This window comes from Pezoporus flaviventris, unplaced genomic scaffold, assembly GCF_033815535.1.
Source record: "Pezoporus flaviventris isolate CSIRO_AGI_PZ_B2104156 unplaced genomic scaffold, CSIRO_AGI_Pfla_v1 ptg000015l, whole genome shotgun sequence".
Lineage (NCBI taxonomy): Eukaryota > Metazoa > Chordata > Aves > Psittaciformes > Psittacidae > Pezoporus > Pezoporus flaviventris.
In genome coordinates, this window is record NW_026892563.1 from 580,303 (window position 1) to 652,391 (window position 72,089).

The 72,089-nt window shown below is 41.4% G+C and overlaps 1 long non-coding RNA gene across 1 annotated transcript; it reads right to left on the minus strand.

Annotated features, from left to right (window-relative positions):
• Positions 1 to 18,054: 18,054 nt before the first annotated feature.
• Positions 18,055 to 43,655, minus strand: LOC133269206 (uncharacterized). The gene is made up of 3 exons (XR_009743370.1): positions 43,445 to 43,655; positions 23,835 to 23,957; positions 18,055 to 19,728 (listed from the first exon to the last, which is right to left on the minus strand). It is a non-coding gene; the product is annotated as an uncharacterized LOC133269206 (long non-coding RNA).
• Between the last annotated feature and the right edge of the window lie 28,434 nt (positions 43,656 to 72,089).

The window sequence follows — 72,089 nt, forward strand, 5'->3', positions numbered from 1 at the left end:
AAAAGAATACAAAAAAAAAAGTGCTATTAAAAGTGCAGGGAATCTTTGCCTTTTTGCCTCTTATCCTGATAGCCTCTGTCTGATAAATGTCCCACAAGCTATAAGATCACTAATCTATGTATAACTACATGTGCCGCACAGATCAAGTGGAATCACTCTACCTCTTACTCCTTCAGGAGCAGGTAGCCCTGACAGAGGCAGCCCTTTTGCTCATCTGTCTTCTTGTGTTAGGACTAAGACAAGTTAGCAAGAAAGCTACATATTCCACTCTGTCCCAGACTCTCTCACATGCCTTAACTGAGAGAAAAATCATATAAAATGAGTCTGTAGAAGCTAAATTGCTACCTGTTTTGAGGCTGATTATATGGGACACTTAAGGGAGGTGCATGCCTTGCACAAGTGTGGCCAAGAGATTTTGACACATAGTGGAAGGCCAGTGTTCCCAGCCATGTCCCTGCCTGTGCCTGGGGCAAGCACAGGCCTGCAGCCCTGCAACTCCTCAGCATGGAACACAGGCAGCCCACATGCATGCATATTTCTCTAACCCATTACTAAGCACCTGCAGGATGAATAGGGATTTAGTCTTTCCTTCTGAATTGGCTGGAGTTCATAGGGTATGTGTAGCATTTTTTCAAAGCTCCAAATTGAGTGTCTTGGGCTTTCTCACTTCTCTTTACGCTTGCAGGTACATCAACCCCTTCGCACACTACTGAGTTTAGGAGTTGCTACTATTTTTACCCAACAATCACATTAATAAACACATTTGGTCTCTGCAGAAAGGAAGTGTGACCAGAACTGTCAGGTCATAGGAAGCAAAGTAAAAAAGTCTAGTGGGCACAGCTTTAGGAAATCTCTTCTGTGCAGTCTGATTAAACAGAGAGTCAAGCAAGATCTACCCAGAACTGGGAGAACCAGCAAAATGTGTGCCTTGCTCTTTTTTCTCATGTGTTGATGTTCTCCCACCACTGTGCTCTTTTTTCAGTTGCTGAGCACGGGTTGATCAGAGGCAAGGGCAGCCTGGTCTGGAGCTGCCTGCAGCCCAAGCGAAACACCCCTGCTATTGCGTTCCCATGCACAGATCATTCCCCAGCCAAGGCAGGTCAGTACTGAGGCAGGGCAAGGTACAGAGCAGAACTGGACTACTGGGGCTCCATAAATATATGGTTCAACTAGGATTTTCCTTGGGCAAGCCCATCATAAAGAGGTCTCTGGTAAAAGAATCCCACTGCTGAATCCTTTCATGTGGCATGGGTAGTCATGGTGGGCTCTTGCAGGTGCAGTTGGGGTGCCATGTGCAGGAAAAGCTACTCAGTGAAGCTACCCATTCAGGGCCCAAAGTCTACACCTTGAACCCTTGAGCTTGAGGGTGTCCATTAATGGTGGAGGAGATGCTGTCAGTTCTGCTGCTGGTGACAGTTGCTGTTACCATCAGGTAACGCTGTTTCCTCTTTAATATATTGCAATACAAGATTGTTCTGATTTTGAGGAGAGACTGGCACTGAGACTTTTACAAGGGCATGTAGTGACAGGACGAGAGGAATGGCTTTAATCTGGAAGAGGGTAGATTTAGATTAGATACTAGGAAGTCCTTCACTGTAAGGCTGGTGAGGCACTGGCACAGATTGCCCAGAGAAGCTGTGGCTGCCCCATCCCTGTCAGTGTTCAAGGCCAGGCTTGACAGGGCTTTGAGCAACCTGGTCTAGTGGAAAGTATCCCTGACCATGGCAGGGGGTTTGAACTGGATGATCTTTAAGGCTCCTCCCAGCTCAAACCATTCTGTGTTTCTATGCGGAGATCTCCCTCCATCCAAGAGGACTGAGTGAAATCTCATAAGGAGGGAGCGATACTTTGAAGAATTGCCTTCTTCTCCCACAGGAAAAAAGTTCTACTTGATGCTTCCTTCTCAAGATGATGAACTCTGCATTTAGGTTATGAGTCAGATGCAAACAATACTTCCTTCTAATATTTTTTCCCTGTATTTGCTCTATCATCTTCTTCAAGGTTCTCATAAATTAATCTTGTTGTTTAGTGAAGTTTCTAATTTATGACATTTGTAGCTTGTATGAGATTTGCTTCTTTAAACAGTCAAAAAAAATCTGGAATAACCATCTTAACTGCTAAAATCCAAAATAGCTTTACCAAAACAGAGAAGCTTCTACATACTTATTGTGGTAGAAGCAAGATAGATGGTAGCCATGATGACATCATCTTGAGGACTTGTTCCAGAAAGTGATTCTTTGACATATTCTTTATCCTCAGCTTGCCTAATTTACTTGTTTATTAATTAGCTAGAGGTGATATATATCACCTGGCAATAAAATTAGAGTCCCATGTTGTTCTGGTTTAATTTAATTTGCATTTACTTTGTGATAGCGTATCTTACACATATATCACATATTTTCAAATGAAAACAACTTGTCTCATTAAATGTCTTACCCATTGTAAGAATTAAAGCAACTTCTCTTTCCACTTAGCCAAAACACGTGCCAGCTCTAACAAAGCTGACTGCCCTATCCCCTAATTAGAAAACTTCCAAACACTGTCCACATCAAGTAAATCTCTCTTTCCACTGTGTACCCCACAAGGCTTTAATTCATTAGGACTTTCAATACCAAAATTCCTTTCACACTAATAAGATGTTATATAGCAAGATTACTACACACACGGGCAAAAACTTCAACCATAGCTGACTCTTGCACAGTAATGGAGAATGCATCAGTTTACCTTCTTGGTCCGCTATTACTACGTTATTATTGGGCTCAGTTTTTTTCATCCATGTTCTCAGTCATTTAAAAATCTTAGTTCCAGTTTCCAAGACTATTGGTCACTGCCTGGGTACAGTTATGTTACTGGTCCCATTATCACTCATGAGTCGTTCATGACTTTACCAGGGCAGTTCCTGGAGCCCAGCACAAGGAGTCTGAATTACAGACACAGTTCTCGAGCTGCAAACTAAACTGTGAAAGAATATTACCAGGGTCTGGCTTATCCTTCTTTTTAGATCATCTTGCAGAACCATTCTCTTTACTAAGATGTGTGTATTGCCATAGGTTAAGACAGCAGAAGGGAAAAGAGAACAACGATCTTGCCAAGTAATGCCTGCTTCTTCATCAAAGTATCAAACGATCCTCATGTTCTCCAGGAAATGCTATAGACCTAATTTACCCTAATTTACCATTCTGAAAAGTGCTATAAAAGCATATAGACACAATCTACCACACTGTAGTTAGACTGGAACGGTGGTCAAAGGTGGGCTGCATCAGCTGTCTCCAACAAGAGCCCAGGCAGTTCACAAAAGACAAGGAAGATGTTAAAATGCTCCGTTCCCTTCCCGGCAAAGCCTTCTCCGTCTTCATATCCTCAGCTAAGAGCCAGGAATTTGCAGGTACCTTGTCATTTGGATACTGTTAAGAATTTCCAAAAAGGAGCTAAGAAGTCTCAAAAATTACCTCTTTTGTCTATATCAAAAGAGACTAAGGATCTAAAGGTGCTGTGTAACTTTGAAATTATGTATCATACTTCTGAACATCCAATAAACACCAACTGCAGTCAGAAAAAACACTGGAATGAGAATGGCATAACTGAAACAAACAAACAAACAAAACAACAGTGGAGGTATTTTCAGAGCTCTTCAATTTTTTTCTTTCATGTATTGAGAAACAAAGTTTCCTGAGATTAAGGAAAATACACAGGCAAATGATTATATACATATACAGCCAATATGATTTTAGGAGATTGTAATATAGCAACAGTGAATCAGAAAGTTATTATTGTGAGTACAAAGAAGTGGAAATGGGAAATGTGAAGGGAAGATGCTCAGGAATTACGTGCATTGCCACAAATATATGCCACTTGGTAACACCAAGTTGAATACAGTGCAAGGCACACTGATGCTGGTATCCCTCTGTCCTACTAGTTCAGCAACAGGACTTTTCTAATTTTCAATAAGGGGAGAGAGAAAGAAACGTACCTCTTTCTAGTCACAATCAGCTATGCGTTGATGTCAGATTTTGTCCTCAGTGCCACAAAGGCTGCAGTTGTCATTTAAATTAATCACTGCTACTATATTAGCTCATCCCTGCATGGAGAAGTGCCCAGACTCACATAGCTCCTGAATACTTGGCCCATGTCTTGAGCTTTAAGACTACGAATGTAGTGAGCATTTGCTGAGTCCTACTGTAGTTATTTTAAGATTCAGCTAATGCTTTCATATGTTTTGATTCCTTTTTGGTTTAAATCTATCCAGGAAAAGATATCCTGCCACAGAGATGGAGCATGCTGCCTCCATAGGTGTTGGGTCACTTGTGGCACACATCAAAATATTTTTGTTGCTCTCAGACCATGCTGCCAAAAATGACAGATTAAAGATTCCCCTTATGCAGTCAACACATAAAATGGAGGGTAAATATATACTTCCTATAGGTTTTGTGAAATAATTATGTGTAATACAGAAACACCTGAATTCCCATACAAAGACTGGATTTGGCTGCATTTATTAGCACATATAAGCACCCATATCCTCTGAAGTGACAGCAGGGAAAAGCAAAGGAAGAAGGGTTGTTGAAGCTTTCTTACCTTTCAGTGAGTGGGTAGGCAGAGGGAAGCCTGGGATGCCTTTACAGAAGCTATTTTGAGATTATCACAGTAACATCCTGAGATCTTGGGACAAAGCCTTGGATTGAATTCGGGTTCCTCAAGACACAGTCAATCACTTTCATTCAAAAGAATTTCTTTCCGTCTTGCTGATAGGCAAATTGGAAATGTGACAGATGACAGACAAGCTGGCAGGGTGACAGGAGATCACCCCAGGATCTAGTCTGCAAACAGGACAAGAGCATCTATTTTACTCCCACACAAAATACGCCTACCTTTCCCTCTGCTGCTGTTTATATCCTGCTTTGCCAGAAAAGGCAGTTTCATTTGTTTCATGGAAGTCCTTTCAGAGCCAGTCATCTAGGACAGCTGAGCATAGTCATTAAGATAATTAGAGTGAAAAGTTATTATAATCTGGACAAGTCTTGTGCTCGTTTTTTCTGAATACAAATTTCTTGCAAAATTCATCTCCAGACCACACTGTAAGTATTCACCTGCAGTGAGGCTTCCCAGAGCTTTGGTATGGAGCTGAGTGAATCTTTTCCCTAAAATAGAAATTCCAGGGGAAAAAATAGTCAAGTGTGAAAGCTAGATTTATGAAAACAAAGCCCTTAAATGAACAAAAATGTGTAACTCAGAAAAACAGGAATTAAAAGGGCTTGTAAACAAATCTTTGCCTTCATATTTCATTCTTGAAGAGAGGGACCAATCTCACATTCTTGTCGTTAGTTCTTTCTTTCAATAATAAAAGTCACACAGTCCCATCTGGGTACTTAGGAAGAGTCTTTCTTATTGTTCCATCCCACACCTACTGTCTGCTTTCTGCTCTTCTCAGCAATCAGTCTCTGCTCTTGTCTGACTTATGTTAGATGTAACATAAGTCAAGTATGGACCGGAGGTGAAAACTGGGCATGGGCCCAAACAAAACCACACATGGGAACAGCATGCCGTAGGAAATGGTGTCACAGGGTAAAGTGTCTGGTTATAGCCTGGCATACCGATAAGGAGGGGGAAAAGAGGAACATCAGAAAAGTGGGGAAAGTCGTCAAGAAACACTGGGCCCACTGTGAAACAGTGTGGGCAGCACTGTACGGAACAAGTGCACCAAGAGTCTTTTGTACTCAGCCTTGGCTGAAAGCAGTTTGTAGCTGTAAGCAAAGAAGCAGCCACCTTCTGTTGGATTGCCCTTGCGTTCAAGAAAGCTGTACACACACTGGCACTTTACTCTGCCATCCTTGTCTTTTCCCAAGAGGAATAACCTGGAAGACCCCATAGTTTTCTTAACCAACTTGGGGCCAAAGGGGGTAATAATATGCATAATGTAACAATTAGGTTTGGGAAGTATTTAATGTATTCACACCAGGAAAGGCTTGGATAATACTTCTGATTAATACAAATGAATCAAATTTTAAGAAGGTTGTCAGCTGTCCTCCCCCTGAGAAGCAGAATGATTAATGGTAGCAAAATTATAGCAAGAGGTAATAATAGCTTGCACTTAGCTTTTTAAACTCTAAGAAACTTTACAAACATTTGCTAATTGATTTTAGGCCTCTATTTATCCTGTGCTGTGAACATTGGAAGTGTAAGACAAATATATTAACCAGAGAGATAGTGAAGCTCATCATGCTTCTCAGTGTCCGCTTCTGTGTTAGAAAGGACAAGTAATAGAATTTTAAACAGTTGGTATTGGAGAGCATATCTTCTAGATGTCATGGACCCGGAGGAAAGCGTAGTTTCTAACAAAGCTCCTAGTGATGTTCTCTACTGTTTGTAACAAAGATGACTTTCATTGACTTGTGTATTTTTAAAGCATACTCAGGAGTGGAGATACTGAACTCACATCAACTACAATAACAATATCGAAACTGATGGCTACCGCACTTCTATTGCCCTCACGCAGTTGTGAGCCTACCTCTGAAGTGAAATATTAGTCCCTGTGTGCAGGGATGTGAGATTTAAACTCAGCCTTCACTTGTTAAAAGCACTCATTTTCTGAAAGACAAACCTAGCTGTCCTCAACAAAGCTTCCTCACAGCAAGGGAAAGGAGGCTGCGGCTTGGCTTGAGGGAAAGCTCCATTTTAAAATCTGAAAGTGATTACTACACTTGAATAGTCTAAGTGTGCAGATACATCTTTTTTTGATCTTCAACTCCAGAAATTAACATTACGGTTTGCTTTCCATAGAGAGTTATTAACACTGTTGAACTGCTTGGTGGTTCTTGCTCCACATGTGTTTATCTTTTGTAAAGGTTATGCTGCTGCTTGCAGTAGAATTGGCAACAGAGGTTGTTAGCAAAAAAGGCTGGTTTTGTACAGAAGTGTGAAGGACTTTAGGAAGCAATATAATCCTAAAATAACCACTGCAGATGTTTCATAGGGATTATATGCTTAAAATTGTTCTTGGCCAAAAAGCAATGATTTTTGATTCTCTTTTGACTTTTTTTTTTTTTTACACCACACTTAACATCACAGTAACAGAAGACAAAGTAACTGCAAATACGACTTCAAATACCACATGAGGTAACCTGAAAAGCAGAGCAGTAGCAAACAGTGCAGGGGCACTTGAACTTTTGAGCTGGCAGGTATCAGAAGCAGTACAGCTGCGTTGCACTGCAGAGTTGAGCTAGGGGAACCTGCAGAGCACTTTCCGGGTGGGTTGCTTCAATGTCCAAGCTGATACACCTGCACAGAGCAATGCAACACCATGGGAGCTGCCTGGCTGTGGTAAAGCTGGAGGTCTCTGCACAGCACTTATGTGGTGTGAGCATTAGGTGGGATGAGCTTTTGTGGAACATAAGGCCAATGTAGATAGAAAAACTACACATTGTATTTCTGCACCCACCTTCAAAAACACGTTGCTGCATGGGGTACTAGTTGGCATTAAACTAGGCAAGCTTCATGACCAGATGACTGCAAGCCCTTGAGTGAGTAGCATCACTTTAGTTTTGCCCATTTGTGTAATTCAGCTGATGATCTGTGAATTAAATCCCTCCAGAGACAGGGGCAATGCTGCTGCAGGGAAAGAAAAAGGAGAAGCTGTGTGTTGTTTGTATAACAGTGGTGATATAAAATCTGTACTGCACTCTTACACTGATACTTGAGTCAATGTCTTCTGACCATTTCAACTTACAGTTCAGGTATAGAAAGCTGATATGTCCATATGGTGTTAGAAGAGAGCAAGCAGACCAGGGGTGATAGTGTATTTTTTTGATACTTTGGGAAAAACAGAGTAGTGAATACCTTGGTGTGAAGTGTTGTCTGCTGCAAGAATATCCATGAAAGCACAAATAGATAGATGACAGCTTTCTGAAAGACATGTTTAACTGTCTGGACACAGGTTTGCACCAGTGCAGGTATACTTATTCTGGGACCCCAGTTTAGTGACCTTCAGCCCCAGGTGGGATAAGCTTAGAGACCATCATTGTTAGATCTGCCCTGGGATCACACACACTTCCAGGTGGTGTAAACTTGCCATTACTTGCTTTTAGATGGGCATTGCCTACAACAGAAATGAATGTAAGCTGCAAATGGAAGACATTCTTTGGGGCACACAGGAGATTTTTTTCAGCATCACAGAACTTGTAAACTGCCTGGGCTCTGAGGAATCTGAATCCACTTCTCATGTGGGAGGGTGAATGAAGTATCCTGTTGGAGTGAGTCCAGAGGAGGTCACAAAGATAATCCAAAGGCTGGAGCACCTTTCCAATGGAGACAATCTGAGAGAGTTGGGTTTTTCAGCCTTAAGAAGAGAAGGCTCTGGGGACCTTAGAGCACCCTCCCAGTACCTAAAGGAGCTACAAGAAAGCTGGAGAGGTAAGAGCATGTAGTGACAAGACAGGGGGAAAGGCTTTAAACTGAAAGAGGGTAAATTCAGATTAGATGTTAGCAAAATATCTAATATCTAGGTGGTGAGACCCTGGCACAGGTTGCCCAGAGAAGATGGGCAACCCTGGTAGTGTTCAAGGCCAGGTTATATGGGGCTTTGATCAACCTGATCTAGTGGAAGGCATCCATATCTGTGGCAGGGGGGTTGAAATTGAATGATCTTTAAGGTCTGTTTCAATCAAAACTGTTCTGTGACTTGATGATCTTCCTTCCCCAGCACCATGGTGTTGTCACAGGTAAATTCCTGCCTCTCAGGAATGCCTTGAAGCCAATTTGTGAAGTAGTAAGTCATTCCCCAATTGGGTGATCCTTCACTGTTACTAGCACCCTGCCTTTTCCACCCCCAATACTAGCAACTTTCCTCAGCAGTCCGAAGCAGTTTCTGTTGCTGCAGAAAATGCTGTTCCTCTTCTGTTACTTGACTATCTTCAGCCTACTGTCAAAATCTGCTACTTCTGAACCTGAGTAAATCCAGTGAGGTTTTTTTTTTTCAAGTGTTTTGTCCCCTGGGCTTGTGCAATACATGCAGAGCGTGACACTTAAACCTTAATCTCGTGTTTACTTTAATTTAATTCCTTTAATAACAAAATTTAGGAGCCTGATTAACAAAAGAAGTAGGAATTATCTAGGAAAGCTGTGGAGCTAGGGATAGCTGAACAGGAAAACCAGTTTTCAGCAGCTGAGATTCTGCAGCGTTTTTCAGAAGAGAAGGTCTTTATCAGCCTCTAATTCATACTTCTGCTTTAGAAACACCCAGTCCAAATAGGCAAAACCAAGGTTTGACTCTCTCTACCTCATAGAAGAGAAAAATGAGGAAAAAGCCAATTAGTGGGGCAGTAGGATGCAAAATTTGGACTTGATGATCTTGAAGGTCTTTTCCGATCTAGCTGATTCTATGATTCTAAGAAAAAGGAAGAGGACTCAAATTTAAATGCAAATCAAATGTCTCAACCAAAAGGCCGTCCTTTCTTTTTATATGAGGACTTATCTACCTAAACACTTTCTTCAAAAAACAAGCTAAGTGTAGAGGAAATGTATGTCAGATTACGTGGGGCTGTCATCACTTGCCTTTTGCTTACTAACCATTTTGGATAACATTGTTCTTTCAGATGTCACAGGTATGTCACTAGCATATAGCATTGAGACACATACACCCACTAAATCTGCCACTGGCTCATAAGGTACTTAATGTGGGGTTTTTAGCAGAAGAAATTTTAATCATCCTAATCTCAGGAAAATAGTACTGCAGGAAGAAAAAATTCATTTATCTAAATATTGATTTTGACCGATGAGGGTCAGAGGACCATAAAATGAAACTTTTAGCCCTGAGTAAACTGAATTTTAAATCCAGGTTTAAAAAAAAAAAAGTTTTGAAGAAATGCTCATCATTCAGAGGAAACAAGAAGACACGTGTGGTATTTTCTGCAAAAGCAAATCTTATCCCAGTTTTCAGTCAGTTCTACCAACCAGTCTTCCCTTTCAGAAGGCTTTCAGGCCAAGATGCCTGAGGCACTGCACTGGATACACAGAGTTTTTGCACATGGTTAAAGGTCAAACACAACACAGAGAGCTTGACAGAAGTGGTCTGTACAAAAAACACATTACTAAAAAGTAACCTTGAAGAAGTGCTGCTGATATGTCAGGGAGCTTATGTACAAAGTACTCAGATGAAATACACTTATAAAAATGTGTAGATATCTTATGTCTCCTTAGTCAAGGCTCTCTGAAGGTGTTTTGGACACTCAGTCAGCAAGCATTTGTTTTTCTCCTTAAAATGCCTGGCTTCTGTCTTCCAGCCATCCTCCTTCATGCCCCTGTATAGGTATTTTTCTAAATGACCTCCACTCTAAGTCTCTCTGCATTTTAATTACTCTAAGATGGAGTCCTGAATGTTAATGATACTTCAATATATTACATTTGTGAATAATTAAGTGGGGGGTTTTGCCTCGTGCCTTCTCACAGTGAGAAAGATTTGTATTCAGTGCACTAAGTTTTAAAGCTTGACAGCTGAAGCTTCATACTTTTTCATAGTTTCAGAGCCTGAAAGCTTCTATTAATTTAGACTGTCATTAAGAAAAAAAATCTCAAAATGGTAATACAAAGAAGTGAAGATCATATTCATTAAATAAATCCACAAAGGAAAATAATGTTCTTCAGTGTATTTATGCATAAATTCACCATTAAATTTATTTTAAATTCTCTAATGTTTTTCTATGGTTCTCATAAAATTTGTGCCTCAGCACTTCCTTAGTGAGTATCTTTGAAACCATAGGTACCTTTCTGCTGGTTTAGGGAATTTAAGATAAAGATGCTTCACTAGCACCCTGGTAGCAGTGCTAGACATGCATTTCCTTTGCAATCACTCTACCCAGCTTTATTCAAAGTGAAAGGAAGTTTTGCACCTATTACAAGTAGAATTGACTGGAAATTGTTTCTTGAATTTTATCCACTGAGAATATCCAATTCTTTCTTGACTAACTAGAAACCCATGCTAAAACTCAGTATCCAATGTATTTTCTCTTGAATTTGAGTACTATTTCCATGAATGAGTTTACTGACCCTTAGTATTACAACATTTTGATTCTGTCGTCTTATACCCGATGCCTTTAAAAACATATCTGCCTTTATGTTATGTCATTTACTAGCAGTGATTGCAAGCACGATGTTTTGGAGAAGAAAATTCAAAGTATCTCAAAAAACTAAACACCAGAAAGTTTTGACCCCATCTCATACACGATGCTTTCTTGCTTTTCTGTGTGTACCGTTCGTTATTGATGAATAAAAGCACTGCAATTTTGAAAAGACTTTTGAAGCAAGTCTCTAAAATACAAATCTAGAAAAATGAAGATGTAGTATCTCAGAGGTACTAATTACGAAGACTAAGAGACAGTGTAGTAGGCGCAGGCAGTATGGCTCAGAATTGTTTGTACTTTTCCATGGTGTAAGTCAAGGAAAATTTTACCAACTGGAAGCACTGAAACAAGACTCCTTTCAAACAGATTGTTTTATTTGAGTATGAGGATGCCCCGAGAAAATGAATTGCATACACCAGAACCCCTTGGGTACCTTGGTTACATCAAAACAATTGTGTAAACTTTTCATAAAATGTCTTTTAGAAGATATGTATGTAATTAAAGCCTAATAGGATGTTTGTTTGGTGGGACCACCACTACCCAGCACTGCCCTCAGATTTGGGTGTAATCCGTTTTTGCCTGTCATACCTTGTATTGACTGTAAGCTGGTTTAAGACAGGCTTTTATTTTTGTGCTTAAACTTATGTTGAGAAAATATGAGACTGACACCTCATTAGGTTTCAACATATATAGATCTTGACATTGCTTTCGAAAATAGGGGTTATCAGAGAAACCACAGATGTGTTATAAGTATTTCTGCTTATACACTCAAGCAAAGAACAGGGTTTGAAAGGTGGGTTATGCAGCAGCACGTGGGAAAGGGTAAGTTAAGACAGCAAAGTGGTGCTATCCAGTGCAGTGCAGCACTTACCTAGAACTATTTGAATACACAGAAATCAAGGGGGAATCTACTTTTACTGAGCCCTGTTCATTTGCATGGAGGTTTTGGCATGACCTAGGCAAGAACTGCCTCTTGGGAGGTGTACTCAGCAAGATGTGAAATAATGGTCTATGTTTCCTTTTTCCACCTCTGAGCCCCCATCCTGAGAGTCCTTGTGAACATGGAAGGAGTCACCTAAACTTCCACTGAATTATTTGTGTGTTACATTAGTGTTTGCAGGTTGAGGGCTTAATGACAAGGTTTGTACCTGCTACTAATTTGTCTCAATATCTGAAAATGAATGATGAAGATTTTGCTATGAGTCTGTATGGATTGATGCATTTTCACTATTCATATCAAAACAACTTGTAAGCAAAATTCTTCTGCATCAAATAACAGGCATAGGACATTTTTATGTTGTCAGCAATAAATCAAAATGGGTCTTACAACCTTATATTTCTAGGCACAGCAGTCAAATTACTAACTATATTTGCCAAGTGTCTCCTAGAGTACCCTGCCAACATGCCACTTCTACAGGAATGACAAGCCTATTACATTCAATAATAATTTGGAATCAGATAAGGAGAAAATTACATAGAAATAAAGGATAGCAAGAACAGAGAAAGTGAAAAACAGGTATGTTGAGTCTTACAGTCCTAATACCTGATATGAGGGCAGCTGGATGGTCATTGTCTGGCCAGAGTATGATCAGTAGCAGCAAAAAAATACCAGCAAGATGCTGATCTCAAGCCTGTTTGAGGCACTGTTGTCTTGTGTTCCTGGAAGAGAGGCTGAATTCTGATATTTTCCCAGAAGAAGGAAAGTAGTGGGGAAAGAACAAGCAAAATGTTTAGGACTTTAAGTTTGGGCTTGCTTTGGGTGAAGGTTTGGAAACTGGCAGTTTACCTTCTGTGCTTTGTTGTCTGAGTTTGCTTTAATGCTCTTTCAGGGAATTGAGTAGTTCTCTGGTTTCTTGTTAAATTTTTGCAAAAAAGAAATAAGAAATACATAAAGATACCTTTAAATTAGATTTTAAATACCTACAGACCTATTAAAAACATGTAATACTTTTTTTTTTAATAACTTCAACAGATTTGCCTCCAGGGTAACATTTTTCAAAGATAAATTTTCATTAACTTACATTTCTCAGCATTTCAATGCTGTTAATAATTTAAAATACAGTTTTAAAGAATACATTAGGTTTAACAATTAAGATAACCTTTCATCCTTATTCATAGTCACGGACTAGGCATCTTCAAAAAGGGTTTTATAGGCCAGAGCTTCAGCTAAAGTTTGACTTAAACATCTCTGTTTATGGGTTGCAATATTGTTTGGCTATCTTTTCCAAAGTAAGCATGCAATTATAGCCCACAAAATGAGAACAGGGATTCTATATTTGCATTTGTTTATTACAAATTTTCATTTATAATCTTCTTGCCCTTCTATTTTGTGGGTGCTATTATGGTGTTTGTGAACACTGAATTCTATCAGTGTGGTATTATAAACTCACATATCATATTAAAAATCACAAACTATATAAGGGTTTGACTGGCACTGAGTACAACTAATGGTTCAGAAATTCCTGATCTTAACCTGTGAGATGTATGCATGAATACATAAGTTTCGGTGTATTTTGTACTACCTTCAAAACACCCAAACTAAACAGAACATGAAAATGGACCTCCACAGCCTCAGTGTAATCTTTCCTTCCCATAACTAATAAAAAATTTAAAAAAAAGTGTTCTGGGGCCAGAGACATACAGTACTTTGAACCTGCTCTTACTTGGGATTAAGCACACCTAGGGAATTCCAGCTAACATAGCTTTAGACTACAAGAGAGACTTAAAGGAGAAGCACAAACAAATGAACAGATCTGCTTCTTGGATGATCTCACACCTGAGAACAGAGCTAACATCAGAAAAAAAACTTGTTTGGGTTTAAGTGTACTTACTGAATATTACTTATATAAAGTTTTACCAAGATACACATTTCAAGTATCTTGAGAACTTGCCCTACTTTGCAAGCCCAACTTTGGTGCAGTCACTGCTCCTCCTGACTTCTGGGTTGGATATGTGGCCCTAGAAAGAAATCTTGTACCCTGTAACAAAGCATTTCTCCTAGAAAATGCTGTCAGGGAAGCTAAACTGAACTGGTGTAGTTGCTAGTGGGTTTGACAGATCAGGACATGGTCCATAGCCTTGTGGGAAGATTTAGCTCAGCTCTAGGTGTTACTTCTGCATCACTGCAAGTGTAGTCACTTTGAAGGAAAGGAAAAGGGAATGGTGATCCCCCAGTCCAAGACAGGTCCCATTACAAAACAGTGAGAAATTCTTGATAGATGCTGGTACCTAAGGAGAATTCCAACAGGGGAAGTAGATTAACAAGTGTCACCCCACCACACTTTGAGGTATAGGAGATATTTTAGCCATTGCAGGTGGACAGAAACAACAAGCATGAAAATACATTTGTGATATTTTTTGGTTGGGTAATTATACATCTACTGACCCAGTGCCTAATTTACACCTCAAATACTGTAATTTGCCTTGCCAGGTGCTTCTTTGTATTGTGGATTTCACTATGTTAAGATAATTACAATCATATACTCCTAAGGGAGATTACTGTTGTTGGACCTAAAATTTTCATGAGATCTTTTCAGTCAGCCATCACAGCCACTCCTATTGCACCTTCCACTGTGATACACTTGCACAGACAAGAAAAAACAAGAAAGATAAGCCAAAAAAACACTGAGGTACCCTTTGCATATATACAATAATTACTTTCTGTCCAAAATATTGGCATTCCTGGCAATAATTCATCAATAAATCTGCTTGAAGTATTTTTCTTCCCTGACAGTTCCTGGAGCAGTGAGTCACTCTTACAGTCAGACTTCAAATAATTTCATAAATGAGGTGGTTATCCCATGTTTTTTTACTGTCCTTCTGCACTATGCTCATTTTAGACCCACAGCCGTGATCTGGAATGTCCCATTGTTACTTTGGAAACTTTCCTTTGCACAACCTGTTGGTATCTCCAGTCCAACATGGGGAAGGTTACACAGAAATAAATGTTTATCAAGAAAGATCTCAGCTATTTTAGCCACTGCTGTATTGCTCTAGGCTCTATGCTCCATGAATTAGGCTTTTACTCTGCCATGTGCAACTGAATTCCACTCTCTAGCTGTTTGCTCCTTGTCTACCACAGCATTTACCTTTGGTGGGTGTGATGCCACAGAAGCCAATCAGGGATAGATGCAAACAGCTGAACCGAACCACAAACAATGCTTAAATATCTTGCTGTTCTTATTATTGCTATTACACGGCATCCACTTCTACCCTTGATCTGAAAGAGAGGTGGTTCCAGAGCCTTATCAGCTTCCACCTCAAGCGAATGACCCCACCATTGACCTCACATGTGAAAAATGACTAAGAGCTTATACTCAGCCCGTTGAGTTCCCCAGGGTGTCTTTCTGCTTTTTTAATTGTTTTAGAACTCCTGCTAATTCATGAATGATGTAATTTTTCTTGTCACCTCCTCTATGCCACTGGGATTTTATGGAGTTCATAATATCATTGCTGAGCTCTTTCTTTTCTGGAATTGAAGGGTACGTTATTATTTACAACACATTTATAGGATTTCATTGCAAAGGCTTTCTTGAGTTGCTAAAACTGAAGCATTTTGATAAAAAAACCCAGCTTGTTTTACATGCCATGCTTATATCAGAAAATATCTTTTACTATAGGGTGGTGGTACTATGCTAAAATACAGATTACAAAGTATCCTTTAATGTCAGAATCAAACTATTACAAGAGCCTATGACTGAACTCAAATATGCATATCACAGTGCAAAGGAATGAGCATTGCAGCTGTTTCAGTATATTTGCCTTTATACCGGAGCAGTGTTCCTTCAAATCTATCTCAGAAAGGAGTTTTTTAGATTAATTTTCAGTTTATGTACATTTAAATATTAAATATTAAAACGAACCATAAAGTCCATTATTAGATGCCATTTTAATTGCCTTTTTTTTTCAGCATTTTTACTGAAGGCTATACCATTAAGTGTTTGACAGCCCTGTGAAAATACTATCAATGTGTAATATCCGAGACTATAATCTATTGTTATTTACACAGACCTGAATCAATTTGTTTTATTGTTTAACATCTTATAAAAGCCTTTGTGGTCTTAGAAAGCCTTATATACACATGAGCAAGCTGATGAGCCTGCTGTTTTCCCCTGGGTACATTGCTCTGTGATGATAATTTCCAGAGAAAGCTGGACTCGGCATCTGTGAGTATATCACTATGTATGATGTATTCACAAGCTTTTGTAATTGAATTCCACTGCTTGGTATAAATGGGATTAAATTTACCAGATGATGCAGCAGAACCCTGTAGTCAGGATTCAAGGGTTTAGATGACACAGCACTCTTTTCTGCAAATATGTCTTGAAGAATAATATGGGAGTTTTCAGTACTCTGTAGACCTTCTCTTAATGCAGGACATTTGAAAATGATGGAATAAAAAAAAAAAAAAAAAAGAAAAAAAGAGTATTTCTGACCAAACATGTTATAATTAACAATTAACATTATGTACATCGTCCACTTTTAAAACCAGTTTGGGGCTTGTTTCATATTCCTGTAGCTATTTACAATAAGAGTAACAGAACACTATGTTACTTGATTTCTGTTGTCTATGCCAGAAATGTAAGGGAGAACAAAAGCCAGAAACATCTGAATTCTAAGCCCAGCACTTCAACAAAGATTCTGCCCATTTTCTTAAAAGGTTAATAAATTTTGCATGTTCCAATATGAAATTATTTTGGACTCTGTTAAATACTTACCAAAATCTTCACTGTCTTCAGTGAACTTCCATCCAGACCTTTGTTTAGATGTCAGAAGATGGATTAAGTCCTAATTTAAGACACCCACATTTGAAATGTTCTGTCTGTGTTTCAATGTTGCTACCTTTAAAATGACGAGAATAAATTTAACCATTCCCATAGGATTTTGGGAGGATTCATCAGGATGCACTTGTAAAACTGAAAAGCACTGGTCCTACAAACTTCTTCATCAGAAGTGGTAATCTTGTCTGTTACTTAACTCCAAAGAAATGAAATATCGTCTGTCTTCCAAGATTATTTTAACCCTCTCTGCTTTCACTGCAGTAAGTGAAATTCACAGAGCAGAAACCACTTAATTAAAATCTCACTGGACATGGTCACTTTACTACCCAGTGATTTTTTAACAAAATCTTAATGGATAGTGATTTTTTAACAAACTTTTTTCTTTTTTTTTTTTCATTTAATAAGAAACCCCCTGAAAATATCTCTATTCATTTTAGTGAGAATCCTTATCTTGTATACAAATGGTGTGCCACGATCCCAGGGACAAAACTGAAAGAGAAATTGAGGTTTACTATCAGTATGTAGGAAGACTGTATCACTTACTGGCATCGTGGACACATGGCGGGACGGCAGCCATCCCATGGTGGGATGGCTGTAGTGTTGTAATGGTAGGATACAGGCTCTTCAGAAAAGACAAGGAGGGGAGATATGGAGAGGGTGTTACCCTCTGTGTCAATGACAAGCTGGAGTGCATGGAGCTTCACCTGGGGGTGCATGAGAAGGTGACTGAGAGCTCATGGGTCAGGATTAAAGGGGGGTAGGGACTATTGACATTATAGTGGATGCCTGTAGGTTGCCCAGACAGAAAGAGTGAATGTATGAGGCACTCTCTAGACAGGTAGGAGCAGTCTCATGTTCACAAGCCTTGGTCCCTATCAGGGACTTCAACCATCCTAATATCTGGAGAGACAGCACAGCAGGGCATAAGCAATCCAGGAATATGTTGATGATAACTTCCTTTTCCAGGTGATAGAAGAGTGAATGAAGAGAGGAGCTATGCTGGACCTTGTTCTCACTAGCGTGGGGAGAAAAGGTCTGGTGGGGAATGTGAAGCTCAAAACCAGCCTTGGTCTAGTGGAAGGTGTCCCTGCCTATGGCAGCGGGTTGGATATAGATGATCTTTAAGGTCCCTTCCAACCCAAATCATTCTATGATTCTATGATTTAGGTTTTTGATAAATTTGGGTTTGGAAAGAGCTAAATCAGTTTGGTCATTCTTCTGCTAGCTCAAGATTTCTTTTCTATGATTTATTCATAGAAGGATTTATTAATGGGATGCTCAAGATCAACACATCTGCAGGCTGGTGAGTGCCTTTGGTGCACTGCTGGGGAAACCTGTGTCCCTTGAATGCGGAGATTGTTGAGAAGGACAGACTGGCTTCTGTACCTTTAAAACTTCAAAACCATCAGTTTTCTGCAGTTTAATGTCACTGAGAGAGAGCGTTTCATATCTGCAGAATGACAGTCTCATTGATGCCTGATTTGTGTTTTGTTTTCCCCAGTTATAGCTGTTATGATCTGAACTTTATGCAATGTTTCTTTACAATTTAAAGAGTAAATTCCATATATAACTTAAAATTAAACAAAACAATTAGGTCATGAAATAAAAAATTATTGCTTTGCATCTGACAGGGACTATTAATTTTATCCAGTAAGGGCTGCAGACACACTGGACATAGGCAGCTAAGATGGAGTGCCAAGACTGTAAAAAACAAGATAAATGGCTGTTTTGCTTAAACCCATTTGCTGTTGTTGGCCCCAAGATAGGCTTAGCTTCTGGGTGATTTCATAGACTGTATCTGACCCCCAACACTTTCACTTGGACTTATTTTCACACATTTTGAAGTAGTTTTGTTGGCATTCCTTTTTTGTGAATATTGTTTTAAATAATGATTTGTAAATGCATTACATCAGTCATGTTTGTCATGGTGTTTGCACCCTTTGTTGTTCATAAAGGCAACTTAATCATTAAAAACACCGCATCACATCCAAGCTTTCTACTGAGATACTTGGCAGTCTTTGGAGGCTTGGCAATGTGACATTACAGGCACTTAAACATCAACTGCAGCTCTTTCACAGGCTGATTGAAAAAGGAAGGGGGGACAGAAAAGGCATTTTTAATGTATGTCTCAGTGTAGGAATAGGAGGATCCATTAAGAAGTGACAGAGAGTAATGTGCTGCAGAGATGCCCAGCACAGCCCACACACTCTCCTCATGCCTTGCAAGAAAAGGGTTGTACATTTCTCCTCAGTTGCTCTGGCTGGTCAGCCTTGGAGGCTCAAGCAATACCTTAAGATGGTGCAGCCCAGGCAATCTAATCCTTGGCAGAGTTGCTGTGACAGCTTCCCAGGTTTCCATTTTATGCCAGAAACTTTATGCTGCTACGGTCATTTGGCCAGGAGTGAAATTGATGTGCCACTTCCCCTCAGGAAGGAGCTCAGGCTGTTGTGGACAATAAGTTCATCTTGTGCCCACTTTGCATTTCATTCATGAACAGTCAGACGCAGCCGTGGCCCCAGGACTCTCCAGCAGGACAATGCTGGATGCTGTGGTTTGCCCATCTTATATCACCCAAATACAACCGTAATTATGAAGGTAGCAAACTGAATATCCCCAAGCCTAACTGTTATAATCACCAAGTGCTCACTTCCGATGCTTCCTCATCTTTCCAGTTCCCTGCTGTCTTCACCTCTCTGCTATCTCATTTTTTCTGAGAACAGCATTAGTTGATTCTGCCACTCTGTGAGCCTGCTTGATGGTGCTGTTCCCTGGGGTAAAACGTGGTTATCTTGGTGAATCTGATTTAGGCTCCCATTTCATAATTTTGTTCTCTCCAGCTACAAGAAAAGTCATAATTGGTGACTGGAGATTTTCCTTAGAGCAAAGCATCATTTAGGAGAAAAGCATTTTAAAAGAAAACATACCTCACTGTCAATAAAACAGCCTGCACTCCTACCTGCTCACAAGGTGATTAGTGGTTTTCCATGTGGGGGCCCTGTAAGGACTCACTGTGCATTCGATCTTCTCCCTTCTTGTCTCTACCAGAGCTCCCTGCCCTACCCTGCAGATGCAGGGGCTCTGTCCAGGCCCTTCCTACCCACTGGTAGGCTCACAGCAAGGCAAACTCCAGGTCCGGATAAGCAATATTAACACATCACCTAATGCAGAAGCTCTTCCAAGCTACCAGCTTGCTCTGTTGGGTTTCTGGTACACACACATTGCCACATCCCTCCTCTTTCTGCTGCCCTTGCCTCTTCCCAGCCACAGCATCATCTCAGTATAGCAAAACACTGAGAGAGCCATCTGAGGACTGCCAGCTTGGGACAGTTCCCCTCCCTCATGGCGATTCGGAAATGGATGCTGTCTGACTGGCTTTTCCTCATAGAATCAAGTAGGTTGGAAAAGACCTTTAAGATCATCAAGTCCAACCTCATGCTCCATTTGTGTTCCACATGGATCAATTTTATGTGTGACTGCTGTTCCATTATGATTAAAAAAATACCAATTTATTTAGATGTGTTGTTGTTTTACGCTTCACCACTTTACTCATTTCAGTTTCTGTTAAGATGGCAATATGAAATACTAGCACCCTAACTCATAAGATGTATTTAAATTACAGGCACAATGACTGGAGTTGTTGGTGTTTTTTTTTTTTTTATTTTGTTTTGTTTGTTTTTTTAAGATGTGAAGTTATTGAAGAACTATTTCAGGGCATTTTAATGAAGTTCAGAAATATAAATTTGAAATTTATGACTGGAAAGCAAAAAGAAGGCAATGTAGAAGAAGGACTAGAGACAAGGTCCAACTTTTAGTAGCATATCAAGTAAGGTGAATAGCAATCAGTTCATGTATTCCAGCTGTACACAAGCTGAAGTACGATTTAGAGTACACTACAGCTATTCAGGGTCTAGTATGTGATTACACAGACATAAGAAGGATTGAAATATTCTTACATTTTCTCTCTGATAAGCCATGTAGTATTGTATATACATTAATAAGCTGTTAAGCCATAGTTATCTTGGTACTCACTCAATGCTATCATTTACTGTTTGAAATATATAAAATAAAAAGTAATTGTGTAATAGTTAAACAAGAAAGGAAAGCATTGTCTCCTGGAAATTAATGACATTTATCCTTCGACTTTTTCTCTTATCTATGCAGTACAGAATATTTGGAATACTATCCTGCTGAAATTTAGTCAGGAAAATACACATACAATATGAGAGCTTCTGAGCTTAAACCTATTATTGCTGAGAGTAATTAACTCCTTGAGTCTCAAACTTTACCAGATGAAATAAAAATTTGATCTATAAAGCACCTTCAAAAAGCTTAAGCGCCCAGCAATACAAGAGGAAACTTCTAAATGTCTGGGATTTTTCCCTAGCCATTGAATCTGATTTTTGCCATGCAGTGGGAAAGTGGTGAGGGAGAAGACAAGAGATGAAAGAAATCAAAACAAGTTATAATGAACCTTCCCAGATCTGTACATGTTTCCCTACACAATCCTGTGATCCTGAAATCACCCTGAATTTTCTTGTCCCCTTCTCCCTCATTTTGGCTGCTGTTGAGTCTAATTCTTGTATCGTGTTGTATGTTAGGTATGTGCTCGTATATACTCCTGTGCATGCCTAAAGTGTATGTTCCTTCTGTTCAAGGCAGTGCATTTAGATTAAATTCATGGTCAATTTTGTCCGCTAGGTCCTTTAGAGAGCCAGATAATTTAGGAATAGCTTGACAAAGCAAGCTATTGCTTGCATAACACCCTTTGATCAAAGCATTTGCTGGGAAATGGGAGAGCAGCATTCAAGGCAGACCAAAACTAATACCATTGCTCACATTTTTTAGATGAGAGAGGTGGAAAGAGGATGAGGCGGAAGGCAGAAAACATAAGATTCACAGGGCATGAATGTGTGGGAGCATAGCTTTGTAATCAGGGATGTGGGTGTTCAATCAGGATGGAAAGGTCCTGTGTTCAGGTCTCTTCTTCATAGGCACTGCACAAGTCTATTAATGAAAAGGCTCAGGGTAAAATACAGAAGCAGAGGTGGGAGTGGGTACCACACCTAGACCATCTACCCCTTTGAAGGGCTCCTTCTCCTCACTGCTCCACAGACCTTTGCTGGCTTCTCTGGCTCCCTGCTCCTTGCTAAGTTGCGGGGGTCCCCAGCAGAGCCACACAGGTGCCTGTAGCCATCTGCTTGGAGCTGTGACATACCAACAGCCCACAACACCAAGGTGGACTGAAAAAGGTATCACCTTTGCTAAATAATTCAGGAAGTTAGTGTGGAAGAGTCTGCTTTGAGGAAAATAGATGTTTTAGGAATTAAAAAAGAGCAAGCTGTCAGGTTCCTTATGGAACTTGGCTAGATAAAAAACATCTGTGCAACACTTATGTTTATGCAAATATAAGCATGGGAAGTACATGCTTTAGGATATACAAAAGGGGGGGGATTATCAAGCCAGTTTATTGGAAAGGAGCTTATACTTTTAATGTTAGAAATAGCTTGCTGTTTAATGAAATTAAGGGAGGGAACAGAGGAAAGGATCTTTTCACAGTAGTTAGCAGGGCTCATTGAAAGAGCTTTAGACTAAATTTGAAGGTGGAAAGGGATAAAGCCAGGCTCACTAGAGATGAGCCTGGGGTCAGCATGCCAATGTTTGAGGGACGATGTGCTTGCAAGGTCCTTTGGTCTGCTGTTTCAGTAAGGGATGGAGATCCGTGAGGTGGCAAAGATGCAAAGATTACTGATGTGTTAGAAATCATGCAAGTGCTTGAGGATGGTCATGTAGGAATGAAGGCTTCTCCCCCAGAAAGGTGGCAGCCCAACTGAAGCACATCTACACCAGTGCATGCAGCATGGGCAACAAACCCACTGCTGGAAACCACTGCACAGGAAATCTATGGCAGTGTTTCCATCACAGGAATATGGTGGGATGATTAGCATACCTGGAGTGCTGAAATAGATGTCTATAAACTCTTTAGAAGGTATAGGCAAGGCCACCTTCATTTACTTTCTCTCCTCTCTCTCTTTGCCTTTCATATAGATTTTGGGGTATATTTTATTATTAGATTTTACATATAAGAAGGGAAAATAGCGGAAGGAGAAAATTTTTATCAGTAGAGATTGATATTGATAGAAACAAATTGTACATTGACAGCTTGTCAGTATAATCCCAATATTGTTGTTTCCCAGTTTTAGAAATTTAGTTTTAACAATTCAGAAATTTAGTCTTAACAATTTAATTTGAACAGTTTAATTTGAACAATTCCATGAAGAAATACAATTCTGAAGACTTTAAGTAAGGAGAATGAACTCTGAGTACTATAGATATAGAAATGCAGTTCTGTTACCCAGAAGGGGAATAATGACCTTATTTGTTGATTAGCAAGGGAAACAAAGAAATGTTGAGTTACTACGTTTGTGTTGTTTGCTGCAACTGTTTTTGATCAATTAGAGTATGAGGTTAAATTGTAATAATAATAGTATAAACTTTGGTAACGTGATAATAAGTATTGATGTAAACTTGATATAACAGAGAGATTTGTGTTGCCAATAATAATTATATGCTTTAATCAATGTTTTAATCAATATGATTAAGAAATGTTTGGGAACCAATACATAATACAGCTAAAATGATGCTTAAGAGGACGGCTTAAAAGGTTGTTCTTTGGTGCTGTCCCTGAGGTGATGTCTCTGGACACAGCAGTGTTATTCTGCTCTGCCAGATGGTGCTAAAGATAAACAAGGCAAGCTGAAGCATTGGTGGAAAAGAACACTGTTTCATTTCAGCAATAAAATGCTCAGATGAAACTGCTTTTCTAAGGCTTTAAGTTTTTATAAGGATGTCAGTGTGATTAGTCAGAGATGATCCTACCACAGGTCACAGGTACTACCCAGTCTGCCTATCCTCAGGGGGAGCAAGACTTGAGCCTAGGTCTTACCTTCCCCATCAGCAGCTTCTAAGACTTTCCAGGGCTGGATGCTAGATTTTTCCTTCTCTTCAAAAGCCAGCATAACCCTGATCCATCCACAGCTCATTACATTTCTCTTTCATCTGCTTATTTCTGCAGTAACAGAAATGCCAAAGTAGAAGAGATCTGGTCCCTTCTCCATGTTTCTGTATGTGAACAGCTGAAGAGAACAATACGCTGAACAAAACCAGATGGAGATAACAGAGCTTTACTCCTGCTATTCTATGATTTTATTCTATTCTATGATTCTATCTATCTTGGGCTTTACACACAGATCTCCTTAACAAAGCTCTCTTCAATGTGCTGTCAACTGAGAGAAATCTGGCAAGAGTTTTTGAAAATTTTTACTCCCAGGAATACTTCTAAAGCATGAGAAGCCCTGTGAATTTGGAGTTCAGATGATGAGGAGTGTCTTAGTTCATTTTAATCAGGAAAACTATCATGTTTACTATTTTACATCCCTTGGGTTGTCAAGCATTGGAGCGGACTACCCAGAGAAGTGCTTGAGTTGCCATCCCTGGAGATATTTAAAAGACATGTAGATGTGACATGTAGAGACATGGTTTAGTGGTGATTTGTCAGTGCTAGGTTAATGGTCAGAGTCAATGATCTTACAAGTCTTTTCCAACCTAAATGATTCCATGATTCTGCTTTTTCCTCTAGTTTGCATTTCTCATTTAGAGAGAGATAACTGAACACAATCACTCAAGTGCAATAGTTTTCTTACACCAGAGCAACATTTTTGTAACAAGTCGAAAGATGCTTGGCAGGGCTAGCAATGTCCAAGAGATTCTCTTTTGGATATAATCAGATGCAGATGAAATGCCACACAGAGTTAATTAAAAGAGCTGATTCCAAATTGGGTTATGGTTGCAGTTAATCACATAGATCCTTGCCAGAAGCATATAGATAGCGGAACTTCTTGGCCTCAGATAATAGAACAGATAATTGCTCAGCAACAGAGAGCATGTCTTTCACTGCACATGATTGTATTATATTGGACAAGGTTTCTTAGGAGAAGCTTTCTCTTTCCATGCTTCTGCCCTATATCTCTCTGTTTAAACCAGTCTTCTGCAAAAGGACCTGGCCATTCAGCCAGCTTCATTTGAAGACCACTTTTTCCAAGATAAAAATGGCCTTCAAGGTCCAAAAACCCATAGTTAGCATTAAAGAAAATGTTTTCTCTTACCTTTGTGCTTTCCCTTTAATTTGCTCTTTCAATCAATATTGCTCAATTTCCCACCCACACTAGATCTACAGAGGGCTTCTAACTCTCCTTTCCCTGTCTTCACTGGTTGGTTTTTGGTTTTTTTTTGCCTTTTCCTTTCTCTTTTCTGTGGTATTTCTTCCTTATATGCACAGATGATACCTGCATATTATGCATACCACTGAGCCCAGGTTTGCAGTGCCCAACAGCTAAATACTCAGATCCTGTAGTATCCTGCAAGTGACTTTAGATATCTAGGACTTTTCAGCAGTCCTTGGTGAGCATTGGGGTCCTGTAAGGATCTCACCTTTTTATCAAATACCTTGTGCCTCTTGGGGACAGGAGAAGAACAGAGTCTCAAGGCCATTGGAAATAGGGAAGAAGGAGAATGAAGGTGACAGCTGAAATGGAGAGGGAAGTAGTGTCTGGATCAAGTGAAGAGTTTGTCTGAAATAAATTTGCTAACTTTGGCTTGTAATTGCAATTTATGACTGTTGTTTTTCTGATTTGTGGGTTTTTTTGGTTGGGTGGTTTTGTTTTGGTGGGTTTTTCTTTTCTGGTTTGTTTTTTTTTTCCTTTTTTTGGTTGCTGTTCTTGGTTTTGTTTGTTTGCTTGTTTTCTCCTATTGACTACCAATTGTAATAAAAATCCTAAGCAAATCAGCTTGTCAATTGAGACCCATGCATTTCATTTCAAGGAAAATGTTACATATATACACAATAATGTGAACAATCCTGGGCATTGGATCAGAGAACAGGAAATTTTATAACCACTGCCTTGGTCTCCCTTTGGCTTGCTGAATCTTGCACCTCTGCTTGTGCTCTAGTTTCATGAGAGTCTTCCCATCCAACTATGTTGCTGTGAAAAGTGGGACCTTCATTCAAACACATGTTTGAAAGAAGGCCACCATGGCAGCCATGGTTTCTTCTATTCGTGCCTATCAAGCATTTTACTGTACAAGGCTCTCCCAGGACTGAAGTGGAGTTCAGTGACTGTCAATTCTTTTCCAAATCACATGAGACCTTCAGCATATAGCACTAGACTGGGGTGTTCCTGTGTGTTCCCAAGCACCCCAAGGGCTTTGCTATTGAAAACACAAATATCTCTAAGTGATTGCTGGACAAGCATATTTTTGCAGTGTGTTCTTAGGCTTGAGCATCTGAATTCCTCAAGTCCCATTCTTAGAAGATGTAGTAGTGTATTTCACCCTCTTTTATGAGCTGCTTCCTCAAGCAGGGTAGTCATGGCCATGGCTGCATGTGCATTGATTTGCTCATGCAAATATGAATCACGTAGTCAGATTGGGACAAACCACTCCGTGCCATCAGTGTTTCTCAGCTGCGGCTGCAGGGATTGTTGCATGGTTCCCAGAGTGGGAATGCTTTCTGCAGAAACATCCTTTCCACTCTGTTCTTAGCCTTACAGCTGCTTCACTGATTTTTTTTTTGTAGTGCTTTTCGTTTTCCCTATGAATTTCATTACTTTTGGATGTGGTTTTAACTATACCTTAGAGTCTTTTACACCTAGAGCTGTTCAGTACATTAGCCTTTTAAGACCTGCTGTTGAATGAATAATGCACTGCATTTATAGACTATAGTTAGGCTAAATTCAACCATTTTCTCCTATTCCCAGGAATGCAGTGGACATTTTTGTTGCAAAGGCTGGAGGTAACACTAGAATTCTTCCCCAAGAAACCAGCAGGTTCTCCAGCCTGTGTGAGTGAAAATAAGGACTTTCCTGCATTGCCTCTCTCAGAACTGGTAGGAACTCATAGCTTTCTATATAATTCCTGGCCCTCCACATCCACCCAATCATCAAAACCGCCTCATTTCCTAACTCTGATTTAGCCAATGTGGGCTGAGATGCATGAATCTCACTTGAATTGCTATTGTTTGTTTGGTGACAGAAATGAATCAAAGCTTTCCTAGCTTGCAGGTGCGGTAGTATTAAAAACCAAAGTGAAAGAGAAACTGTGGTCTGTTTCTGGTGGGACTGAACCACCAAGGCCTGGAGAACTCTTATGTGCTCATAAAACTCTTTCCAAGCACTGCCTGAAAAAAAACCTTCCTCCCATCCAAGAGGCTTCTCCAACTCTCAGAGAGAAGATGCGGCCCACACTAAAGCAGGTGATCTAGTATATACTCAAACAGTTTTATTCCTAGGTACTTGAAATCTTATGAAGGCTGGAGAAAGTAAAGTAGGTGAAGTTACCAAAAAGTAACATAGCTTCCTAATAAAGGGCTTGGTGATTAAAATGCTCAGAGGATTGTTATACTGCGATAAGAAAAATTCCTTGCGTAGGTATTTCAGGTATTTCTTCAAGTGAGGGAAAGCTTATGATGAAAATAAGGTCATTGGGTATTTTCTGCTAATGACAAATCCAGACTCTCTGCAGAATTTAGGTAGTTACTGCACCTTGCCAAGTGACAGGTCCAGTGATATAGGGTATGAAAAAAGAATTCATTTTCTGCTGCAAATAAAGTCATCATTCAGCTGTTCACCCCAGAAAGTTTCAGCCAAGAAGCTAACAGACCTGCTTGTTACAGAATATATTTACATTTTAACCACAGTAATAAAATTCTGGTAGCATGACTTCAGTGGAAGCACAGCTCTGCTTCAGATCCTATACAATATCAGAGTCTGTGGGATTTGAGGCACTGTGCACATAGCATTGTTCACGTTGCCAGTGAACACAAATTGATATACAGAAACAAATCTACATGGTCTGCACTCTACTGCTATTCTCTGCTTTGGAGACAAAGTGCTTAATGAAAAATAAATTGCTTTTATGATAAAACATATTTTAAAATATAAAAAGCAATTTATATTCTATTTTTTTTTCTTGCCTGCCACTACTTTATCTACTGTGTATTTGCATTCTACCTCCTACTAAAACCAGATTTAATTGTGCTGCTGTTACTGACTATGATGCTAAACTCCAACTCTCATCATGGTCTATGGCTTATCATCTGAGGGAGGAAAGAAATGACTCACCTTTTTCCACTGGGATGAATAAACTCATCTCTAGAAGATAAAAGTTGCCCAGACTATTTCAAATCCCTTGAACCAAATGTAATGCATTTTCAAGTAGAGAAAATTTGCTAAAAATTGAGCAAAATCTGAAACTTTTTCTCCCTGCATAAATTGCTTGATTTCAGCAGGACCAAGTCAGCCTGAGTCAGGGAGCTGTGACTCTATAGCGAACCGTATTTTAGCTAAGAAAAAGGGTACAGAGACAATTTTAGTTCTGCATGTTGGATGATTGTATTGAGCAGGCACAAAAAACATGCATATGCCAGAGTACCAGCTCTCTGCATATAGATCTTGTGATTCGTCTTTCCCCTAAATTCCTCACAGACTGCATTTGTATCACAAATGTATCTTTTGCCTTGTTCTACCTTGCCTTTGCATGTCCTCATCAAAATTCAATTTTATGGTTAATGTAAAATTGTTGTGCAAAATGTGTTAATTTAACAGAGATTATTTGGTAAAAATAATGCCCACAGGTTCTGTTTGCTCTGTCAAAGAGCTCCTCTAAGGAATTAACATAACTTGCAAGCAGAACTCCTGTGCTTTTCTGGCAGTCAGCCCTCTAAGTACTTTTCTTATTTCCAAAAAATGTTGATGCTTTTTCCCTGGTTTGTCCATTTTCATTAGTGTTTAATGAAGTCTCTGCAGACTGCATTCAGCTGCTGTTTGCGTCATGCAGTTCTGGTACCTTAAGTTATTTTGCATCTACCTAAATCAATCCAGAAATGGAAAATGATGGAGGCTTTATGTGTGGTGCTGACTCTGGAAATTAATTAATGTTCCTTCCTATACATTTTCTTCCAGAGCTGTATGAATTGTATGAATTTTACGTGTCTGATATAAACAAATATAATCAGAAAAGCAGGAATGTCACCATTGCTGATAAATGAATGTGCAGCTAGAAACTACTTGCTGGGACACAAAACATCCTAGCTGTACTTTTTGAAGCAGACACTTTTCTATTATTTGTTAGGATGAGTCCTTGCTGCCAATGGAAGTCAGCGCTGGGAATTCTCTTCCTCTTGAATATGGTTGGAAAGAGGTAGGATGTGTACCAGAGCACTGCTGGCAGAACTGCCTTGGGAAGGTGCCTCCATGGGGCTATGCACAGCCCGAAGCAGCAACCACCCCCAGCTCATCAAAGCATGGCCGGCTGGGACAAGGATGTGTGAAGAAGCCTCGTACAGCAGTACATAGAGATAATCAGTCCCTCAAACAGTAAACAGCTGCCAAAGAAGAGAAGTCAGCAGGCATCATTTGCTCTTTTTTAAAGGGCTGACATACAAAAGGGAATGCAGGATAATCTGCAGTTGCATCATATTTTTGTAATACAGTGTGGGAGTTGTGCCTTTTGGAAGTTAAAAAGCCTTTAAGAAGGCTTAAAGGCAATCAAGTAAACAAGGAGACTTAAGCTCTCTTAAGAGTACAGGCAGTGCAAAACAAACTGGTACCACACCAAAAAGGCGAGTAAGAAGTTTTCTTGCCTCAAAAGAGGCTAATCTCTGGGCACCCCATGCAGAAGTATTTAAGTTGCATCTCTGCCTTGAGGAGGGTATGGTGGTGCACAATGATGGCATTACACACCTGGTAAATGGCACTCAGCATCTATGCCTTGTCCTGAAGAAGCTGAAGGTAGTCTGATGCAGGGCTCATGATCACCAGTGTTTTGGTCCCTGATACATTAAAGTTTAAGAAAAGCTCTCTTCAAGAAAGATTTTACTTTCTCTTAACTTTAGTGGGATGCTTCTGAGCACAAACTTCCTCAGTCAGGAAAAAAAAATGGGATTTTGTCAAGATGAATGCCAAGAGAAGCTAAAATCCCCAGCATTTTGCTGGAAACATACAATGCAGGCAAATGAAGACTTGTCATTACAGGCTGTAGCCTATAGTGGGTAAATAACCTTCTACAAAGACTGGCATGAAATGACCTGCTAAGACTTGCCTGCCAGACAGTGTGCAGGTGCCTCTGCTTTTGTTTTCTCCTGTCAGCTGTTATTCTGTGGCTAAAAATGATTTTAGGCTCTATTTTGTGCTGCTGATCGTCCTCCTACTGGTTTTGCTCTGATGCATGCACCCAGCAGCTATGGCCCTCCAGGTCTCAGATCCTTGAGAAATGCTTAGTTTCCCCAAACCAGCAAGTTTCCATGTGAAGGTCAGAAAGAAAAGACCAGGAGGTCAAAACAGAACAGGCGTTTTACTATGGGACAGTGAAAAGTGTTGTTGCAAGTCTTCTCTGTAGATGGGAAAATCACTGGCACATGTGCTGAGGAAAGCCTACCCAACTAGTGCAGAACCTGGAGAGATCTCCCTAGAGCTTTCTACTGCCTTTGGGCTGCTGTGCAGCTTGTTCAAATGAAATTAATCAGTGATTTATAGGCTGAATTACGTTTATTTGAAAAGCTATTGGGTTTATTTTTCGACAAAAGCCCTCGTTATCTATTTACAGTAATACAATTCTGAGTTTTGTTTGGAATAGTAACATCGAGTTTAGTTATGTCACTCCAGTGTATTTTCTTTCTTCTCTTTATAATTCAGAAATACTGAGCATGTCACATATCTCTGCAAGTCAGCATACCCTGTTATTTGCAGATACTGAAAATAATATTTTGGCTACAATTAAGATGGCAGCAATCAGCTGCTTGTTTTTAGTGAAATGGAGTGATTCATATCCAGAAAGTGAGAATTCATAGCTTTGAAGAAAGAAAAGATCTGTCATCCCATAGCAGTAAATAAAATGAGAGTTAGTTTAGGAGGGGAAGCTTAGAGGTTTCATTGGAATACTTTACTAGGGTTTTGTGGGGGCTGACTGGTTTTTTTACTTTTAGCGCTTTCTGTCTTTTGTCCCGTTTTACACTTTCTGATTAATATCTTTTTATGATCTGAATTCTGTCTTCTTTCACATAGCAAGGGACCTATCAAATGATATTTCCACTGATCACATCTGGATTTATTATTTTCCTCCTTTCTCATTGCTCAGATGTTTAGATATAAGGAAGAAAATAAATGCTTTGACATAATTTCTAACAAGACAGAGGAGACAGGCCATAGCTGTCAAGGGAAGTGACAGCCACAAACAAGATATACATCACTTTGCTCTTCCCATCAAAGCCTTTGGTTCATCTCTAGCATTTCACTCCTGATTACGTACCAGATAACTGTCTCACATGGGGTTTTTTTTGGACAAGATCTCTCAATAGACTGAGTTTTCCTTTCTGTATGAGAATCATGTCATCTGTGTTACAAAAGCACTGGACCAGCAACTGATTTTTGGGTTTGCTCCTATTCAGTCCTGGGCTTTCTGTATGTTCTTGGATGTTACCCCTCAGAAGAGGAATCGTCTCTTTTAAACCTCAAGATTTAAAATTTAGCTGTCATACCACCTGCACTTTCCTCCAAAGCAAATGGGGGGAGGAGGGGACCCTGGGAGGTGTTTGCCCTCAAAGAATTACCAGCCAAGTGCCTATGGGCCAGCCTAATTTGCTGCAGAGCCACACTGTGACCATGATATACAAACACCTGGTTATATGCCCTAGATCCTGGCTCAAGTCCCTCCGTTACTCATCTGTAAACATAATAGTTGTTCCTTTTCCCAGTGAAGAGGCACAAATCCATAGGTTGGTGACTATTCAGACAATATGCTGATGGACCAAAGGTTTTTCTAACTTGAGCCACAGGGGAGGAGGGTTACTCTGAACTCAACAATTTCAGCTGTGGAGAGCACTGTGATACTCTTGCAGTGTAATCAAGATTTTGTGGGCACATACATGATCTGACAAATCTTGAACCTGCTAATGCAAACTGCCAGTGACTGGGCATACATTTTTGCAGCAGCCATCAACCCAGGCGCCTTTTTTTCTTGTGTTCTGTCAGTCTGTTAGGATTTCTTTGTCTGTGACTGCTGTCCGCATCTGAACTGCTCTTTCCTGGGGCTGGAGGCAGAGCAAGACCATGAGCAAACAGCATCTATCATCAGACACTGTTGCCTTGGAAAAACATTCTTAAGCAGTCTTGCTCTCATAATGGCACCCCATTTACTTACTTGTACTGATATTCCTAGAGGAAAACTCCCGTTTATATTAATGGTGCTTGAATGTCTTAGCATAGAATACATTAACAACAACAAAAAAGTAAACTATATCTGAATTTGAATGTGCTTGGGCTTGCAAGTCCAGAGGCATTCTGCCTAAATCCTATTCCTTCCAGTGATGCTGCATGTCGTGGTTTAAACCCAGTCAGGTAACTTGTTCACTCACTCCCAGTGAGTGGTGCCGAGCTGACAACAATCAAGGTCCGTGTCCGTCTCCCCCCCCCCCCCCCTGCACCGGGGCTCTCCCCTTCCCCGCTCCCGGAGGAACGGAGAGGAGGATCGAGAGAGTGCAACTCCTACGGGTTGAGACAAGAACAGTCCAGCAACAAATCACCACCGCTACTATCAGCTAAAACAATGATAAGGGAAAATAACAAGGGAAGAGAATACGATACCACCGGCCAAGAAAAACGAGTTCCACCCGGAAGCTCCTGTCCTTCCGGGTAACTCCCAGTTACCCCCCACCCTGGGCATGACGTGCTGTGGTATGGAATACCTCCCCGGCTAGCCCGGGTCAGGCGCCCCGTCTCTGCTTCCTCACAGCTTCCCCTCCTCCCTGGCAGAGCATGAGCCTCACAGAGTCCTTGGTCAGGGTAAACATCACTTAGCAACAACCGAAAACATCGGCTTCACCAACGCTGTTCTCAAACTAGAAGTCAAAACACAGCACTGCACCAGTTAACACAAAGGAAAAAACATGACTGCTACTGCTGAACCCAGGACATTATCCACCCCTTATTCCATACCATTCACGTCGTGCTCAGATCCCACATTTTCAATACACCATCGCTCTCCCACATATATACATCCATATACATACAGACCAAGAGGAAAAAATCATTTTCTTAGTGCATGGACCAATCCCTATAATGCTGCCGAGTCCATTCGGTCCATGATGTTCCAAGTTCATTCTCTGTTGGGATGATGGCTGGAGGGAAGTCAGGGCCAGTCGCTGGTGACCTGGAGACATCTAGTTGATGGGCTATAAAAGCATTACACAGCAGGCAACAGTATACAATTGAGTTCACTGGCTGTTTTCCCCTAAAATCAAATCCCCTTGAGGTATACATCGGACTTCCCCATCTTCCCGCATTACCCACCAAGTATATCCAGGTCCCTGAGCAAAAGCAATCCCACGAGTGGGTTTGCCTTTACCTGAAGCAGGAATAACCCAGACTGTCTTCCCCAGCAAATTCTTCATATGCACCACAGGAACTTTGTCCCCCTCTACAATATGTAAAAGTTCTGACTGGGCTGGGCCAGCCCTGTTGGCAGATCCTCTGGTGTTGACCAACCAGGTGGCCTTTGGTAAATGTGTATCCCAATGCTTGAAAGTTCCCCCACCCATCGCTCTCAGTGTAGTTTTTAACAGCCCATTGTACTGTTCGATTTTCCCAGAGGCTGGTGCATGGTAGGGGATGTGATATACCCACTCAATGCCATGCTCTTTGGCCCAAATATCTATAAGGCTATTCCGGAAATGAGTCCCATTGTCTGACTCAATTCTCTCTGGGGTGCCGTGTCGCCACAAAATCTGTTTCTCAAGGCCCAGGATAGTGTTCCGGGCAGTGGCATGGGGCACAGCGTATGTTTCCAGCCACCCGGTGGTTGCTTCCACCATGGTAAGCACATGGCGCTTGCCTTGGCGGGTTGGTGGCAGTGTGATATAGTCAATCTGCCAGGCCTCCCCATATTTATACTTCAACCATCGTCCTCCATACCAAAGAGGCTTTAACCGCTTGGCTTGTTTAATTGCAGCACATGTTTCACACTCATGAATAACCTGGGCAATAGTGTCCATTGTTAAGTCCACCCCTCGGTCACGGGCCCATCTCTATGTTGCATCTCTGCCCTGATGGCCTGAAGTGTCATGGGCCCACCGGGCCAGAAATAATTCACCTTTATGTTGCCAATCTAAGTCCATCTGAGCCACTTCAATCTTAGCAGCTTTATCCACTTGTTGGTTGTTCTGGTGTTCCTCAGTGGCCCGACTCTTGGGTACATGGGCATCTACATGACGTACCTTCACCACCAGGTTCTGCACCCGGGCAGCAATATCTTTCCACAGTGCAGCAGCCCAGATGGGTTTACCTCTGCGTTGCCAGTTGCTCTGCTTCCATTGCTTCAACCACCCCCACAGGGCATTTGCCACCATCCATGAGTCAGTATAGAGATAAAGTACTGGCCACTTTTCTCGTTCAGCAATGTCCAGGGCCAGCTGGATGGCTTTCACCTCGGCAAATTGACTCGATTCACCCTCTCCTTCAGCAGTTTCTGCAACTTGTCATCCAGGACTCCATACAGCTGCCTTCCATCTCCGATGCTTTCCCACAATACGGCAAGAGCCATCAGTAAACAAGGCATACTGCTTTTCACTTTCTGACAGTTTATTATATGGTGAGGCCTCTTCAGCACGCACCACCTCCTCCTCTGGTGACATTCCGAAATCTTTGCCCTCTGGCCAGTCCATGATGACTTCTAGAATGCCTGGACGACTGGGATTTCCTATTCGAGTTCGTTGTGTAATTAGTGCAGCCCATTTACTCCATGTAGCATCAGTTGCATGATGTGTAGAGGAGACCCTGCCTTTGAACATCCAGCCCAGCACGGGCAGCCGGGGTGCCAGGAGGAGCTGTGCTTCAGTGCCAATCACTTCCGAAGCAGCTCGAACCCCTTCATAGGCTGCCAGTATCTCTTTCTCAGTTGGGGTATAGCTGGCCTCAGATCCTTTGTATCCCCGACTCCAAAAGCCGAGGGGTCGACCTCGAGTCTCCCCTGGAGCTTTCTGCCAGAGGCTCCAGGTAGGACCGTTCTCCCCAGCTGCAGTGTACAGCACATTTTTTACATCTGGCCCGGTCCAGACTGGTCCAAGGGCTACTGCATGAACTATCTCGCGTTTAATTTGCTCAAAGGCTTGTTGCTGCTCAGGGCCCCATTTAAAATCATTCTTCTTCCGGGTCACATGATAGAGAGGGCTTACAATCGAACTGTAATTTGGGATGTGCATTCTCCAGAACCCCACTGCACCCAAGAAAGCTTGCGTTTCTTTCTTATTAGTTGGTGGAGACATTGCTGTTATCTTGTTGATCACATCTGTGGGGATCTGTCTACGTCCATCTTGCCATTTTATTCCCAAAAACTGAATCTCCTGTGCAGGTCCCTTGACCTTACTCCGTTTTATGGCAAAACCAGCTTTCAGCAGGATTTGGATTATTTTCCTCCCTTTCTCAAAGACTTCTTCCGCTGTATCGCCCCACACAATAATGTCATCAATGTATTGCAGGTGTTCTGGAGCTTGCCCCTGTTCCAGTGCGGTCTGGATCAGTCCATGGCAAATGGTAGGGCTGTGTTTCCACCCCTGGGGCAGTCGGTTCCAAGTGAACTGGACACCCCTCCAAGTAAAAGCAAACTGTGGCCTGCACTCTGCTGCCAAAGGAATGGAGAAAAATGCATTGGCAATATCAATCGTGGCATACCACTTGGCTGCCTTTGACTCTAGTTCATACTGAAGTTCTAGCATGTCTGGTACGGCAGCACTCAATGGTGGTGTGACTTCATTCAGGCCACGATAGTCTACTGTTAGTCTCCACTCTCTGTTAGGCTTTCGCACTGGCCATATAGGGCTATTAAAGGGTGAGTGGGTCCTGCTGATCACTCCCTGACTCTCCAGTCTACGGATCAGCTGATGGATGGGAATCAGGGAGTCTCGGTTGGTGCGATATTGCCGCCGGTGCACTGTTGTGGTCGCAATTGGCACTTGTTGTTCTTCAACTTTCAGCAACCCCACAGCAGAGGGATCTTCTGAGAGACCAGGCAAGGTGGACAGCTGCTCAATTTCCTCAGTCTCCAAAGCAGCAATACCAAAAGCCCACCGGTACCCTTTTGGGTCTTTGAAGTACCCTCTCTTAAGGTAGTCTATGCCGAGGATGCATGGAGCCTCTGGACCAGTCACAATAGGGTGCTTTTGCCACTCCCTCCCAGTCAGGCTGATTTCAGCCTCCAGCACAGTCAACTCTTGGGATCCTCCTGTTACTCCAGAAATATAGATGGGTTCCACCCCTTGACAGCTTGATGGCATCAGGGTACACTGTGCACCGGTATCTACTAGAGCCTTATACTTCTGTGGGACTGATGTGCCAGGCCATCTGATCCACACAGTCCAGTAAATCCGATTGTCCCCTACCTCCACCTGGCTGGAGGCAGGGCCCCTCTAATGGTCGTCACAGCATTAAAAGGCCATTTAAAAAATTCAAAACTCTCAAATGTAAATGGTCTGGGGGGACGACTAGGAGGGTAAAAGGATGTCTCCTTCACAGGTTGAGCACCTGAGAAGGAGAAAAAAAATGTGTAATTGCTAAGCACCTCCATCATATACCTCCCAAAGTATAAAGGTGGTGACCACACTGGGAACATAAACCAGATCAGTTTCATGATCAATGATTCTATTGTATTACAAGTCATTACCATAAAGTACAATGGGATAAAAACCTTAGCCCAAGCCCCACACTTGAAAAACACTAATACAGCCAATACCGGATGGACGTAAGATATGGTATACTGAAACTGTGAGATCAAGAGGAAAAACCTTGAGAGCCAATAAATCAGCATTGTGACGAGTGACTATCAATCCAGTCAGATCTGTTCTTATCTCAACCCCTCGTGCCCCATGTTGGGCGCCAAAAAGAACTGTCGTGGTTTAAACCCAGTCAGGTAACTTGTTCACTCACTCCCAGTGAGTGGTGCCGAGCTGACAACAATCAAGGTCCATGTCCGTCTCCCCCCCCCCCCCCTTGCACCGGGGCTCTCCCCTTCCCCGCTCCCGGAGGAACGGGGAGGAGGATCGAGAGAGTGCAACTCCTACGGGTTGAGACAAGAACAGTCCAGCAACAAATCACCACCGCTACTATCAGCTAAAACAATGATAAGGGAAAATAACAAGGGAAGAGAATACGATACCACCGGCCAAGAAAACGAGTTCCACCCGGAAGCCCCTGTCCTTCCGGGCAACTCCCAGTTACCCCCCACCCCGGGCATGACGTGATGTGGTATGGAATACCTCCCCGGCTAGCCCGGGTCAGGCGCCCCGTCTCTGCTTCCTCACAGCTTCCCCTCCTCCCTGGCAGAGCATGAGCCTCACAGAGTCCTTGGTCAGGGTAAACATCACTTAGCAACAACCGACAACATCGGCTTCACCAACACTGTTCTCAAACTAGAAGTCAAAACACAGCACTGCACCAGTTAACACAAAGGAAAAAACATGACTGCTACTGCTGAACCCAGGACACTGCATTTCTTCTTTCCAGGCTGGTAAGACTGTCAAGTGGATTTGTAAGTTAGAGTAGCTCCAAGGTAAATTGCGGTCTTCCCCTAAAGTGTCATTCTTCATCTTAAGGCAAAGTCTAACAGTCTGGAACAACCTAACTGGAACACTGGGCCTCTGCCCTCAGTACAATGAATTTTTTTTAATAGTGGTATCAAGACATATGATCTACTAATCATGTTTTAAATAAGGAAAAAAAAAAGGCACATAAAAGTTACATAAATCACCCAAGCCAGTGTTTAAACATTATTCAGCAGCTGATGAATGAAATGCTTTCATTTTCTAGTTCTGAAGTAACTACTTCTGCTCAGGTGTAGATATGTATATTTTGTATCTCAGAAGCATTTTCAGAAATTGGGGTGGTTTATTTGGGTACTAAACTGATTTCATTTAGAAAGCACAAAAATACAGTAATGGAAAGCTATTTCCTGATGAGAGCCAATAGCTGAATGAAGCCTTGAAAGGAGACAAAGTGCTTAATATAGAATCATAGAATAGTTAGGGTTGGAAAGGACCTTAAGATCATCTAGTTCCAATCCCCCTGCCATGGGCAGGGCACTTCCCACTAAACCAGGCCACCCAAGGCTCTGTCCAACCTGGCCTTGAACACCGCCAGGGATGGAGCATTCACAACTCCCCTGGGCAACCCATTTATGGATATATTTGAGTTGTCTTTTATGTTCTGCCAAAAAGAAACCCATTCTTCTTTCTTTAATGGCATATAGATTTCCAAGTTGATTGCCCACTTAATTATTCAGGTATCATTTATTAGGCCAGGAAAACACATTGACAAAAGATATTTCTAAAATCTTGTGGACAAAGACTACCCTGAAATTAATTCTGAATGAGATTTTCTCATCTAGTTTTACTTAACTGTTTTAAGAAGTGTTTATTATGAAAGAAAAGCTCACTTACTACAAGCAAAATGAGCAGAAGTAACACATTTTGGAGCCTTTTAAAATACAACTGCTGTGCACCTTCAAGCCATGTGTTGACAGAGATTTAGTGGATGTATCTATGGCAGTTCTGCAGTGAAAAGTGCTAGTGAAGTGTTAGTGTTCAGCTGCCAAATCATAGCTTGAATTTTGAGATTAATTGGTTTACATGTCCTTTTGGTTGGCTGCACTTTACCTGGTGATTTAATGGCCTAGATTATTACTGTTATATAACTGTTATAACACAAAACAATGTTTTGAGACATTTTAAAATAAAAAGTAAAGGAACAATCCCTTTGCTTAGTATTTTAAGCTCTAACTGTAAGTGTGCTTTTTGTCCCTGAGCCAGAGATGATGGAAAAGGGAAGAAAAGGTGTTGCTATAATAGGAATGACTGCTTTTTCATGAAAGTGCGGCTCCAAATGCTGCCAGTGCTCTGTGCAGGGGAACTGGGGAGCTTGCCCCTGTAAGACAAAACATCAGCATCTGGAGGAAGTGGTCTCTGGAACATGACTCAGGTATTCCTATTTCACCTGACACAAGGAGAGGAAATCTAACGTTGCCTTTTCTGTGTTTGAAAATCTCCTGAATCCTCTTTGCCATGGCTATCACTTGCCTCATTTACCACCTAACCTGGAGACAGCAGCAGGCATTTCAGCCTTGTGCTCTCCCCTTCTTTGCAAGGGGAGCAGAGCTGTGGCTCAAACCCACTTGCTGTGTGGGTTTGTGGTAGAGAAGTCTGCATGTAATGTCTGAACTGAAATCCAGGTTACTCTACAGTTACTGCACCTGGGAGTCCTAACATTTTATTGCTGCTTAGCCAATTAGCCCTCATGACACATCTTACATCATATGAAGCCTTGCTGTACCAATTTAAACAGTCTCTTCTCAGAGATAATGTAGGTTATACGAGTTTATGATTTTAAAGAATAGCTATTATTTGAGGACAGATGAGGCAAGATGTGCCTGACAGTAGCTTTTCTCCTTAGTCTAGTGAAAAAAAAAAAAAAAACCATAGCAAAAGCCCAAAGCTGAAATAATTCAGAATTTTTCAAAACAGAGTAGGTGCTCAAGCACTGTAACAGTTTTCCTGGAATCTCAATGGATTTTCTGCCACCTAACAATGAAGATGAGTCCTGTCTGGTCAAATCTTGACACTGTTGTCAGGCAAACTGAGCTAGTCACCTTCTTTTCCATGGACAAGCAATGTAAAGATAGAAGCATACTGGGAACATGGTTTGTGTCTGTTCAAATTGGACAGTGAAAATAGTAAGATGAATTTTAAGTTGAAGGTGTGCATTTTGCCCTGATGACTGCAAAGGCAGTTTTGGCCAACTGACTTATCTGTGAATTTTTGTTCTTGTAGCCACCCCAAGTCAGACAAAATTAATTATACTCCAAATTCCTTCTTACTTGTCTTGGGTTCATCAGTAGCAGTCATTGTTTCCTTCTTAGTAGCTGGTTCAGTGCTGTGGTTTTGACTTTCAGCCTGGGAACAGGACTGATAACACTGATGTTTTTACTTGTTGCTCAGTAATGTTTACTCTGACCAAGGACTTTCTGAGTCTCATGCTCTTCCAGGAAGGAGGGGAAGATGGGAAGAAGTGGAGACAGGACACCTGACCCAAACTAGCCAAAGAGGTATTCCATACCACAGCACATCATGCCCAGTATATAAACTGAAAGCAGTTACCTGGAAGGCCCAGGTTGCTGCTAGGGTCAAGCTGGGTATCGGTTGGCAGGTGGTGAGCGGCTGTGTTCTCTTCCCTTATGATTATTATTATTGGTGGCAGCAGCAGTGATTTGTGTTATACCTTAGTTACTGGACTGTTCTTATCTCAGCCCATGGGAGTTATATTCTTTCGATTCTCCTCCACATCCCTTCAGGAGCAGGGGGAGAAAGCGAGGGGGAGAGTGAGAGAGCGGCTGTGTGGTTCTGAGTTACCGGCTAGGCTTAAACCGTGACATAACTCAAGCTTGATGCATGGGCTTGGTATGCAAAGGCTAGTGAAAAGCTGTGATCCTGGTGTCATGCAGTAGCTCAGATTGGGACAGACTGAGCTCAGCTTAGAGGAGGAGCTCTAGTGGAACAAACATCTGCACAAGGAAGACTCTGAGATTGTAGAAGTCCCAAAAACTTAACAGTGCAGCAAGAAAAGTGGACAAGTTAGCACCAGTATGGTCAAAAACAGACAAAACAACAAAAGTCACTCTGGAAGCTCTGACTTTTACTCAATTATCCTCCCAAATTAGGTTGTTCTAGGTAGCAGGGCAGTAAGCATTCATGGAGCAGAAGAAGATGCCAGCAAGGGGTAAGACTGCAAAAAGGGTTTTTAGTACAGTGTCTAGGAAGTGAAATTATGACAGAAACCTGAATTGAAACAAAAGTAAGCAAATTCTTTAGGAAGTGTTGCAACTAAAAAAAGAAAAAAGAGACTCTCCGATCAAAATGTTTTATTTGGCAAATAGAAACAAAAATAATAAATACTTAGAGTCAAACAAAGAATTTCATATAAAACCCTAGGAGTCATGCAGAAAGGTCTTGTTTTGTGGAGAACATGAATTTGTGATGTTGTTATTTATGTCAAGAGGAGCTGTGGCTGGGGTTGCCTTTATATGTGTTCTCTGCTTTTAGAATAATGTTTACTGAACTGAGGAAAAAAAATTAAAACAAACAAAAAGCCCCCAAAAACAAGACAGTTTTAAAAGGCAATTCCAGCAATTAGCCTGCAGATCCTCATTTAAGTAACCCCTGTTGAACCCTATTGCATACTTTATTCAAAATATTTATATAACATTAGAGGACAGCAGGTTTGACTACAAAGCCTCTGTAGAGCACAAGCATTTATGTAACTTCAGTTTGCTTATCAAAAACATCTAAGCTTGCAGTCACATTACAATGTTACAAACATTGCTGTATTTTTACCTAGGTATTTCCAAGGCTTTATTTTAGATTAAAAGGGTCTTGACTGTTGCACGTTATTTGTCCATACTGCATAGAAAGAAACTCCCAGGGACATTTATAGTAATTTGGCAGCTGTGCTCTGCAACATAACCAGATCTCTCAAAAAACTGAATAATTTTCCCCTGCTAATTTTCTTTGCAGAAGAAATAAAAGTCACAGTGAAAATCATTCTTTATTAAATGATATTTGTAGCAAACTAAAACACAGAAAATGAGACTGAACCAATTTATTTTTTTTTTTCCTTGTTGCAAACTGCTTGTTAACATTTGGCCCTCTGCAAATAGTGAGGATATATATATGGCTTTTGCTATTCCTCATTTCTTACCAATCTGCCTGGGGTTGAGGCAAAGGAATAACTCTTAGAATGGAGTTATAGAAGGGAATTTCTCCCTTCTATTTCCTTTTGCTGAGAGGGTTATAGTGTGTCCTTCAAGAGGAAATTGAGTTTCTGAACTGAAAAACACACAGTAAAAGGGAAAACTATGTTCTCAAGGAAAATTTTGAGAAGCATTATAAGCACTGAAATCTTACGTTGTTACATGGGAAACAACATCTAGGACTTTATGTGTACTTCTAGAATGTTTCTGAGTTGTAGCTATTGCAGGTAGGGCAAGAAATATGCTTGTTGGGGTCAGACCAGGGGCACCTCTAGCTCTTCCATCTGCTTCACTGCATATATCTGGGAAGGCATGCGAACCTATCTTCTCTGGGGTATTCCCTTCTACTTACAACAGCCATAAGGGTTGGATTAAGGATGCTGGAAGTTACATTCTTCCTTATTCCCTTTCCTGCCTGTTGATGGGCTTGTTGTCCAAATTTGTCCAAACCATTTTAAAGTCTGCTAACGTTGCTTGCCTCCTTCCCAGGGCAGCACATTCCAGAAGTTCTCTATCCATTGCTAAAAAACCCCACTTTCTCTTGTCCCCCTCAGGCTGGTCTACTCATTTCCTTTTTGCACAAAGGAACAGCGTACAGTCACTGTCTGGTCACAGTTTTAGGGTTACACATGATTTCATAAAAGATTGCTGCATCCACTTCAATCACCTCTTTTGGACATGGAAGACTCCAAACTTACTTGATTGCTCATCATACAAAACTGGCCTGTAACTTCAACCATCTTTGTTGTGCTTCTGTAACCTTTATCACATGTTCTATCTGGTGTGAGAAGCTTTGCGTGGCATGTGTTGTATGGTTTGATTTTGAAGAGCTGTTAATTCATATCACTTAGCTGCTGAACTGAAAATACTATCTTTCTGACACAGCACTACTATAGAAATTCAGATAATATAGTCTTTCAAGATACAGAACAAAACTTCTAGCAGTCTAATTACTTAAAACATCAGTTCATTTAAACTCTTAATTTCACAACATAAGAAAAATGTCTATGAGCTGCTCTTTCACATCCTTTTCTGTCAGAAATGTAGTGTTTAATGGACAGGACTATTTTATTAGAAAATTAATTTAACAGTAAATATTCAGCTTAATTATTGTAAATAATTAATAGTTATGCTGTTACACTGACACCTGAAATAATATTTGGCTCATGAGAAAATTTTCTTTTACTGAGGTTTTGAAATTATCAGAACACAAAAATTGTAACTTCAATATTGAAAAGTTATACTCTTCCCTGTTTCACCAGAAAGCAGGTAGCCAAAGCCAATCTTTTAAAAGTACATTCAGGTTACTTTCGAAAGTTCCTTCAGGACTGTAATTTCTACGGCTACTCAAGATACAAGTTCAATTGAAGTGAGATTGTTTCTTACAGGTAAGCTGGAAGTAATGCTGCTTTCACAGAAAAAGGGTGAAGAGTACTTTACTGAAGCTTGTGCGGTTAAGGAAATTACAGCAGTACTTCAAAGCAGCCCTGAGGTTCATACTATTATTTTAGCACATTAAGCAGCTGTGTCTTGAGTCAATTTAATCAGTGAATTGTATGTTCCTTAGTTTGATCATGACCTAAACTCTTTTAATTAATTAACCCAGTTCTTCAAAGCAGTGGAAATGAGTCATATTTCAACTGAAATAATTGTTATTACCTGATAGGTCCCATTAGAAAAACTCCTGATTTCAGGTAGGACAGGCAAACCAAGGACCTCTTCTTTTTTTGCACACAATTTGAATCTTTGCACCCCACTGTAGATGTGTTCTATTGGGAGACAGCTGCTCTCACCCCATTTGGTCAGGTTAGATATATGCTACTCTGCTTCTTATATTCACTGCCTTTTTCCCTTCCTTACATTTATCAGCCTCCCAAAACACCAATAGGAGGGAAATGGGAACTTCACATCTGCTGGGTTTTCTGGCCTTCCTTTGTGATAATAATACCTATTTTCTACAATCAAATAGTATTTCTCCTTTTTTAAAGTAAAATTTATTTTTTTTGCCTATGTTCACATTGACAAATAGCTCAGGACAGTAGGACTGAATCTGTGAATTCAGGCATTAATGTTGAGGCCTTGACATCTACTCCATCATGGGGTATGATGGACCTACTTCGGCCAATTCCCAAAGGTCCTGATCCTGATCCCCTATCCCACATATGGCTTAGACCTGAGACCAGTCTTTGTTTCTGACTCATGTTTCTGAACAGAAGCTCAGCTGATGCCTACCTGGAGCAAAAGCACTGGTCTAGTTTGTGTAGACCAAAAAAGGTTTGAGGACTGAACCATCACACCCTTTTATGATTATGATCAGATTTGCCCCGGAAGGGCTACACTGCTCTAGACCACAAAACAAATGTAGACTTGGCCTTTCTCTCCTTGCAGGTGCCTTCTACATGCCTTTGCAGTGCTTCTGATCCGATGCTCTTTGCTTCTATCCTCACCAGCCCACGCTGCCATATTTATCCAGACACATCTCTGACATGGTTCCAATGAGAATGTTGGGATTGGATTTCTGGAAACAGATAAGCTCAGCATTCCCCTACTCTGATTAAAAAAGGGTTGAAAACACAACCCCAAATTATAACAAAGTGGAAAATGGGAGGAATGATTCACTTAACAACCCAGCAATGAAAGTAGTGACTCAGGTGAGAGGGAACAATGACAGTTTGTCCGCACTTCACCAGTATTGGTATGAGCTGGTATTTGCTCTTTTAACTATGGCAGTACTGCTGTTTTCCAACCCCATATTCAATCAATGTTTTTGGCTTAATTCTCAGCTGGGGCCCACTTTTCCCTCCCCAACCCCCTCTTCTTTTCAATAGCGTCCAGTTAGCTAATAAAAGAGAGCCACCTACGCTGAGCTGTTTATTGTTGCCTGTTCCCTGCATGGTTGGGGTGGTGGTGAGCAGGGTACAGGTGATTGAGTGTTAATTAGACCTTTCCCACGCAGCAGGTTTCCAAAGTGCTGTAGTTACAAGTGGCACTCTCAAATAAAAGCCCAGACTGGGGATGCAGCTACAAAATACTGACAAAACAGCAATCCTTTAACCCTGTCTTTTTTGCTTTTCTCTTCTGACAGCATCCCCACACTAGCACCATCTCTCCTGGTAGTAGTACTGCTCTAACAGAGCTCCCCCATGCTGGGCTGTCAACGTGCCCTCTTTCCCTGGTCCCTCCACAACGGTTCCCAGCTTCTGACTTTTCATCTTCCTTCCTTGCATTCATTTCTTGGCTAAAAATAAGATATGCTGTTCCTGAGTCTGTTTTCATACGCTGGACTAAGTGACTGTCATTAGCACATTTGGATGGGACACTCTGACCACATTACAAAACCAATCAGCTCTTCCCATTCATTCAGCATGAGGAAAAATAAGGCAAAAGCTTTTTCCAAGAAGCCTGAGGTATACTTAGAAAAGCTTCTGACAGCCCAGATTCTGGCTTTCACAAGGAAACAAGTTTCTCTAGCTGGCCAGTTTGACCAGATGAGTGTGTTTTCTCACCCAACTAATACTGCTCATGGAAGACCTTACAAGGCTAGACGAGCTCCACTGCCTGGATTTGAAGATAGGAGTTTTCCTTTTCCTGTGAGGAAGGCCTGTCTTCGTTAATAAAAATTCAGGAAGGGCTTTAACCCACACATTCTGAACAAGACTGTCACCGTCCTAGCTAGCTAGACCGTGGCAGTTAAACCTCCAGTGTAAAGGGTGGGGCCAGTTCTGCAAGCTGCGCCTCACCTAAAAAATCCACTGCACAGGCTGGAAGGGCTTACTCTCACTTGCCTGTATGGACAGGCGAGGGGCCAAACGGTAGATGACAAGGTGCATGGGAAGCTGCAGATCCAACCTTGCATGAGGGTGGACCAGGGCATGGGTAGCTCGAGATTGCTCAGGAGATGACAGTCCTGGTAGGACACTTCCCGACTGCCTAAGCACCCTTGTTTTCCAACCAGATTTGCATATCCCACATGCCCTTGGTCATCGTGCTTGTGTGGTTAAAGTCCTTCCCAAATCTTTGCTCGTGAAGCCAAGCCATCATCATCATCATCATCACCAATACTGCTCATAAATCCCTAAGTCAAACCTTCAAAGAATCCAAAACAGACTTTGCTGCTGTTGGCAGCTTCTGACCTAACTGGATGGTAGCAAGAAGACTGGGATTGGTTCAGATGATTTTTTGTTTTTTTTCCTCTGTGCAATGGTATTTGCTTTACCTACACCATGACAAGAAAAAGCACGATTCTTTGGTGACATTTCCCATGCTGCCACTGCTGGCTTTGTTTGCCTTGTTTTCTGTAAGAGGAGATCCCCAAAGGACTTTTCTTACCATGAAAAGAATAGGTGTAGGTGATGGTTTTGACAGTTCAATGGTTAGTATGAGTGAAATCCTTAATCCTACCTTTCAGGATTTAGTAAAATCTTTCATTTATGTGTAACGCTTTGTAGAGGTCCACAGACTCTGTTCTTACCATCACACATATTGATAGTGAAATTAAAGGTAAAACGTATGCCTTGATCCAATATCATATATTAGGATCTGATTATCTGAGCTTCAGTGGTCAGAAAACCACAGTGGCTCCAGGATACTGGTATCTCCAAGAATTTTGTTTTTGCAGTCCCTTCGTGCTAATCTCTCTGTTCTCGAAGGAGACCTGTTACAAAGAGGATCTTTAGGATAAGGTATATGGACCTGTCAGTCACTAGCTACTTGCCTAGACAACATATCATAGATCTTTAGATCTCCTAAAACAACAGACAAAGACTATTTTTCTTCTCCAGATACACTAACTTATTTTGTGTAGTAGCTTTAACACCTTTTCCTGGAACACATAGGGCATGGAAGTGTGAATAGTTAATTTACTCTGCATTTGCTTACTCCTTGATGAGTGAAACCTGGATGTAACAGATGAGATATGTTGAGAAGAACCTGACCTTTAAATTTGGCCTGGGAGTAGGGCCTGTTCTCCTAAAATGAATGAAGCCAGATGGTAATGATGAAGAGCAAGATTCTCCTGCCTTTACACAGCCTTCTGCTTAGTCCAGACTCACGGCTTTTGTGTGTTAAACATGATCACGTATCCCACCCCTACCACAAGTGTAAGCATCTTGGAAACACAGCAGGGAGCTTCCTAAAGGTTTTATTGTTTTTAGTTTCCTCTCATTTTATCTGTCAGTGGTCAGAGTCCTCCATGAGAAGAATAGGAGAGGAGAGACAATGTGGCGGGTTGACCTTGGCTGGCCATCAGATGCCCATCAAGCCATTCTATCACCCCCACTCCTCAACAGGACAGGGGGAGAAAATCAGATTAAAATCTCATGGGTCAAGATAAAGGCAGTTTAATGATAAAAAGAAAAGGTCACACAGAAGGAAAGCAAGGAAAAAATATTTACTCTCTACCTCCCACCTACCAGCAGGTGATGCCTGGCCACTTCCTGGGAAGCAGGGCCTCAGTACACAGTGGCTGGTTCAGAAGACAGCACCTTAATAAGAAATACTCTCCCCTCCTCCACCTTTCCACCCCCCTTTAGCTGTTATTGTAGCATACGGTCTGAACTATCCCTTTGGTTGTTCTGGGTCAGCTGTGCCCCCTCTCACCCTCTTGCCCACCCACTCCCCACCTAATGGCCTTTGGGGACAAGAGGGGTTGGAGAGACAGCTTTGATTTGTACAAGATGTTCAGCAGCAGAACACTGGTATTTATCAATATTGTCTTAGCTATCAATACAAAGCACAGCAGGCAGAAAAACTAGCTCCATCCCAGACAGATCTGGTACATACAGCAAAACATCAAGCTTGTCTCTACCTGTTTACCAGTTGTGGACAGGGTGGCTCAGTGAATCCCTTTGTCCCCACCACCCACCCCTTCCTGCCCACCACAGCAGAGAAGCAGAAACACTGAGGAACCAGCTTCACCCAAGAGGTCTACAAATCTGTGCAGCTCAAAACCCAGAGAGCAAAAAAGTATTCAGGATGCCCCATGCTGCTTTATTCCCTGTTCTCTGGAAGGAAAGGGAGCACTCTGGGTTCTGAAGCCATTCCTGATACCTGGTATGAGGCAGGGTACTCCCAGACCTTCCCTTGTGGATGAGATTGGTGCCCATGGTGCCATATGGCAAGAGAGTGAGCAAGAAATGCAAACAACAGAAATGCTACCCTACCCTCTCCTGTTTTACAGGAGCCACACCAAATCTGTCTTCCATTTGGCAAATGCCCCTCCTGAACCCGGTCGAGCCTTGATTGTCTGAAACTACTAGATTTCTTTTTCAAGTCATTCCCTTCTACTCATCATTGAAAGATTACTTTAAATTATATTGTTTCCACATGTTTGAATATATATTCTTTTAAAAAGCACAAGAAATAACTCTATTACAGTTCCCAGACTGCATCATGATTTCTCTTTATTGCTATTTAACTTTCAAATAAGTCTTCCAGGAAGAGAGAATAGTCTTGGTGTTGCAGAAACAGATCCTGGCTGAATGCATCATAATCACAAATGCTTTTTCATGTAAAGGGAATATATATCATCTTGATGGATCTCTGATTTCAACTTGAAAAGAAAAACAGATAGTCTCATCCCAAGCTGTGTTCAAAGATGAAGGATGTGCGAGCAGGCTGTGGCAAAGACACTAAAGAGGAATGCTATCATTCTGAGATTTGTCAGCTCATCTTTCGGTTATGCAAGGTGTCATTTATCACCCAGTTTTCATAAGGAAATGCTATGCATTAATCTGTCCTAAAGCAATATTTCATGTTATCTGTCAGTTAGTAAACACTGAAAATAAACAATGATTTAAAAAAATTTAAAATTGTGTAAGATCTTTCAGGGGGGATAAAAGCAATAACTGGATAAATACAACCTGGAAATTATTCACAGGTACTGATGGGCACAAGTCCCCAGGTTTGGTTTGGTGGTTTTGTTTTTTTTTGTTTAATAAATATAAAATATAAAAGAATAATTTAATAAAAAATCAAGGATGATCATCCCATGAAAGCTGCAGCTTCAGTCTCTGGTGAGCAGGTTCCCAGATGGAATGGAAGAGCTAATTTTACTCCAGCTCCTTGATAAAGACTAATCCCTGTTAACAATACATAAGTGACCAGTGCTGTGATGACTGTTAGAGGGGCCCTGCATCCAGCCAGGTGGAGGTAGGGGACAATTGGATTTACTGGACTGTGTGGATCAGATGGCCTGGCACATCAGTCCCACAGAAGTGTAAGGCTCTAGTAGATACCGGTGCACAGTGTACCCTGATGCCATCAAGCTGTCAAGGGGTGGAACCCATTTCTACTTCTGGAGTGACAGGAAGGCCCCAAGAGTTGAATGTACTGGAGGCTGAAATCAGTCTGACTGGGAGGAAGTGTCAAAAGCACCCCATTGTGACTGGTCCAGAGGCTCCATGCATCCTCGGCATAGACTACCTCAAGAGAGGGTACTTCAAAGACCCAAAAGGGTACCAATGGGCTTTTGGTATTGCTGCTTTGGAGACTGAGGAAATTGAGCAGCTGTCCACCTTGCCTGGTCTCTCAGAAGATCCCTCTGCTGTGGGGCTGCTGAAAGTTGAAGAACAACAAGTGCCAATCGCGACCACAACAGTGCACTGGTGGCAATATTGCACCAAGACTCCCTGATTCCCATCCATCAGCTGATCCGTAGACTGGAGAGTCAGGGAGTGATCAGCAGGACCCACTCACCCTTTAATAGCCCTATATGGCCAGTGCGAAAGCCTAACAGAGAGTGGAGACTAACAGTAGACTATCGTGGCCTGAATGAAGTCACACCACCATTGAGTGCTGCCGTACCGGACATGCTAGAACTTCAGTATGAACTAGAGTCAAAGGCAGCCAAGTGGTATGCCACGATTGATATTGCCAATGCATTTTTCTCCATTCCTTTGGCAGCAGAGTGCAGGCCACAGTTTGCTTTTACCTGGAGGGGTGTCCAGTTCACTTGGAACCGACTGCCCCAGGGGTGGAAACACAGCCCTACCATTTGCCATGGACTGATCCAGACTGCACTGGAACAGGGGCAAGCTCCAGAACACCTGCAATACATTGATGACATTATTGTGTGGGGCGATACAGCGGAAGAAGTTTTTGAGAAAGGGAGGAATATAATCCAAATCCTGCTGAAAGCCGGTTTTACCATAAAATGGAGTAAGGTCAAGGGACCTGCACAGGAGATTCAATTTTGGGGAATAAAATGGCAAGATGGATGTCGCCAGATCCCCACAGATGTGATCAACAAGATAACAGCAATGTCTCCACCAACTAATAAGAAAGAAACGCAAGCTTTCTTGGGTGCAGTGGGGTTCTGGAAAACGCACATCCCAAATTACAGTTTGATTGTAAGCCCTCTCTATCATGTGACCCAGAAGAAGAATGATTTTAAATGGGGCCCTGAGCAACAGCAAGCCTTTGAGCAAATTAAACGCGAGATAGTTCATGCAGTAGCCCTTGGACCAGTCCGGACTGGGCCAGATGTAAAAAATGTGCTGTACACTGCAGCTGGGGAGAACGGTCCTACCTGGAGCCTCTGGCAGAAAGCTCCAGGGGAGACTCGAGGTCGACCCCTCGGCTTTTGGAGTCGGGGATACAAAGGATCTGAGGCCAGCTATACCCCAACTGAGAAAGAGATACTGGCAGCCTATGAAGGGGTTCGAGCTGCTTCGGAAGTGATTGGCACTGAAGCACAGCTCCTCCTGGCACCCCGGTTGCCCGTGCTGGGCTGGATGTTCAAAGGCAGGGTCTCCTCTACACGTCATGCAACTGATGCTACATGGAGTAAATGGGCTGCACTAATTACACAACGAACTCAAATAGGAAATCTCAGTCGTCCAGGCATTCTAGAAGTCATCATGGACTGGCCAGAGGGCAAAGATTTTAGAATGTCACCAGAGGAGGAGGTGATGTGTGCTGAAGAGACCCCACCGTATAATGAAATTTCAGAAAGTGAAAAGCAGTATGTCTTGTTTACTGATGGGTCCTGCTGTATTGTGGGAAAGCATCGGAGATGGAAGGCAGCTGTATGGAGTCCTGGACGACAAGCTGCAGTAACTGCTGAAGGAGAGGGTGAATCGAGTCAGTTTGCAGAGGTGAAAGCCATCCAGCTGGCCCTGGACACTGATGTAAGAGAAAAGCGGCCAGTACTTTATCTCTATACTGACTCATGGATGGTGGCAAATGCCCTGTGGGGGTGGTTGCAGCAATGGAAGCAGAGCAACTGGCAACGCAGAGGTAAACCCATCTGGGCTGCTGCACTGTGGAAAGATATCCGAGTGCAGAACCTGGTGGTGAAGGTACGTCATGTAGATGCCCATGTACCCAAGACTCGGGCCACTGAGGAACACCAGAACAACCAACAACTGGATGAAGCTGCTAAGATTGAAGTGGCTCAGGTGGACTTAGATTAGCAACATAAGGGTGAATTATTTTTGGCCCAGTTGGCCCATGACACTTGAGGCCATCAGGGCAGAGATGCAACATAGAGATGGGCCCGTGATCGAGGGGTGGACTTAACAATGGACACTATTGCCCAGGTTATTCACGAGTGTGAAACATGTGCTGCAATTAAACAAGCCAAGCGGTTAAAGCCTCTTTGGTATGGAGGACGATGGCTGAAGTACAAGCATGGGGAGGCCTGGCAGATTGACTATATCACACTGCCACCAACCCGCCAAGGCAAGCGCCATGTGCTTACCATGGTGGAAGCAACCACCGGGTGGCTGGAAACATACGCTGTGCCCCATGCCACTGCCCGGAACACCATCCTGGGCCTTGAGAAACAGATTTTGTGGCGACACGGCACCCCAGAGAGAATTGAGTCAGACAATGGGACTCATTTCCGGAATAACCTTATAGATATTTGGGCCAAAGAGCATGGCATTGAGTGGGTATATCACATCCCCTACCATGCACCAGCCTCTGGGAAAATCGAACGGTACAGTGGGCTGTTAAAAACTACACTGAGAGCAATGGGTGGTGGGACTTTCAAACGTTGGGATACATGTTTACCAAAAGCCATCTGGTTGGTCAATACCAGAGGATCTGCCAACAGGGCTGGCCCAGCCCAGTCAGAACTTTTACATATTGTAGAGGGGGATAAAGTTCCCGTGGTGCATATGAAGAATTTGCTGGGGAAGACAGTCTGGGTTCTTCCTGTTTCAGGTAAAGGCAAACACACTCGTGGGATTGCTTTTGCTCAGGGACCCAGATGTACTTGGTGGGTAATGCGGGAAGATGGGGAAGTCCGATGTATACCTCAGGGGGATTTGATTTTAGGGGAAAACAGCCAATCAGCTCAACTGTGTGCTGTTGCCTGCTATGTAGCATTTTTATGGCCCACCAGCTAGATGTCTTCAAGTCACCAAGGGCTGGCCCCGACTTCCCTCTGACCATCATCCAAACAAAGAATGAACTTTGATGAAACCAGATGAGTTCTGTGGTGTCATCAGCAGACAACAATCCAACACTGCGCAAAGCCTCTCCTGCTCTTAAAGACTCTTACAAGAGATGGAGCCCAACATCATGGACCAATTGAACTCAGCAGCTTTATAGAGATTGGTCCATGCACTAAGGAATGATCTCTCACTCTCTTTGTGCGTGTGTGCATGTGTGTGTATATATATATATGTATATATGTATATATACATATGAGACAAGAGTGATGGTATATTGAAAAATGTGAGATCTGAGCATCATGTGGATGGTATGGAATAAGGTGGATACTGTCCTGGGTTCAGCAGTAGCAGTCATTTTTCTCCTTCTTAGTAGTTGGTGCAGTGCTGTGGTTTTGACTTTCAGCCTGGGATCAGTTCTGATAACACCAATGGTTTTAGTTGTTGCTCAGTAATGTTTACTCTGACCAAGGACTTTCTGAGTCTCATGCTCTGCCAGGAAGGAGGGGAAGACGGGAAGAAAGTTGAGACAGGACACCAGACCTAAACTAGTCAAAGAGGCATTCCATACCACACACCATGCCCAGTATATAAACTAGGGGCTGTTACCTGGAAAGGCTAGACCACTGCTCTGGTTGGGCTGGGTATCGGTTGGCAGGTGGTGAGTGGTTGTATTCTCTTCCCTTGTTATTTCCCTTATCATTGTTCTTATTGGTGGCAGCAGCAGTGATTTGTGTTATACCTTAGTTACTGGACTGTTCTTATCTCAGCCCGTGGGAGTTACATTCTTTCAATTCTCCTCCCCATCCCTCTGGGAGCAGGGGGAGGAAGTGAGGGGGGGGGGAGTGAGAGAGTGGCTGTGTGGTTTCTGGGTTGCCGGCTGAGCTTAAACTACGACAGATACTTAATTGTAAGTGTAGGTATATTAGTTTCATTAATCAAGTGCTGTGATTCATTTTAACAATACAAACTGCTGCTAAATTACATTTGCAATCCTCTAGATATAAACTGTTCTCCAAATCTGAGAATATGACTAGGTCCAGCCGCACCTAGATTCCTCTCTGAGAAGAAGTTTCAAAAGCAAGTTTCCAATTTGAACCTCGTGGGTCTCCCTTATTCCATTGTATTTTTGGTTTCTATACACATAATTTCAATTAAATTCTGTATAAATCACTTTAACCCAATCCTGAACAAATCATTGCCAATTCTGACACGATCTTTCTGTATGTACTAGAATGTACCTTGCAATCAAATTCTGTTGGATCAAAAAATTATAAATTTCTTTTAAAATTTCTTTGTTAAGTTCTCTGACAGTGATTCTTTTAGTGACCCTAAACCATCTGGTTTTGGGACATGCAGGGAGCTTGGGCGCCAGGGGTGGAAGAACAGCTAGGAGAGTTGCTATCTTTTCCTCTAATAATGTTTCAAGGTGTATCTACATTAGTGTTTTAATTTGAAACAGGTGTGCACTTTCGACAGAAATCTCATCATCATCCCTATTATATCTTTGGTTTTCATTGTAGGGCTCACTTTGGAACGCATGAACTAAAATAATTTCAAATAAAATTAAATTAAAGTTTGTTACTTTTTAGGAAGTATGCCTAATATGCCTCATTTGAGGACCAGAGCAGAGCTTCTCATAAGGAAACCCAAAAGGTTTCAAGATCTTAAGGCCTAAAAGACTGAGTGTGTCTGAAGGATACTGGAGAACAGGAAAGAAAGGAAACTAAATTTGTTTTAGAAGTCTCCTGACCTGAAGGAAACTAACTCACCATTTGAATGTATTTGATGTTAGCAGTGCTCATATTTGGAATCAAATGCTGACTGAATGAGTGGAAAAAAAAAATACTCTTAATATTGATTGTTTGATATTTCAAAATTGTTTGTTCCAAACTAGAAGTTCAAATATTCCTTAAAGTCCTCTGATGTGAAAAGGTCATTAAGTCAGATCTGTAGGACTTGGCAAGTCTCAGCTGGATCCATTTTAAGGAATGAAAAAAGCAAAGACGCATGCCCAGTAACATGGATGTCAGTTCTGCCTAATGCTTCATTCCCGCTACAAATCATCCTTCCAGCTGCAGCTGGAAAAGAGAATATATTTATTTAACCCTCTTTCATAACCATTTTTTTTATATTTTGTCCTATTAATCTGAGCCTGAGTATTTTAGAGTTGAATTAAGGGTATCATTATGAGATAGCACAAAACACTCTAGTGATTTATTCCTTGACAATGGACATCCTCACCTAGGAAAGAGCAGCATTTCAGGGACTCTGATATAAATCTGACACAGCTGTCCATTAGATTTGAGAGACTGTTCTTGCAGCACCTTTCCAATGAAGTGATGTTGGAACAGACTCCAGAGCAGCATGGCAGCATGACATGATTTGCTGCCCACGGGAATCTTGCCATCATTAAGACGCTGAGAGCTGATCAAGCAGCAATTAAAGACTTCTTACAGGTCCCAAACTGGCTCCTGACTGTGATTAGTTTCCTGGGAAGTATGTCAGCCTTCTTCAGGAAAAGCACCCATCACCCTGCCAGTGCCCTCATACTGTCCCCTTTCTATCCCCTGTCATATCCTCCACTTAGCTGCTGTCAGAAAGCGCAGCACAACACTCACCTGAGGACTACAGTCTGAGAATTGATCCCTTTAGCAACTGTCCCTTTTGTGAGTGTAGAATAGATGGCCTCCATTGAGACAAATATTTACAGTCTAAAATGTGAAACATTAAGGCAACAAATTGAAATTTGCTGATGACTAATGTTTGTGTTGCATATATAGTTGTGAATTTGTTGGCTGTTTTGTTCAATGAATTAGACACTAATCAAGGTTACCAGATTAGAAAATGCTTCCCTTCCCCTGACTAATAGCCCTACTTCAGTTTTTTCAAAGGCTTTGTTCAAAAGGAGGGAGAATAAAGGATAAAAAGCAGAACTACAAACAGACTCTGAGATTTATAAAATGTGGCATTTTATTATAAGTAATAAAGTCAACCAACAAAGCAAAGATAAATGTTAAAAGATACAGTTACACATTTTTTTATCTAGGCAAATATTTTTAACCACGTCAGTTTTGCTTGGGTCTACACAAGTTCCTTGAGACAGAGGGAGTATTTCTTCTGCTCATAAACACCACTTTTCATGGGGGTTATCACACAATCATATTTTCGGCCATTTCCTTTAGTGGGTTTAGTTACATTTCATACATCAGGGGTTTCTTGCTTATTGGTGCATTATATTGCTGTTAAATTATACACATTTGTTGCCATGATCTTTTTCTTCCAGTTCTGCATTTTAATCAGCATTCCACAAAGTAACGTCAGTTCTACAGCTCATAGCAAACAAATTCTCAAGATACATTTGCTTTTCACAGTCTGTTAATTTTAGACCTCAAATTTATGCTTAAGCCTTAGCAAGTGATGTATGAGACTGTGGGTGTGTGTGAGTATGTATGTATGGAAAATATTTCTAAATTCATAATGTGTAACAGCTTGGATTTATTCCCCAGCTTAATTTCCTATATCAAAGTAAATGTAACTGCTACATTTTAAAAATTATTAACATGTCAAGTGAGCAAATACTAAACAGTCAGTGAAGGTTAAGTTTTTATGTTAATGTTCTTGCATTTTACAAAGTCAAGAACGTGTTTTTAAATGTAATATTGTTGGGTAGAACAGACAGTTCCTTTTTCCTTTCCTGTAACTTATCGGTCTCTTAAACAACATAGCAAACTTTACTATCATCCTGGTGTCCATATTTCTATCCATTGATGTCCCAAGGACCTTCTTACTTGTTAAAAGCACATGTAGAGTTTTCTCAGTTTCCTCTCACACTTGCCCTGCTTTCACCTTTTACAGTCTGTAGATGAGATATGATACACAAGACAGAGAGTCCTGTCAATGTCTCACAGGATAAAACAACTTACCCACTTCTTCCTAACATGTTAAGCTTAACAACATCCCATTAAACCCTGTCCTCTGTACTGAGCAGAAGCATTTCATGGAATACTACTGCACTGCTAGTCACTGAACTCTTCAATATATTCTTAGATTTAAGGTCATGAATTTTCCCCTTCTACTTCAAGACACCATTGAGTCAGCTATAATAGGGCTTCACTACTTTCATATATGGATGGGTGATTCTTTACAACAAATTAGCACCTCTGAATTAGCACTGTGAAAGATTTTCATTCAAATTAATGTTTCTATTGTGCTCCTACTGCTGTCTTAAGTGAGGCAGAAAATATGATTTTTGAATTAGGAATAGGTTTATTTACTAGAAATAGGTTTTATTGACTAGGTTTTATTTACTTATTTATTTAGGAATAGGTTTAGAATAGGTTTGTATGGACACCACCAAAATAAATACCCTCTTAAGTTATCTTTCAAACATGGCATATTTTTTTAATCTTTTTTAATCGTAGACAACTGCAATTATTATTCACTTTCTGATTTTCTCCCCATCTTAAAACTATTTAGTCTGTGTTAAGCTACTCCAAGTAGAAGTTCTTCATCAAGCTAAAAAACAATGTCTTTTGTGACTGAAAATCATAACGTCGGTCTTTTCATCTATTCAGCTGGAAAACCACATACATCCCATTCTTGCTGAAGAAATCTGGAAACAAGAAATTTTGGATTAACAGATGCCCAGTCTTGGATGGAGAAAGGTAGTCACTGCCTGTCTTTTAGGTGAGAGAGAAATTTTGTTGGCAGTTTGACATTGGTATATTTTTAATTCCTAGTACCTGCATGCCTTATCTATCACATGCAATGTTTGCAAGATACCCTGTCCCAGGGATGGGCAAGGTTGCTCAGACCTCAAGCCCCTGGAGCCTTGGGCATGTCTCGGAAGCACTGTACCACTATGGCTGGAGAAGCCAGGAGCCACCAGATATTATTGCCAAAATGTACCATATTTTCCATGCTGTGCTGAAAAGGCCCAGCCAGTACTGTGTACATCTCCTTAAGAGATTATTCTCTTGGGAATATGTTAACTAGACTGATTTCGCTAATTTTCACAGAATCTGGAGGTCTTTGGTATGAGAGCAGTGCTGGCAATATTTTGTCTCTCTCACATCTGCACACGGTTTCTGGGATGTGAACAGATACAATTTGTTGTATTGTGGCATTTCACGACGCAGACTCAAGTTGATGCAGAGACACAAAGCCTCGTTTATTACCACCAAGTCCTTTTTATCCCCTTGTTGGGTACTTTCCCAACCTGCACATACATGCAACGTTCAATCTCACTGGCCACTGTGAAACCCTCCAGGTAAATAGTCCAATCACAATGCTGCAGACCCTCTCATAACCCCCACATCCTCTGACATCCAACTGAGATTCCTGCCACAACTGCATCCTGGTCCATTCCCCCAGGGCTTGCTTTTCTATCTTCCCTGTCCTTCAACGTCCCAACTTACCACCCCAGGGCTTGTCAAGCACCAAGGCCTCAGAGCTCATTCCCAAACTTTTTTCATGCAAATCTTATCGCCTTCACTCTCCACATCTTATGATTGAAATTTCTTTATTTCTCTCAGCAAAATGAACTCACTTTGGTGCTATGCTAGCAAAGGAACTGATTCTAAAAACTAAGAAACTCTTCTGAAACTTGGTTATAGGTTTTTAATGCAGATGAACTGGAAGAGCATGCTTCAGTTAACCATCCCACCCTCCCATGCCTCTTTCCCCTTTAATTTTTCCAAGCCAAAGAAGTATTGAGGTATTCTTTTTGGTATTTTGATAGAATTAAAAACGTGTGTGAAAATGTGTGTATATCTGGTCACAGTTTTCGAATGCTTTGGTTTAGACCAATTTCTCAGATGATGAGAATAGGGACCAGAGTGCAAAGTAACTCAATGCCCCAGTAAGCTAATTGGGGGTATAAATGAACAATGCTGTTGTGTTTTTTTCTGGAACACTCATTTGGTGATTCTGTTTCAAAGGGTAGGTCAAAAACCAGGGTCATTCAAGAACAGGTCATTAAATTCTCTGTGGTGAGATTTCCAGGTGAGGACAAGCTGTGAAGAGGCAATAAAGGAGCACCATGCTGGAGCAGTACAAAGCTACCCACAGTGGGGGAAATTAAAAAGAATGACCTCGGGGTGCAGTGCCAAATGCTCAGAATTTCGGAGGCGTAAGTTGAATCCAGCTTCTTGCATGTTTCCAGCTTGCCCGTGGTCCTGCCTGCCCTTCCTGCTGCACAGACACAGCCATGCATCAGTCAGAGTGCACCCTTGCAGCAGCCCAGTCCCTACAGCCTGGAGCTCCCAACACTCACAACGTATTTCCACAGCAACCCACTGTGGCTTTGCAGCCCTCCCTCAGGTGTCTGGGGCTGTGACTGGCCTGCTTTGAATCGAGTTGTGTTAAGTGATATAAAATGCGTTAACTGCTATAAAATATGCTCAGGGATATATTCATTTGACTTTTACAGTACCAATGCCAGATTAGACATACCTGCCTTTGGTAATTACATGGTACAGTTTTTTCTAGGAATCTTATTTTTCTTTAGTACAGATGTACCATCTCTTTATTGCATTCATTTGTTCTCCTTTCTCATTGTTTTGCCTCCACCTTTTACATCCTGCAGCCTATTGAAATGACGTACTGGAGGAAGAATTATTGCTTTCTTCCCATGATGCCTATTGATGTTAGCTCTGTTAATGACTTGTATTTTTATTACATACCCAGCAAATGAATAAGGATCCATTTTACAAAGAGTAAGCTGAGACACAGCCGTTAGAGTAAAAAAATATGCATTAATTTTGAGTACCAAATCTGAGATACTTCAGACCTTATTTTTTCTGAGCATTATATAACATATCCTAAGTCAAGCAGCAGACCTGAATGTTCAGTGCTTTGATAGACCTGATTCCAGGGTCTTGTATCACCTATCATGGAAAATGAGTCCTGGGGTAATGGTTGGACTTGATGATCTTAAAGGTCTTTTCAATGTAGTTGATTCTATGATTCTATGATCATTTTTGACCGCGTATGAAAAGTTCACCATATGCCTTGGCTGGTCTTGCACAGGAGGAAGAGACAATTGTAGCTGATCCTCCACATCAGCACTTAACTATCCTTTTTCCTCCAATAGGCTCCTGCAACTCCTCACACTGTCTTTAGTAAACGGTGCTGAGATCTTACAAGGAGCTGTCTCCTCTGCTAAATGTCAGATACTTACACATTAAGAAGTTTAATTCTTATGTTTTGACTAAGGAGGTGACATTTGGATGAAATGATAAGTGATCGTATAATTGAAGACTCCAAGATAGAGTGCCTGAGAAAGATGCAATCCCTTTGAACTAACAAACTCAAATCTAGTATTTCTTAGCTCTGAAGTGCTTAATTTTCATATTTATTTTTTGCACAGTATTGTTTCCATCATGGCTGGGTGCTTGGGCTGGATTACCTGCAGGTAACTCCACTGCAGCTTCTGGACTGACTCCTGCCGTACTTGGGTCACAAGAGCTGGGCTTGGACACCCTGGCCATCATCCCTCATCTGCCGGTTGGAAGCACAACGTGGGTGCAGTTCAAGGTCTTCAGCCCTCTCTCATGCTGTATGGGAGTCTGATTCCTCCCAGTGCCCAGTCTCCTCACCCATTTATTTCCAGTTTCTCCCTGACCTGACTTTCTCCTCCCTTCTCCCCTTCCAGCCTCAGTGTCCCCAGTCTGACATTTCCAATCACTCTTCCCAGGCTGAACTGGGAGCTGCGAGGTCCAGAGCAGGTCTAGACCTACACAGAGCACCCATCACAGGGTAGATGTTCAAAGGAGAGGAAGCCATTAAGCTCCCAGAACTTTACTGAAGGCAGAGAGAGTGGAAATTCCTCAGACTGAGGTCATATTCAGATCTGCACAGCTTTTCCTACAGTAGCAATTTCTGATGGAGAAGGCACAGGTCCAAAGGCTTGAGCTAGAGGGCCTGGGTTTTAAATCTCTCTCAAAATGAGATCATGGGGTTTTTCTTAACACAGAGGACCAGCTTCCCCAAGATTTTTTCTTAATTCTCAGAACTGGCTAATCTGCTTTGCCTGAAACCTTTGCGAAAAAATCAGCTTAAGGCAGGTATGTAGCACTGACATTTCAGCCTGAAGCATTCATGTCTGGCAAAGTTAGAAGCAACTGAAAACAGGGTATTGTAATAGCAAATGCCAGACTTCATAATAGGAAGCTGTACCACCTCTGCCTATTGTAATGAATGATCCAGAGAAGGTAATTCAAAGGCCTCTCATTTGCCCATTCTCAGAAGACATGAACAAGACAGCATTAAATGAAATGGAAAGACTAAAGAAAAATATTTCTCACATAGCATGCAGCACATGAAATTCACTGCCAGAGGATAATGCTGAGAGCAAAAATTTAGCAATTCACAGAGAGTCAGTTCCACATAATGAGAACATCTGCAGTTGCATTTGATTGGACACATTTATAGAGAAGAGTTTTCTTCATGCTCGAGGACATATGGCAAGTGCTAACTGCCCGAAGAAGAGCTTTCCCTTACAGACTGTTGGGCCACTGTCAGTGTCAGATCTGCTCCTCCAAAGCAGTCAGCATTGTTGCTGAATGTGTTTTGACTATGAAGTATTCACACCTACCATTCCTTTCATGCAGACTAAAACAGTTGTTTTGTCAGATCCAGGAAGGTAAGTCCAAGGACTGTGATGACAAATCTTACTATTCCAATCCTATATCTTCCCCCTATTTTGATAATCCTTTTGTCTGTCAGACAGTGATGGTGGGGTTTTTTTTTTTGTTGTTTTCTTTTTGTTGTTGTTATCGGTTTGTTTGGGTTTTCGTGTTTTTTGTTTTTTTTTTTCAATTTACAAGCAATTTAAAGGGAAATGAGTCGCTCTGTTTAAATGATGAAGCAGTTAGTTTGTGACTTTGGATTTTGTCATGGCTGAAATAATTACAGCTTTAACATCAACATTCAGTGTTCCCAGAATAAATTGAAACTACAGATATTTATTTAAAATAAAACCTCTTTCCTTGATCAGTAGCTCACCAGTGGTTTCAAATTATAAGATATGTCCTGTTCAGTAAACATTGTATGATATAACATATTTCAAAGGAACAAAAGTCAAAACCACCTTTCCCAACAAATGTCTAAAGGCAGCACATTCTTTAATTGCCAGCTTGCCACCAGATGTTTGTTGTCACTTACCAAAAGTACTACTGAAGGTTGTCACCAGTGCTACATATGACTAGCAATAAAATAAATACTATTATCTCCCTTTTAAGATGTTCACACTACCTAGTCTCATATGCTGAAAATGTTCAGGCATTTTATTTAGGATTTATCCCTTACTATGTGGCTCATTGTATCTGTGCAGTAAGGTGCCTTGTATAAGCAGAATACATTTCCTTTGAACCACAACATCTTATCACACACTAGCTGTGAGTTCAAGATAAAATCGCTTACCATTATCTAATTGTGCATATAGTTTTCGTTACCTGGTAAGCCTCTAACTGCAGCTAACAGTGGCTATTGATAGTCTTATCCTTAAATTAAAAAAAAAAAAAAAAAAGTTGGTATGAAGGTTAGTTTAAATTAGTCTTCATTCAGCAATTGCAGCTGGACTAAAATGAATGAGAACCTGAATGAGTTTCAGTGTTCTGGTGGGCTTCAAAATGAGTATTTATGTACAATTCAGGTTAGATATAAATTGTATAAATATTACCAAAGTACCATTTTATTATTATCGTAAGACTTAAAAAAACAACCAAACAACCCTCTTCACCCCCAAACTATGCAAACAAATGAGAGAGCAGAAATGGCTTTACATATCTAGGATTTTTATCTAGACTTAGATCTATCAGGCTTTTGTGAGATATTGGTATTGGTCAAAGCCTGATAGAATCAGAACAGTTCATGTCTCTGCCATAGCCTCTTTCTCCAGCCATTGGGGTAGAAGGCTACATGGTCTAGAGGAAAAGCTCTCTTTTTCTGGACCTCAAGTTGCATGCTACTCCTGACTTTGCCAGGACATGCAAACAGGCTGTAGCTAGCAGAACCAGTGAGTAATGTGTCTGGGTGCTTGCTGTTTGCTTCACTTCAAAAACTGAAGTCACCTGAGCACCAGGAAATGAAAAGTCAGCTGGTGACAGCACTGAAACTGTAAAAAAAAGTTCAAAACCCCCAAAAATAATAATTTAAAGGCGCTCAGAGGAGAAAAAATTATTCATTTCATAGGGTCATGAGAGATCATTAAGTGATTTTTTTAGTGACAGAATCTACCATTCTGTTCCAAAACCCCAAATAACTTGTCTTATCCCTTATCCATTCTTCTTGTTTTGGTTTTGATTTTGTTTTATTTGTTTGCTTGCTTGGGTTTTGTTGTTGTTATTTGTTCTGTACTGAATAATCAGCACAGTAATTCAATTCACTGAAGCAAAGCTGAGTAGGTGAAGCAAGGATGGTGAGATGACAAAAAGCTTCTGCAGGGCTACATAAGCACCAGCAACATGGGTAGCATTTCACCTCTGAGAGAAACAAGTCAGAGGGATCAGCTAGAAAGGCAGATAAACTGAGAGAGGACTGGGGCAATCTGATATTTTGCTACTTCGTACCACATGGTCTCGCCCTCATGTCTAAATTATTTCTTATTTTTTTTAATTGGGGGTAAAACTGATTGAATTTTTAAAATGTTAATTATGCTGACATTATTTGCTCATTCTAAGTAGATGATTCAAAATATCTGGAGGAAAAATGATGCCAAATTGTTTTATAGTGCTAATACTGCTCAAAAGAAGACTAAGTTCTTTTCAAGATATTTGAAAGGGGAAAAGTCAAGAATATTTCACAGACAATGGGACCAAACAGGGCATTGCATATGTAAGTATCTCTGGCTACTGATAGACTTCTGTGTGTGAGTACATGTGCATATATATGGGTATGCATATACACGTTTGTATCTATGCATGCATAAGTATATATATATCTAAACACATAAGATGTATTAAGTCACTGGGAACAGCTGGGAAGCTGCTTTGTCTCAGAGGAGGGATCTGGATGTGCTGTGAAAGGTTTCTGGTCTGTGGCGTGGCCTTTGAAATGCAAGCAGTAAAAACAGAGGCAAGGGGTGGTAGGAGGGTATCATATAGTGCCATGCAGGTTTTCTGTGCTGGTGTGAGCTATCCCAGCTCTTTGCCTGTAAGCATTATTTAACTTGGCTTGTCATTGTTGAGAAGTGAACTTCAGGTCACATCTGCTTAATTTTTCTCAGGGGATTTCTACTGGAACAGATGCACATGCCAGCCCAAATGCTGCCCATGACAGCACAGGCAGGAAGAGGCAGTAGATGTGCACAACTGAGTGAGGGAGGTGGCAAAGTCACCGGGAGTGGGTGACAGGCACCTCGTCCCTACGAAGGACTGACCCTCCTGTGCCCTTTCTTATCTCCAGCCACTTGCTTTTCAGCCTCTCAGGGTTGCCTCAGTACTTCTAGTATTATTTGCAGTTACATACAATTAAAGCAATTATTCTGTTTGGTTTTGCCCACCTGTCTGGGTTCAGCTGTAACAGTTATTTTTAACTTCTTCCTAGTAGCTGCTGCAGTGCTGTGTTTTGGCTTTAGCCTGTAAACAATGTTAATAACACCGTAGCTCCATTAATCTCAATTGTGTTGCTGCAATACAAGTGATAACAAGTTTGGACTCAAGTCTGTAAAGGCTCAGATATCTTCACATAAAGGGACCTTAGGAAGCAGAAATGTTACCCAGTGCCCCAGTGGGCAGCTCAGGTATCATTTCCCAATACAGCTGTCTTGTCTGCACTGAAAATACTGATAGAAGCAGTCTTTTATGGAAGTATCAGGAAAGCCCATAGAGAAAACATGTTGTTACGTCACTTCTGATGAATCTGATCATAACCACAAGTTGTCTTGTTGTTACTTCTAATTTTGCATGACTTGCAGCCACCCCCACCCCTGTTCAGTCAGTAATGCTTCAGGATCAGCACATCAGTTGGGATTACCCAGCACAAAATCACTCACCTCACTAAAACTATGCCAGACTGCATTCACCATCTGTCCTAAGGCAGTCATTATGTCTCTTGTGTCAATAGTCACAGTTTTAGTTCAGTTATTTTTACTTATCTGCGACATACCAGCTGCTAGACACCACAGCTGGTTTTATTTTCGATTCTTACTGCATATGGTGAAATGCCTAAGTATTTTCAGTACAGTTTGACAAGCTTTGGCAGTGCCAAATGGTTCAGTCTTACAGATAGTTAGCACCATAACACCAGCCTGCCTAGAAGAACCACCTTAAGCCATACTTAGCTACAGAAGTTTGCTTTGGGTTTGCTTGCCACATGCTGCAGTAATCTGGATTTGAAACATTCTGCTCAGTGTAAGCTTCGTACATGACTGCATGGCTGTTTGGAGTCTATAGCCTTTTACAAGGTGAAAATCAGCTTCTGGTGGGAGTTTCACCACCACCATCACCAGGAACATGCTGGTCAGTGCTAGTTCCCAGACTAGTACATCACACAAGATTTTAATGTTGGCTCTTGCTGCCCAACTGATGCTGGCATTTAAAACTGCACGTTTTAGGGCAGATGAAAAACCTGTCAAGAGTATTATTACCATACCTTCTATAATGATACTGAAAACATGCTTAAAACACAGCTGTGCCATTTAAATGTGGACAGCTACGTTCTTACTCCCCAGGAAATACTGATGCTTCAGGATCACCTGCCTCTGGAGACCCCTTGGACACTAAGGAAAGATAAGACCAAGGAACAATCCCCTCATTTGAGGCAAACTGGCACAGAGCTCTGAAATGGTCAAAGAACCTGAAGTGATACTAGGGCCATGTAGTAGCCTGTCAGATGGTGTTTCATTACATCAAAATGAAACTTTCTGGTGCAGGGTGAAAATACAGGTAGATGTTTGATGGCTTATCTAAGGAAAAGCTGTTAAAGTGCAAGAGATCCATACATGCATAAAATCCCATCCTCTCACCCAGGTTAACTCAGTTTTGGGACATAGGACGCTCTTTGCTATTTCAGCTCTTTGCCATTTCAGCTCTTTGCCATCATTTCCATAATAAGCTGTCATCTGTGAATTCGTAGGTGTAATAGCTGTTTTCTGCAAATTTCTTTTGTTTCATTGCAATTTAAGAGATGGCGTAAAACTGACAAATCAATCCCCCTAAAACTTTCGATAAATCAGTGGTGTAAAACTGTGCTAGTGCCAGCAAATCCACAGGAGGATGTGAATAATAAGAGAAAGGTACGAATAATAAGAGAAAGGTACGAATAATAAGAGAAATAAGTGAAATATTTTCATTAAGGTAATTTCCCTGGAAACAGTTATTGCTTGAAGCAATACAACAGGCGGTGCTTTGTTTAAACCACAATTCAAAGAAATTACGTAATGATTCCCATGGGGGTTCTGTGACTTTAAAATAAACACAATACGGTCTGAATCTGTGCCCAGGGAGTTAAGGGAAGAACAAAGTCATTCAGCCTGGTTTTCTCTGACACTAAAGGCATTTTGTATTGCCCTGCCAGTTTCAAGTAGCCAGACTTCTGCCAGGCTTAAGAATTAGAAATTGTACGTTTGCACATTTGGATGAAGTCCAAAAAGTATCCCAATACCAAGTACATTTTAAGCAGCTTAAGGCAGCTTTACATGATGAGAGCAGCGGAAAAGCTCATTAAAGCAAATGACTATGAAGTGCAAGAGTTCCGGAGATGCATACTCTGGCCCCAAAGACATAACAGTATTATGCCATGCTTCTCAATTCCCATTCTTGTTATTTAGCTACTTTCCAAGGTCAGAGATAGCCTTGGATACCAATACCACTGGGACAGATTTAAATGTGGTATTCATGACTGCTCTAGAGAGCAAAGAATGTACTTTTACTACAGTGTGTTAGCCACAATAAAGAAAGACTGAGATTTGGAACACAACTGGTAAGACATTCTTTTTTTCCAGATTTGTGGGGGTTTGCCTGCAAATTAAAGCAGTACGAGGGAGCTTTCCAGACACTGAGTCCTATTCACCCCAGCTGGGTAATTGTTAGAATCGTCCCAGCTACGGTTCTGGTTTGGGCCAGTTGGTACCTAATGGCTCTAGGCACTGTTATGTAGCCAGAAAGGATCAAGGCCACTTTACAACAGCTGGCAGTTTGGATAGTGCTGTCCCATTTTGGAGCATCCCCCAAAATCAGCTGCTGCTGTGAGCACAGACTGTTTTACACTAGTTCATTTTATATGTGTAGACATAGACTGTGTGTATCAATAGAGTCTGGATCTCCCATGTGTTGTGTCAGAAGGTCTTTCTCCCCCTCACCCCCATCTCTGCTTGATGTTACAACCTGATGTTAGTACCTAGTAAAAGCCTGTACGCTTGCAAATTAAAAGTGAGACTCCTCCCTTGGGGAAGGTGCTGTGCTTTAAGCCCAGCTGTTAACTCAGAGCCATGCAGCCATTTGATCATCCCCACCACTTTCCCCCAACTCCAGGCAGGATGTGGAGGAGAATCGAAAGAAATGATGCACAATACAACTGCTCACCACCTGCTGACCAATACCCAGCCCCACCAGAGCAGCGATCAGTGGTTCCCAGCCACCTTCCCCCAGTTTATTATACACTGCCCATGACACACCGTGGTACGGAATACCCCTTCGGCTAGTTTGGGTAAGGTGTCCTGTCTCTGCTTCCTCCTGGCTTCTTGTGCCCCTCCTCACTGGCAGACCACAAGAGACTAAAAGTCCTTGATTGGAGTAAACATTACTTTGCAACAACTAAAACATTGGTGTGTTACCAGCACTGTTCTCAGACTGAAGCCAAAACACAGCACTGCACCAGCTACGAGGAAGGAGAAAAAAAATAACCTGTTAGACCTGAAACCAGGACAGAAAGCAAGCAGCATATTATACTGTAAGATGTCATAGAAATACATCAACCCACACTTTACACCTGCTTATACATTAATGCCATGCAGAGGTCTTCAAACTGAAAGGACAAATTAGCAGTGTTACTTTGGAAATACCTCCCAGAACCAGTGCTGCACAAAGAAAAACATGAGGTAATAACAAAAATTTACGTCATTACTAATTAATAATTTATATGAATCAATTTTATAAGTATTTTTATGAAGACATAATGAATACTTTGAAATCAAACACCTAAGCAGATCTGGTAAATAAGCCTTTCAAATGTCACAGAATCATAGAGTCAACTAGGTTGGAAAAGACCGACCTTCAAAGATCATCAAGTCCAACCCATTATTCCAGCACTGCCAAGACCACCACTAAACCATGTCACTAAGGGTCTCATCTACATGGTTTCTGAACACTTCCAGGGACAGTGATTCCATCGCATCCCTGGGCAGCCTGTTCCAATGCCTGACCACCCTCTCGGTGAAGGTTTTTCCTAATATCCAATCTAAACCTCCCCTGGAGCAGGTTGAGGCCATTTCCTCTTGTCTTATCACTTGTTACTTGGGAGAAGAGACTGACCCCCATCTCACTACAACCTCCTTTCAGGTAGCTGTAGAGAGCAGTAAGGTCTCCCCTCAGCCTCCTTTTCTCCAGACTAAACAACCCCATTTCCCTCAGCCATTCCTCCTCACACTTGTGCTCCAGACCCTTCATCAGCTTCGTTTCCCTTTTCTGGACCCGCTCCAGCATCTCAATGTGTTTCTTCTAGTGAGGGGCCCAGAACTGAACAGAGGGTTCAAGGTGCAGCCTCTCAGAGGATTAGAACAATCCTGCAAAATCTGTATCTTCTCACAAAGAATGAAAACTTATCTATATTCCATGGTGGATGAGTAAGAAACCTCTTAATCACAAAGAACATCAAAACCCACTTTTTTTCAGCCTCTTTGAGAGACAGAGCAAATAGCTCAGAAATGTTTCTCATGAGCTGTCCGCAAGTGGCAGTGATTGACATTCAAAGTGTCCATGCCTTACTGCTCCAAAAATAGTCATGAATTTAAAACTGAATTTAAGTGGTCATGTCATCTTCTGAATTGGTAATTTCTTTTCAGCATTGTTCCCCTCTCCATCTGCTTACATGCAAAACCAGAGAAACTTTTCAATATGTAGATTCAAATACAAAGATGCATCCATGCTTATAAATGTCAGGCTCCTGTTTAGTTACGTTTCTGCCTCTCTCAGGCTAAATTCCTGAATGTTTCACAGCTCAATATGAAATGCTCCTCTAGACCTGCAAATTGAAATTGCTTTTAATTCTGTAATAACCTGACTAGAGTCTACGTTCTTCTGGAGAACTGCATGCCTTCCCTTTCCCCCTCCCCCCCAAAATATTAAAAATAATACATCTGACAATATAAAAAAAGAAAATATAGAATTCTCTGATTGTTATAAGAACACTTCAAAGTCTGGAAGATGTTTCCTAGTTGCTTCAGTAGACTGAGTAAGTTTTACAAAGCTTAATAGTATTTCTATTGTATTCCAGAGACTGGTAGAAAAGCTGTGATGGAAAGGATATTCTTTGCTAAGAAATTCTTTGCTACATTTTGTATGTTACTATGTGCAATTTCGTCTGAATTTTAAACCTGCTTTAATGCTCACATTCCTTCTTATGAGAACTTACAGCAGTAATGGGAGCAGGCTGCACTGTGTAGTGCAGACAGTCCCCTACTTCAGCTATGTTAACCTATCACAGTGCTCAGGTTAACAGATACTACTGAGAGAGAATTATTTCCAGAGCCTTGTGGACCTAATCCATTGAGTTTGCTCTTGGAGGTGACTTGGTACATCCATAGAGAGCGCAACTGGTGGTTTACATGTGTCTTAAATATATATATAAGCACTGACACATTTACACAGGCGTGAAGAAGCAACCTGGCAGACGACTGAGGACATACCTGTATATACTTGGTACCCTACCTTGAAACATGTCTTTTAGTATTTCTCTCAAGATGTGCAAACATCAAAATCTGGGGAGCGGGAGGGGGATTTGTAAAGTTGGTTTGTATGTGATTCAGAACCTTTCATAGCTCCATATCAAGCCTGTTGATTCTCCTTTAGTGTTTCATGCTGGGGCAATAATACATATAGTTAGCTGTAAGGGGCATTCCTTCACTAAAATCCATTAACAATCTCAAAGATGGCCTCTTCATAAATTGGCTTTAGGGGAGGATTATTCGAGAGACACTGACAAATGAAACCTGGCACATCCTAACGAAGAGGTCTGAGTCAAAAGCCAAAATCTTAGTAACAGTCAGGGTAAAGGAGATCTCTCTCCTCATGTCACACACAGCTACCTCAGTGCACCCCTGGTTTGCCCCCGAAACTGGCAAATAATAATACACAGACAGAAATCTCACAGAAATGTAAAAATGTCCAGGAGCAGCCTGTTTGTCAGTGCAGCTGCAGCACAGCAGGCAAGGATATCAGCCCAGGTTTAGATGCAGGGGTGCAAGCACTCAGTGCTGCGGTCACAGAGCCTTCTTGGAGATGAGTGTAGTAAGAGGAAGGCCCACTGCATTGGGAGGAGCAATGAGAGGTGTGACTGCAGCATTGCCTCTTTCCCATCACCCTGCATGTCACAGGTGCCTGGACCCTGACTTGACTGGCTGTTAAAAGCCCTCTCCCAGCATTTTCACTGGGGGACCTGTGCCACGGCCCTTTGCTTACCTGCAACTGGGCTTTCCCATAGTGCAGACTCCTGCACAGGGAAAGATGGCCTGAGACATCTACATCCTCCTCCTGTTTATCTAAAAGCATTATCATGGCAAAGTCAAAAGTCCTAACCAACATTAAAAGTGACTATCAGATTACTACTTTGTAACTAAAATATAAATACCCTTGCTGAAGGAAGCAGAAATGTCATAAACTAATCCAAAGTGATGTTTTGCTGAAGTGGTGAAGTTGAGCACAAAAACATGAGGCAGCTAAACTCTGTTGTGAGGGTGTAGTGAAGATTTAGCTCTGCCTTACTCCACCTGTGCAGAATGTCCTCACCTAACAGCATGACTATAATAAGTAGCTGGCACTTCAAAACATGTTTAATCATTAAGAGTCCAGACAAAGGGTGTTTCCGGGGCAGTCAGTACAGTTTGCTAAGGATTTTCTGTATGAAAAAGAAGACAGAAAGGAAGCCTGGAATTGATGATGCATTGTACAGACCACATTTCTGTCTACCTCAGTGTTTTGAAATTCATTCTTCTGTACGCCCTTACATGTCATACAGCCTTCAGGCATCTATGTATTCTTCTGCCAGAACATGGCATAAGTTTCCATAAAGGTAAGTACAGTCAGTAAATATAGAAAATAAATTGTATTTAGTCAATGCACACACCCTTATTATACATAGCATCAATTGGGCTTAGTGGTGTTGAGCAGTTTGGGAGGATACGATAAATTTTATATGGGATTTTGAGTTAATGTCATGCTATGAAGCATGTGGTTTTGCTGGCTTTGATCTGCAGTTTCAGCTTGCAAGGTCTTTTTCCGAAACCTTTGTAGTAAGCTTCCCATTCCCAACATATGATGCAATCACTAAGTTTTATATTCACAAGATCTTGGTCTCCAATCATTTTTCCCCACTTTAAATGCAAAATAGTGAAGCCATTCTATTAAGACTGTATTTGCATCAATCTCAAAATCATATTTCTAAATAACAGTAATTTTTTATCAAGTGCTTACTTCTATTATTTGCTGACTGAATCATTACAAATAGAACTGGTAGTAAATTTACTCCTGTCGCGAAGCATTTATGGAATCATTTCACTTTCTACCAACACATTTAATTTCCATACGCAATAGAAAATGTTTTCTCTGAGTATATTTCAACAGATGTTTTTTATACTTTTCTGCCTCCCAGAGCTGTTGATTGAAAGTTGGAGGCAGGTGAATAATGACTAGCACACTCTATGTGTCTGAAATGTAATATGAGCTCCACGGTGACTCATTAAATTAGGTAAGAATTCATTAACTTTTTCCCAAATTTCAGGAAGCTGTTCTAGTTACTCTAAGTGATTAATACTGTTATGAAAATAAATGAAAACTAAATCACTGGTTTTATTCCCCAGAATACTCACAGATCACTCACAGTAATGGAACAAGATTAAGCACTTCTACAGTCTAGCGGATCCAGAGTGTCTAAACTTTAGGCACAAAATACCTGTGCTTCCTGTCTGCTGCTAGAGGCTTTGTCTAGGGTGGGATTTCAGACCTCAGTAAATGGCCCTTGACCATCGCTGAGGCATACACCACAGCAGTGTTACTTCCACTTGAGAAAACTTGGTGCAGTTTTCTTCTGAAAGAACTGTGCTGTTTGAAGATACAGCTTACATTGGCACCAGGGATCATTGATGGTGGCCAGAACCTTAGAAATAGTCACGTTTTATAAACCAAGAATGGGAAATAAAGTTGACAGTTCTGCTGGCCTTTGACGTCCTAGTTCCGATGGGGATGCTGGCTCTGTGACATATCACAGATTTCCCATACAGCACCAGTACAGAGCAAGCAACATGGGAAATCTTTTTATTACTTGATTTTCTAACTGTGTTTCCACCTGTACCACAGGGATGAGCTGCCCCTTCTTCTCATATCATCCAGCCAAAACCAAGGTAAATCATATTTTAGCATGAATACTCTCCACCTGTCCTCAGCATTTGCTTGGAGGGCATCTTACAGAGCAAACTTATGTGACCAGATTTTTTTTATATTTTTTTCTGCTTAATAAAATGCTGTAAAATTAACCAATGCATTAACCACTTTGAGCAAGACAGGTAATGTCTCTGATGTCCTGCGGCACTGCTGGGTACAGTCACTGCATTGTTAGACCCATATGTGGCAAAGTCATGATCTACTTACTGTCAACAGGTCAGGAATTCTCCCATTTTCTGCATCTGAAGTCCATGGGGATCAGGAGCCATGTGTAACAGCTCCCACGTGGGGCCGTAATGAATTAAAAGC